At 41.9% G+C, this 72,089-nt stretch overlaps 1 protein-coding gene across 1 annotated transcript; it reads right to left on the bottom strand.

Annotated features, from left to right (window-relative positions):
* Positions 1–15,383: 15,383 nt before the first annotated feature.
* On the bottom strand, positions 15,384–60,718 carry pcdh17 (protocadherin 17). The gene is made up of 4 exons (XM_068742562.1): positions 58,220–60,718; positions 42,041–42,099; positions 41,540–41,712; positions 15,384–16,081 (listed from the first exon to the last, which is right to left on the bottom strand). Exons 1-4 carry the CDS (start codon positions 60,716–60,718, stop codon positions 15,384–15,386), a joined length of 3,429 nt encoding a protein of 1,142 aa, XP_068598663.1.
* Positions 60,719–72,089: the final 11,371 nt, after the last annotated feature.

Genomic DNA, 72,089 nt, shown 5'->3' with positions numbered 1-72,089 from the left:
TTGCCCCCTTTGAATGAACATGGCAATAGACTCTGTGCCGGAACCGACGTGGTACATAGACGTACGTATCTCATTAGGTCATGTGGTTTTGGGACCCTGGGTGCATGATGGCACTGCAAACCAAATCAATTGTTTAATCAATAGTGTAATCTGTTGAGTAGTCAGTTGATCAATAAATTGATAAGATAAAAGAAATGTAACAATGATTTCCTACAAGAAAAAAAAAGATCTGCTGATTGATTTGATCACTTGATGCACAACACGACACCTCATGGTAAACGTGTCACGCACAACAGACGTGAGTCAGCGGCGCCGTGGCCGTCCTCCTGCCACTCAACTAACATCTGAACACCAGGTGCTCAGATGTGATCTGAGCTGTAACACTAACCCAGATGTACAACACAGGCACAATTACACACTCATGCACTCGCGTCTTTCGCTGTGAAAGTCTGGGTGGTCTGGAAGATGAAAGAGATGGAGAGAGTCAGAGAAAGAGCAGTATGTCTAAAGGAGCGGAACAGGAGAAGGGCACTCTTCTGTGTTTTTTTTTCCATTAAAGGTAACAGAGATGTGGCGCAGGGATGTTCGACCAGATAAGAACAGACGAGACATAAATGGAAATGGGACCTCTTTGTTTTTCTTTGGATAAGCTGGAGCCGGCATGATTTCACGGTGACTTAAATTGCTCCCCTTGCAGCGTGGCGTCAGCGATAGGCTGGTTGCAGAGTTTGGTTCAGAACGTATCAAGTTGGATTGCTGCTCAGTGCTCAGTACAAAAGCAACACACAATGTGCAGTAATGCTAACTGTACTCATTGTCATTTGCTAATAAACCTTCGGATGCATCTCAAAATAGAGAAAGACACACAAAAGGCATTGCCGAGCCAAACCGAAATTCCTTCAAGATATTTTCCCTGTAGATGTTTAAGTAAATTTCGGAGCATTCAAACAAATCAAGATCTCGAACCGGTGAGTCTTTGTATTATGTGGCACACATCTCTGGGGACCGACTCTCATCCTGTCTGGGTTGGTACTTTGCAGATGCATCATATTCTCACTTTGTTGTAGATCAGTTTTGGACTGTCTAAAGTGTCAGCCGCAACCCTTTAAATCCATCAAGGTCCATTCTACATGCACTAACCATTAGCCGAGGAAAAGACCTCTGCATGCCACCCAGCTTATTTAGCAAGGCTTTGTTTGCATTCTCTTGATGATACCTATTTATTTTTTTTATTACATTTTTCGGTCCTCGCTTCGGGCTGTGCGTTTCCTTTTCATTTGGCCTTTCAGTGTTGAAGTTAAGGAATAGTCTAATGATATGCAGGCACAGCTTTAATCGCTTTGTCAGCGGTGTCTCTGAGTTCAGAAAGAGGGCTTTTGTCCTCGTGTGATACCCGCTGCTGCGTTCGTACCGGAGATGCATAGAATTTGAGAACAAAAGGAGGAAAGCAGAGGCGAAACGCTTTGATCATACTAAATGTTAGCAGTTGTTATTCCTGCATGATACCATAAAACTTTATTCTGTCTTTGAACAGAACAGACCAGACAAATATGTAGCATGTTTCATTGGTAGTCTTAAATTAAACCAGATATTCTTCATTGAACTATTCTCAAACAGAGCTATTCTCAAACAGAGCTGCACAATTACAATGCAGTTGACAATAACAGAAAAGGCCTAAAATATAAATAAAATGTTAATATAATTTTTTACAAAGAGCATAAACCATTAAGGGAATTACAAAAAACATATTTTAATGATCTACTCCTGTTAATTTATTTTCTAAACCATGTAATGGAGTTAAACTAATTGATGTGGTGTGGTGAATGTCTGTTTGTGTGTGTTTTCACATTTCTTCAGCCATATTTTCAGACCAGCATTTTTTCATTTCTCCAAGCAGACAGTGTAATTCAAGTTGTCTAAGTTTTGTTAGCTCAAACCCGATCCAGAGAACATCTAAATACAAACTTGACCAAAAACAGGCGCGGGTAGCTCAAGACAGAGCGCTGTTGAAATGACATTGTGGTAAAGTTCACTTAATGATGGCATAGCTGATTGATATTAGAGCCGCGGATCAATGTTGCAGCTCAACCAACCTCGGTAGTAAGATGCTCAGGGCCGTGGTCGTATTGTGTTCCTGTAATATTGACAGTTCCTGCTCCCTTCCGACATTCTGTCCCGAATCACATCCTGTTGTTATTGCACAGCCAGTCACCGGCATCTATCTTGTCTTTCATCTAAAACATCTTTACTGTGATTGTCTATGTGATAAGTTATCATCTTCCAACAATGTTCTAACAATTCATCCAGCTATTATCAACTTTACAAACACATATAAGTTCTTATAATAATAGATCTGTTTCACAGAGATCCAAGCTGTTTATTTGGGTTGATGGTTTTAGAATTTGATCAACATTCACAAGCAAATTGAAGAAAAATATTTTTCTACTATTTTATTAAAGAAATTGTAAATGACCAGTTGACATTGTCTTTTCAAATAAAAGAAAACAAATATGACTAATAATCATCCAAGAAAGTAACCTTAATAAAGCAAGGAAAAGGTGCATCTAGTCTGACTTCAAATAAGAAAAGTGAAACATTGACCAGTGGCGCCAAAAAAAAAAGGTGACTGGAATTGTTTTACAAGTCCAGATGGCATTTAATAAAATGTCTTCTTAGCTTTTCAGCGACTGACAATCCAAATATATTTCTAAATTGATTTTAGCAGCATTAATCTTTCCTGCACTTTGCCAGGGGCACTAACCCATGAGATTCAATTCATACGTCGACTTTAAGTTTCTTGTGTTGCTTATTGACCTTTTCATGTGGTGTTTTCTGTCCCTGATGTGAGCTGGTCCCTTCACTGCGGCTGTTTCCAGCCATTATTTTGCTGCTTTCTAACCTTCTTCTGGTGCATGAACACTTACTGACTGGGGAGCACGTAGGAGTCGAGCATGAAGGTGAACTGGCAGTTTTAGCAGTGGGGGTGCAGTAACAGGATTTTTGAATGGATCTAATGGATGCAAAAGTTGGAAAAAAACTGCTGATAGCATTTCCTTTTGTAGTCAAGTCAAGTAGCCACTTTTTTGGTCAAAAAAGCTGTCAGTTTGCGGACTGTGATTAGTTTCAAACTATTACTGCATATTATGTCAAGACCTCTTATCGATTAAAATTCATGATGCTTATTTAGCCATGTCATTTAATTTGACATGATTCCCTAAAACAACTAGTCCACAACAGTGGTCAATTTTGAAAGTCGATAATTTTGACCATCTGTCAGGTTTGTGACACTGTAAAAGAGAGAAAATCAGAACCAAGCCCCAAAGATTCAACCCAATAACTTAATTTACTTGCGGTAAGAAACGAGACTAGTATTCTTTCTTTCAGCAAGGGAGAATGGAGCTGCCTTCTCTAGCCGTGCCATCGACTCTCCCAGCAAGGGAGAGTGGCTGCTGCTAGCCTCGTCCTCGATTCTCAGAGAAACAGCTCCCCTCCAGCTGGTTTTATTAGCAGATAAGAATGTGTACGTGCGTAAATCACCCAGACATGAAGACTCCAACCTTGAGCAGATAGCACTTCCAGACAACACAAAGTGTTCACTTCTTCAGTCTAGTCAGCATATTAACAGATCTACGATTGTCACATACTTTATGAATATCTTGAGTAAGATTATGAAGGATAAATGGCCTTAAAAGAACCATGACATAACTACTGCTACTCATTGGTGAATTAATGATAAACACATTCGCAGATTTATCTAACAATTCCCCCCTTTTTATCATTAATGAACACATAAACATAACATCATGTGATGTCAACTCGACTTCAAATGGCATTCTCATTCTCATGTATCTATACGTGACGGATCAGGTTCCGTGAGATCCGTACCTGCAATAGCAACTTTCAAACAATAGGCAGTGATTTTTTAATGCAAGGGAAAACATAAGCACCCATGATAATTTGAATAATTGACCTTTACCCATGTCAAAATCACTTATTAGCATGTTACATTGTCCAATTGGAAATCAAAACAGTCATGGCCTGCAGCCAGACTTCCTCAGTGTGTGTGAAAGCATAGAACCTCAAGTTTATTTAAGTCACAGTTTATATTGCCCAGTACGGTAGGTGAGACTGCTTTAGCTTGTTCTGTCACACTACAAAAGCTGAAATCACCAGCAAAGGGACCCCGAGGGGTAACGACAGTCTGAGGTTGGTGCACGGTGGAGTGATGCGTTTTCATTCACCAATCACTCTTTTCTTCGATCAGGAGTGTGTGTTGAGGGGTCGGTGGAGTGATGCGTTTTTATTCACCAATCACCCTTTTCTTCTGGCACAGCTTCTTCGGTCAGGAGTGTGTGTTGAGGAGTCGACTGACAGGTTCTTCTATTAGACTATGGTGGCGTTCATCTATGGCCTACAGCAGGTGGTTACTAGCACGCACTGCTGGAGCAGCTAAAAATGTTTGCTAACAATGTTACTTGTCATCCAGTGAGGTTCTGCATCTGCGCAGTGTCGCTCGGGATCGGAGGTGTGATCTTTTGAGTGCGAGGGTTACTCACACGTTGCACCGGACACCGTTGTTAGTTGTGGTAGCACCTGCAGTGGGTGGCGTGCATCCCAGTTGCTCCTTCGGCGACCTTTTCAGCCGTGTGGGTCATCAGCTGAACTCGGAAGGAATCCCACCACCGTTGGTGTTCCCAGGACTCGTCGGGTGTTCTTTACCCGCACAAAGTCTCTGGGTCCGATGTTCGGGCAGGTGCATCTGCTGCTGCTGCTGCTGCTGCTGCTGCTGCTAGACGACACGACCTCTCTTTGGTCTCTCAGTACCTGCGTCAGATTTATCATGCAGTATTGGGTCAGTGCATCATCACACAGTGTGTTTGGCCATAGGAACCAGTCCAGTGTTTGGAGGTCGTCCAACCACCACCTCACTTGTTGACGACAGATTATGCTGTGGGTTAGGGTTAGAAGGTAAACCAGGATAATTCCAACATAACTTCGTTCATCTGGCTTTCAGAGTGTCTTTATTTCCAACTTGAGTCTGTCACTGAGTTCTGAAAGCATTTTGTTAGCAACACACGAATCATTATTGAACCATTGTCAGAGAAAGTCATCTCCTCCATCGCTGAAGCACTTTGTTTCTTTGTGCTTCCACCAAATTCGAAAGCAAGGTGAGCGTTCCACCAAGTCCATCATCAGATGCTGACAACGTCTCTGAGGTAGACGAGCAAGTTGATGGAAAAGTCAATGGAAAAGTCATTGGAAAAGTCAATGGATGCGTCCGTCCAACATTATGTCATGCAATCAAGATCATATTTTTGTGTATATATATATATATATATTTTTGGAACCAATGAGCCTGAGAATAGCAACATCTCCTCCCCTTTGACACATGGTCAAACCCATGAGTCAACAAAAGTAAAAGTAACCAATTAATGCACTTGTGAAATTGAGAAAGGATGAACAACCAGGAAATAATAAACATCAAACAAAGACGGTGCTTTGAGATCCTTCAGAATGGGAGACGCCATTCTCTCGTCAGGGGCGGACCAATCGTCCTCAAGGGCGCCCAGCGCGGGCCCCCAAATCCAGATTTCTTGCCAGTGAAGAAAGTTTTGACAAATACAGGTTGCTGAGGAGTCAGGCATACAATGATCATAATAGAGTCTCTTTAAGGAATGCAGATTCAAAGGCTTCATCTCTGCTCAGGAACATAAGCTGTAGAATGCAATAAATGTGATGTCACCACATCATGAGTTGATGAAACCTGCTGTTTCATCGAGTCCATTAAAAAATCCCCATTGTTGTGCAGTGATCAGTTATACACGTACATCATGGCGCATGCGCGGAATGGCACCGCCATTGGAATCACAAAAGAAGAGTAATTTCAAAGAAGGTGTCATGAAATCTTGACCAAGCAAAAATTATCAGAACATAAAGAAGAAATCAAAAACTCTGTGATAATCTAAAACATGTATCCTCAATAGTCTGTCCCTTTAACAGGCCTAGATAGAGGCTTGTGTGTCACAGCCTCAGAATCGGTTACACATAAAACATGAATCCCATTCATCAATAACAGAACAACAGGATGCTGTTCATAAGCTTTGTGTTGTAACGTGTGTTGCTGCTGTTTGAGCTCATATCTCTTTGCATCATTAAGTTTAAACATCAGTTGAGCTGTGTGTGTGTTTGTGTTTGCATCTCACGTGAACCGGAGGGCGATCCGTCAGTCAGTCAATCCGAGCCAGCCACAGAGAAGGAGCGACCCCCGCCCCCTCATCCACGACACCGCTGTTGATCACCCCTTATCTGGCCTCTGTCCCTCAGTGGTTCCGGTCACTCCCTCATCCAGCGTCCCCTCTGTTCACAATTGAAGCATCCGCCTGGTCATCGTTCCTCCACAGGAAGAGAGCATGTTCTCTTTCTCCTTCGTGACGATGTCTCCCACGGGACGTCCTCTCACGGGAGGCACGCTGCCTTGAGACATCGAGCGTTGCATGCTCTTTGGAGGAAAGTCTTTTTCTTCTTCTTTCTTAGCATGTTTGACGTGGTGTATTCAATCGGTCAGTCTGTTGTTAGCCCCACATATCATGCTCGAGTGAGCAGTGTGGGCTGGTGGGGGGCACTGGACTCTCAGTGGAGTAGACCCTGAGGTGGACGGTGACCTCTGGTCTGATGGTGATGGTGATTGATGTCTCTTCTGGTCGTGGACGGTGGGAGGAGGCACCCAACCCTCCGTGGCTGGAACAGAGTGACCCGCGGGGGCCAAACTCCAGCACAGTGGAGCAGTTTGTGGAGCAAAGGAAAACAATTAGTTCCTGCATATTGTATTATATCATATTACATCAATCAACTTGAACCTCTGAGCTTAGCATGCTATCATCTTTTGTAACATAGACCTAAGACATGTTAAAGCGAAGGAAGCAAACAGTAGGAGAATAGCACTCATAACACTCACAGGAGTAATGGCTTCCAACAGAATACAATTTTTTTTTTTTTTATTATAATGATTAAAGGCACAAAGACATTTGTGCCACTATCCCTCCTCTTGAGGCGTGGCAACGCCCACGGCTCAATATTGCTGCCCATATGTAGACAGATTTAGGCAGACGTGAATGTCCTAGTTGATGTCATTGCTATCAATGACCTGGTAGTGTAGGTACCTTTTAAAAAAAAAAAAATTATATTTATTTTCCCTATCTGTCCTTCACTCCATGATTATCTACTTGTTCTTTCCTACCTAGACATGCTGAATCGTGTGTTTCTCACACCTTCCTTCCACCCCCTCCTCTGGCACCCCGACCTCTCTGTCTCGCTAAAACACTTCCTCTTTACCATCAAAAACATATCATTAGACTCTCTTCATGTTTTCCCCATGTAATAAATTCAGACAGAGTTAAGTTTAGCAAGGTGACAGAATGCTTCGTCAGCCAGTGGCTGATTTCTGTGTTAAAGGTTTTGTTTTTGAGATGGAGCTCATTCTTTAATTGTTGCCGATACGGACCGGCCTCATTATTAACATCGTAAAGGGCACTGTTCTAGTCCTGCTCTGAAGTCATCAATAACTTCATCAGACTTTGGCTTTGTTTGTCCTATTTTACTGTAGTTAAGTCTTTGTCTAAACACCTCTCTCTCTTGCATTTAGTCTGGGTTTGACTTTGGTTACGTGGGCGGACAACAACGGTGGGGCGCTACTTTTTTATTTATGCCCCTCCCGAGTGGAGGTGCAGATGGGTAAATTCTAATTTTGGTTTAGTAGAAAGGTTATTTATTCTTCAGCGTTTACTTATTCTATCTTAAATACCTTTCCTGCTATATAGAATTCCACACGTGACGTAACTCAGAGAGAATCCCCCTAATGGGGCGAAGTGCAACTCCCGAGATGCAATCTTCTAGAGCAAACCTTTGTTTGCTCCGGCTTCTCGCTCGGCGTCCTAACACAGAGTTGCATATCGTTTTAGACCCTCCAGTCTGATCACCACTAACCTTCATGAATGAGTTCACAAAGTCTTCCCCAGTGACGGTCTTGCGTTGACACCGTGAGGTTCCAGACCGTCCAGCCGTGTAGTGATCCCATGAGGACTCAGGCTGTTTTACTGTTACAACTTTGACTCATTCCGTTCATCCACATGAAACATTTATTCACAGACACGTACATACAGGGTTTTAAGTCTAGACTTTAACAACAACAAGCAGATCTGTACTTTATTTTTATTCAGCAACAACAACTTTGTATGCTTTAATTTATTCCAGGCCTTTACATCCGCATTTAATTATTATTATTTATTGAGGCCTCTAAATTTAATGACGTCGTTTGTATGCACTGCTCAATAGGATCGTACCGGAACCCTACTAGCTTCCTTTTAAACAAGACTGTATTGATCACTTGATCAGGTACTGCGCAATAGGACCGCTGCTACCCCTATTCGCTCGTCTTCAGCGCGATGAGAAACATCTCCATCCGCTATGAGGTCTCCCTTAAGGAGCCTCCTTCTCGCGGAAACCTCTGCGTTAGGGCTAAGCCCTACCCGCTTTCCCGAGGAACTTAAGAAACATTACTGTTTCAGCGCGATGAGAAACATCTCCATCCGCCTTCTCGCGGAAACCTCTACGTTAGGGCTAGCTAAGCCCTACCCGCTTTCCCGAGGAATAAGAAAAAGGGTGTCTTACCTTCAGGCTGGTCTGCTCTGGTTCGGATCCCGTCAACCCGATCCCCAGGGACTGGCATGCGAAGGATTGGCCCCGGAAAAGGGTCTTAGTGAATTAGAGTGTGCACCCTCTAATCAATTCTTCCAAGCCAGCCCACTGCAGACGGGTGTATTGGATCCTGCCGACAACGCCAATTAATGTCAGGTTTGTGACACTGTAAAAGAGAGAAAATCAGAACCAAGCCCCAAAGATTCAACCCAATAACTTAATTTACTTGCGGTAAGAAACGAGACTAGTATTCTTTCTTTCAGCAAGGGAGAATGGAGCTGCCTTCTCTAGCCGTGCCATCGACTCTCCCAGCAAGGGAGAGTGGCTGCTGCTAGCCTCGTCCTCGATTCTCAGAGAAACAGCTCCCCTCCAGCTGGTTTTATTAGCAGATAAGAATGTGTACGTGCGTAAATCACCCAGACATGAAGACTCCAACCTTGAGCAGATAGCACTTCCAGACAACACAAAGTGTTCACTTCTTCAGTCTAGTCAGCATATTAACAGATCTACGATTGTCACATACTTTATGAATATCTTGAGTAAGATTATGAAGGATAAATGGCCTTAAAAGAACCATGACATAACTACTGCTACTCATTGGTGAATTAATGATAAACACATTCGCAGATTTATCTAACACCATCCCTATTGTGAGTTCCAGCCAGCTTCCAGTGTTTCCACTGAAGGTGTATTTTCTTGCTCTTTGTAATAATCTAACGTATATGATGTCTGTATATATCATGATTTATTTTATTGCATGCATGTTGTGCAGATTGATGTAATTTGCATCATACGGTCATACATCGGGTTCCACCTGCTCCATGACACGCTCCATTTTTGCACTATAATAAAGAAAAACAAAAAAAACAAAAACGAATTAGTTTGTAAAATCTTGAGACAACTACAAACACTTCAGTCATGAGTTATCTTCAAATAATTCGTCAATTTTAATATTTAAACCAGTCGGCACTGAGAAAATAACCATAAGGGGGAGATTCCAAATGAGAACTTTGAACCGCACTCTTGAAATAATGATTCTTAGACAGCAGCGTTCTGATTGATACGTGGTGCCGCAGCAGCATAAAATCATTAGCTTCCACACTTTGTCATCTTGTGTTACGAAACACTAAAAAAGGACATTAAAAACTCATTCGCAGGCGCTAATACTTCAAGCACCCATCAGCGAGAAAAGGTTTGTTTATTACTCCTATATGGGAACCGAGCACCGTAAGGGAAGTCCCATCTGCTGCTGCTAGTTCACGTCCAATGCCTACTAGTCATTAATTACAAACCAGCTTTGACCACGCATATGAACCTGGAGCATAGAGTGCTTTCTTTTCACCACCAGCTAATATTGATGGGTACCCGTGATTTCACCCATTCGGCATGAGAGCACAATTTATTTTCCTGTGAACGATTAGAAAAAGGGCAAAAGCAGTATTTTTTTGTGTGTCAAAAATGTGACCTAATGTAATGGACATAATCAATCATTTGCCAAAAGCAAGGTTTTATGTCAGTGTGAGAACACAATTGAAAAACTTCTTGTTTTTATTTACTTATATTACAAAGTAAGCTCAAACTGTGAAAGTAAATAATCCAACTTTTTAAGTAAACGATAGCAGCGCCATCCCCACTCCTCCCGTATGCATCCTCTGTTTCCTGTCTTCCCTATTGTTCCTGGGGGGGGGCGTGGCCACTGTGACCTACTTTCCAGCTCAATCCAACTTCCTCACCTGCTTTCAATCATCTCATCAACTCCACCTGTTCTCCCCCACACAAACTCGCCAATCTCTCATCCGGCATCCGGCAGATCATCCGTGCTACATCCTGGTAACATGTGCGACTGTGAACTTATCTTGAACCTGTTTGCTTCTCTGTTCCCGACATCCATGTCCTCAGATCCACTCATCCTCGCTCAAGCCCCGGAAATCAGTCTGATGAGTTTAGTCATCTACCAGGAAATGTTTTTGCTGCACTTATGGCTCTTAAAAAAAAAAGAAAAACTCATCTGTGAATTTTGGTTGATACTTTGTCTATAAATGCAGCGTGAATTGTTTATGTCCCCAGCTGACGGATGATGTAGAAAATGTATGCGTTTTAAGGTGCCGTATCCATCCATCCATTGTCTTTCCGCTTTGTGGTTAGAGGGAGTTGGTGGAGACTATCCCAACTTACTATGGGTAAGAGGCGGGACAACCTCGGACTCATCGCCAGCGCATCGTGGGTGCATCCATTCACGCACACACTCATACACTGCGGACTATTTTGAATAATCAATTCACCTAAATTGCATGTATTTGGAGGTGGGAGGAAACCCACGCAGACACAGGGAGAACATATAAACGCTGATAGGCAATAGCGCTAACCGCTACGGCACCGTGCCGGCTTCTTTTCCTTTTTTTCCTCCATTTTGAACGCCGGCAGAGTTGAGACAATTAACGATGATGCATGCTGGTCCGTTATATAGATGGTGTATGCTTGTTACCACAGCTGGAGTGACTTAAAAAAAAATGACTTGCATCATCTGGTGATAGAAACCCTCATTCCTGTGGAATGTGTGACCGGGTGGAGAGCTGGTGTCAACAGAGATAAGGACCAAAAACATCACGAGAGGTTAAGGCAATCTCTTGGGAAATAAATCGCACCCACGGCCAACCAAACAAGGACATGGGCAAACATTATTAGTAATTGCTTTTTATTGGATCTTTTAATATATTTTTTTTCCAGATAGATCACAATGAACACAGCCTTTAGACAATAGCAGTTGAAATAATCCAGACAAATGAACGACTCTGGCCTTTGCACCAGTTGCCCATTGTAGCGTGGAGCCCTATGCTATAAGTTTGGGATCGGTGGTGAGGAAATTACACTGACATATACCGGGTGCTTGTTTTAACTAACCAAAATGGCATGTTGTATCTTTGTGTTCATTGGCGTCGGGCCTTGTATCCCACAAGGCCCTGTTCTAATCACCTGGTAAAACCAACAGTTTCAAGTGGGCCAAAATCACCCCATCCAAATTTAAGTACAGTAATGCACTGTCGACAGGGTATGATGCTAAAACCGTGTAATAAGACAATGACAGGCCTTACATTATGTTCAGTCTCCTACTATGAGTTGGCCTCTGCAGCAACCTCAGCTCGATTAGACAGCAAATAGCCTGAGAGAGGGGGCATGGCTTTAAAGAGTTACGTTCATTCCACAGGACCCAGCTCATTTCCTGCCCACAGTTTGTGAGCGTGCAGACAGTAGCCAGGCCTCGGGAAATACCATTAGAGGGGACAGCGCTTTAAGTGTGCCTGAACTGTGACGGTGACTCTTTGTGGGAGAAAACAGTAAGAAAAAAAAAAAACCTGCAGTAACCTCGTACTTGGTTTTAATTAATGCCCAAATGACAGAAAGGCCCAGCAACAGAGATTTAATGATAGCTGGACTTAAATATATCGTACATATGCAACAGAAATAACATTTTTGGAGAAAAAAAGGATTGTTTTATGAATCAATGTGGGCTTCAAAGCATATCAACTAGTCAATGTTTTGATCCAGCATGAAGACAAAGAGATACAATGAAAATATATCATGAAAGGAGAAAGGAAGTGTCTGTGTCCTTTTTTTTAAGCATTCTTTATACCACAAAGGTGCAATGCATTTAAATGAAAGGCAGTGTGCTGCTCAAGTGCCCGAGTGATTATGTGCAAAACATTTATTTTTTTTTGCTTGGATAGCAGTCGCAAATTTGCACTCCGAACAACACATTTTAACCTTATTGTGCTGCTTACATGATGCGAGTGTCAGGCTTGCTTGATTTATTCAAATATTTGAGAAGGATAACAAAAAATAAAATGAAACTGTGATTTAATAACCATAAATGTTTCCTGCTCTGTGATATGTTCTGGGCCCTTTTCTAAAAAACAGTGGCTGCCATCTCCCGAGGAAAAGAGCAAGGGTAAACCTAAACCAAATGCTTTACAGAGAAAAAAGCTCACAGTTGCTTTCCTCCTCCGAGGCGAGACTGCAAGCAGCTGAAGGGTGAGAGAAGTGAGCAAATAAATAAATAAATAAAAAGGCAGCAAGTAAGCAGTAGAAGCAGCCGAATAACAGGAGAATGTCCAAAATAAATAAAATTCATCTGAAGGTAAAAGAAACTGAAATACCAAATAGTCAGAAGTGACATGCAAGAAAGACGTGATGTGTTATAAACTGTCAGGATTCACACTCAGCTCAGACGCACTTAAAGTAAACACGGCTCAAGCCAAATGAATGTGAGTCACCGTTCCCTCTCATGGCTGCATCTTGCATACATTTTGTGATTGTGGACATATTTTCCAGAACACATCTACTCTAACAACCTGCTGTTCTGCTCATGTCACTGTCAGAATATTAGAAAAAGTACCTCTTATTTCTATTTCAGAGAGCGGCCGAAATATGCCAAAATTTTCAAAAATAAGTCTGTATCATTATTCTTTTAAGAAAGCCTGAATGTGAAGACACTTGGTTATATAAACCGTGTTCCTAAACAACTAAGACATCAAATCGAAAGTAACTTAAGACAGGGTATTCGGGTCTCTGGTTTCTCTGCAAAGTATGAGAATTCTAACATGTATAGAGAAGCGGTACGTACATAAACACGGACTGCTGAAAATGAACCTTTTTGGTCCATTATAGAAAATGCACATTCTGGTGGACCAGGGCTTTAGAAGCAGTCACAAGCTCCACAGATACAATAAGCGCTCCGCAGAGACAGTAAGGCAGTTTTATGATAACCAAGAAAATCACTCAACTTTCCATATGGCAGGTTTCTTTTTTGGAAAGAAAGTAAAAATGAAATATACATATACTTGTAATTGTAAAATAAAATAGCTGCCCTGTAAAAATCTGCTCAGTAAAAATATTTCAACGGTTATGCTGTAGTTGTTGCTCTTTGTTGTTGGTTTGAATATTGTTTCAGATCAGCTGGCTCATTAAGCTTTCATCAATTATTGTATTTGATCCAGTCGGATCTCTGGGTAAAAAGAGGCGACATCTCAAAAGCACTGAAGCCAGCCTGCAAATATGCAGAGTAGAGAGAGAGAGAGAGAAAGAGAAGGAAAAAAAAGAAACACACCAACATTAACCCAAACGAAAGCAAACTCACAGAGTTTGACAGCTACTAAGGCAACTTTTGCCAAATACATTATAAGCCCATATATAGCAACACAACTATATATTAATTTAATAAAATACACAATATAGCTTTTGTACACATAACAATTTGGCTCAAATGCACAGAAATTGCAGTAAAATCAATAAAAATATGTCATTTTTTAATGTAAACACACCTAAATTGAATACATTTACACATACAATGATAATATGTGTAGTGATAATGTGAAGGGACATTTTTGTTTTATATTTTTGGGTAGTTGTCTTCGAAACAATGGCAGCGTCCTTTGCAGTTCTTTTGAGTTATAACACCTCGACCGTAACTCAAGGACACGTTTTAATTTTTTTTTGCTGAGATGCCTCATTAAACTTCTTTTTCTTCATGTTTTTTGTAAAAAATCTATAAATATTTTGTTAATATTTGGACACTATTCATGAATTCATACATATAATCATCTATATAGTCATATAGATATCTTTTCACAGTCGAGGAAAAATGTCCCTTTTTATACAACTTGTGATTGCCTGAAGGCATCGTCACACACATGATAATTCACTGTACACAAGGGACTGAAAGCTGATGATGTTCATGTTTAAGACAATTACACAGGTGGCCAGTTATGTGCAAGCATTAGTGTACATCTGTGTGTTGGGATAACGTTGCATGTGGGTGTCAGCGTGTGAGTGGGCAAGGTGTGGTGCACATGTGTAAAATTGGTAAGTGCTGCTATAACGGCCGGCAACATGAATGTTTAAATATAGGTGCGAGACAGACACAACTCACAAACGTGGCTACAAATGACAGGTGAACTATGGTTATACAGTTAATAATCCTCCTTCAGTAGCATCAAGCCCCTCCCACTCCATGTCCATAGCCAACCCCTGCAAGAACACCTTTGATTTACCAGTCTCTTCACATTCAGACTGGAGCCATCACACTTTAAACGCTTACATCTGAGTCAGAAAGATAAGATCGTTTTGTGTATTTACTTATTTATTTATTTTTTCACTGTCCCAAGTAGATTAGAATTTCTTTCTCCGCTTCTGCATCGATTGTCGTGTCTGACCATATGTAGTCCTTTTTCATTCAGTTTCTATGGCCATCACAAATAACAGAAATCCACCTACACACACTTGGATATGTAGGATTTCACAAGAGACCATGAATAACACACTTATGAGCTGGTGGGCACTTAGATATAGCTTGCAAGGTGCCAGAGGCATAAGCCTCTGAAATTTGCTCAAGAATCAAAAAAAAAAAAAAAGAGTTTATAAATTCTGCAGAATTCAGATGTTTGTCACCCAGTTCATTTCGTTGGTAGGGATCCTAGCACCAGAATTAGTGCCAAATTCTAAATGTTTTCATCATCCTTACAGTGTCTTTACTCTTAAAACAATGAATACAATGAAAAGGGCTCCTTTCCCAGGAGCCATTTGACCTTTTCGATTTGTTTTGGCGAAAGTGACAGTTTTGGCGAGAGAGGTTTTGGAATAGCGTTATATTCCTCTCTCTACCTGCATACTTCTTTGTGTTGCAGTCCTTGTTGTCACTTCCTGAGTGTGCCAGTGGCCTCACTTCCTCTGCAGTCCTGCAGTAGTTTGTCGATGTCTCTCACCACCTGGTCAGCGTCCATTCTGTCGCGGGGTGCGTCGGGTTCCACCTGCTCCATGACACGCTCCATTTCGCCCGTTGCCTCTTGGCTGATTCTGGATCGTGCTTCTGCTAGCACCTTGGCCACTGGGTCTGAAGGAGGCAAGGGTGGATAGACCCCTTGGTCTCTGGTTTGTTTGTTTGGGGACAGGTACTGACCATCGGGAGGCCCGTAATGGCCAGAGCAGGTTGCGGGAGGCGGTTTGCCTTCAGCTCCATCAGCTGGGCTTTTGACTGAGGAACAAGGAGACATGGTTGAGCATCCCTTGGTAGGACTGTTAGAGGCTGAGGGTACCTCTTGGAGCAGTGGACTCAGGGCACGTTTTGCCTTCAAGTAGGGCTTGACATTTGCCACCAGGATTGTGTGGTCACGTCTCTCTTTTCCAAATGTACAGAACGTCTTCTTGCAGTTGGGATTGACTGCCTCGTAGGTCTCCGTTTCAGGCACCGCCTCCATCCCTGCCGGCACAAACATATTGTTGCGGTAGTCAATGCCCTCTGCCTGGTTTCCTCCAGCGGGGAACTGGGGCATCCAGCAGCGGTCAGAATGGCCCAGCACCCGGCACTCCTCTGTACAATTTACACAATCCTCATCTGCAGGAGAGACAAAGAAAGGAAGGGGGTGGAAGGAGAAGAAAGTCATCTTCATGTAGGTAGAGTGCCTACAGGTAAAACACAGATGACAGAGGGTAAAAGAATCATAGGACTATCATGAATATCGATCGTAGGAAGAGATTGAACCTAGAGTTAGAGAAGTAGCACCAAGCTTAATGAAAGATTGCAAAAATAAAAAGGGAGGTGCCTGCTCAGGATGTCCCATTGCAAAGACTGCAAATGCATGCAGATGTGCATGCATGCACACACACCTTTTCAAGGAACTGATCCAGAACTTGGATTGAAAAAAATATATATATATAAAAATAGGAGCACATTTTTCGCCTCTCGGGTGTGAAAGTGAAAATTAGAGAGAGAGAGAAAGAGAGAGTATGGAGCATCTGTTGTCCCATAAATGATTCCCCCCCCCCCCCATTGGCTGGGAGGGATGAAACCAAGAAGAGACAATTACAGTATTATAAAATTAAGACTCTGTGAATGAAATATGTACTTAATTTCCAATCCTCAAATACACACCAGACATTGTAAGGTAGTGTAAAACAACACATTTCAGGACAATGCCTCGAAAGGCAGACATCCTTCATCCTATTACTGAGTGTAATCTTGATGGGTTTGAGTTCAATCAAACTCGGGAAATGCAAAAAAACCAGACCTTTGCTTCATAATCATCTCCTGTAAAAATCCAAACTATTGCTTGCAAAGGTTTCTTGCAGCATCTTCTAATTTCTAACAGCAATGTATTTGCACAACACAAGCTTGTTTGCTAAAGCACACATTTTGGAACAACACAAACAGAGCTGAGGCACCATTCTTAGCCAAGACGAATTAAAGAAGCTATTTAAAGGAGCTGAATTTGTTTTTATTATTTGCATTGTCGAAGCCTGAAAGAAAGAAAGAAAGAAAGACAGAAGAGCAATCTATTCACCTCTCACCTCCACCTGCTGAACCGTAATTGGTTTAAACATTGATTCCATTGATTAATCCTTGTGTTTGCATATTGATTGTGTGGACTAAATTCATATTATAAATCGGCAGCACTTAATTTTAACAAGCCTGTTGTGGTATGAAGTCTAAAGCCGCAATCGATAGGTGAAATTCCTAAGGACGCTTTATAAAGCATATAAAGATTCATTAAAATACCTCAGGGTTGGTTTCAAAGGTAAAATGGGTCACAGTGAACTCTGAGCTGCACTGAATTTCAGAAAACAACATTATTGTTAGGCAATGCAAAGCCACCCCCATCAGTTGCATTATGAGATGCATGGGCCTTTAACAGTGAGAGCGCTGCTTTAATGACCACAAACTTGGGACTAATACAATCTTTTGTTGATGCAAATGAGCGGAGAGAGTAGATGTGCTTGAGTGCACTTGGCTCGGCTGTGTTTGCCATCTTGCGGGTCAGCAGCCTTGATTCCTGAGAGACTGCCCGCCTAAGCTGTGGAGATGAGCTTAACACTTCACAAATGTTTGAAGAAGCCAAACAGCGCTGGCAAAGAGAGCCTGACATTTCCCTTGTCGAGGCAGTCATCTGAAGAGGAAATAGGTTGAGCTCGCAAAGCGGAGGCCAGACCAGTTTGAGAAGGACTACAGTTAAATGGCATGGGGTGGGGTTGGGGGGGGGGGTGTTAAACGAATTGTTCTGCACGCACCGAGAAGCATTTGTGTCTACGTGCCGTTTGTCTGTTCTTGTGATTGTGCAAGAGCTATTTGAGGTTTCAGTATAACAAATAAATTGACAGCATGTCAAGGGGGCAAAAATTGATTAAACGTTTGAAAGCTTGTTCGTGCATCATGCAAACCTGAATCCGCTTTTCCACCCAGCATTGATCTATTTTGGTAACCCATCATACAAAATATGGAAAACACTTGACAGGTTTAACAGCTGGACAAGCAACTCCTGCCACACACCCGGTTTCGCAGGCATTCTGGACCCACACCATTTAGAGTAGAACTTAGCCTCTACTATGTCATCGTGCTTTCAGAGGTGATTGCCCATTCGCCATTGGCATATTAGGCCATAAATAATCCATACAGACATATTTCCCTCTATTCAGTTGGAGGAAACCTCGGATAGATTATTCATGTCTGCACGTTCAACCTTGAGGCGTTCTCATATCTATGGCTAACAATATGACATATGAGAGCTGGGGTGACATTCATCTCCCTCCCACTCCCTTCCTAACTCGCGCTCTTTCTTTCTCCGCCATGGCATGGCCAACAGAAGCCTCCACCAAGGACACATTTGCGTGTGATGATTTGGCTAACAGGGGCGTGTTCAGTCACTCCCTGTTCAGTTTTTTTTTCCTTAGTGCTCATCCAATATAAATGGTGCAGATACACGTGGTGAATCATGCAAGCATTTGGCACTGTTTGATTCACCTCTCAGTCGGCGGCTTCATATGGTAAAATGATGACACGCGCCAATCTGCTTTATTAAGTCATGGTGTAAATCCTTCAAAGAATAGCTTTTACCGTCATATTAGATTCCTTCAATCTATCAGTTTGCCTTTTCCTTGTTTTATTTGAACAAACACTGTTTTTTATTCCCCCAGATGACATCATAGCTGTGGTTGTAAAGTCAAAAGACAGCATGAACTCAGAGATATCAATCCAGGTCTGCCCCAGGCTGACTTGTTCTTTTATCTTCCATTGTTTACTCATCTATCGAGTCTGAAATCTTGAATGCTGACATTGAATGACTGAAGAAAAATGTGTCTTCAAAACCCATCTGGCGTACGAGCTAGGAAAATGGCCGGCGCATCTCACAGCCGCGTTGGCCTTGAACCAATTAGATGAAAGGGGGGGGGACAAAAGACAATGCAACAATTTTAGATTGCATAGCATATAATGTGATTAAAACCTGTTTGGCATCAGATAGGAGAGGGGAGGAAGAGCTCGGATCGGATTGTCAAGACGCCGGCCTGTTTAATGTTTGCATCCCTGCAGCCCTATTGAAGATACTTGATCTTAATTTCTAATATAAATCACATCATTTTCATGTCTATATTTCCAGCTAAATATTCACACAAAGTCCACACACTTTATTGTGATTTAAATGCTTTATTTAACATAAAACAACCAGATCTTCAAATCTCTTGTAGCATTAATTGCCTTGCTTTCAGGCAGAATAGCAAAACTGGGCAGCAATGAGTTAAATAGGAAGGCCATGTAGCTGCCAGCTAGCTTTACTGTTAAGAGCGCATGAAAAAAGTATAAGCTTTGACCAATAGCAAAAGGACACACACAGTGTCAAAGGGAAAATAAATCAGAGCGATCTTTAATCCGGCAACATCGCAAGATAAAATAAAAATGCCGAAACTCATGATAATAACTGCAGAATGAAAGAAAACGAGGAAAAGAATGAAGAATTTCTTATTTACTTTCAGAACCAGTTAAGAAATTGCTCCTTAAATGTATCCCCTTATAGTGAGTGGGACGTTTTTAGAAACAGCTCTCGTTGAATAAATTATAATTAATTTGACAACCAATTGTCCTACCAAATTCCATTTAGGGCTAAAACCCTAAGTGTTTTCTCTGATGTGTCTCCAACACCGATTCCTTTGCGCTGCGGTAATGGTGGATTTACAAGAACAGGAACTATTATTGGTATCTCATCTTTCAGCCTACCTTTTGCTTAAATTCCTTGCGGAGCACCATGTAAGTACAGAAGCAAACAGCAGACACACGGCTTGTACCCACGCACACACAACGCAAATGTTCTCTGCAAAATGTCAGAATGGATTTAGGTCGATATTGAAAAAAAAAATTCAATCTGAACAGGTCAGGAATAAAGGAAAGCAGATGTGTTAAACACATCATGGTCCAATATCCAACAGTTTGTAATCCTGCAGAAACATCTGTACATTTTTTTGATGAGATGAGAGGAAGACAAGAGGAAGGGCACACCGCCTACGCATCGCCAGCGTATAGCAGGGTCAAACGGAGACAACCACTGCACGCTTACACTATGGACAATTTGGAATCATCAATTGACCTACATTTTATTTTTTTGGGAGTTGGGAGGAAACCGGAGAAGCAGGACAAAAAAAACTACCATGTGAACAACATAAAAACTCCGCACAGATAGGATTCGAACCCGGCACCTCCTTGCTGTGAGGTGACAGCTCTAACCGCTACGACACCGTGCTGCACTACAGCTCCAGCTCAGATCAATCTTTCGCCTTTTACCACACAGAAACAGCCACAGTGTATTATTAACCCTCGTCTTGAGAGTTATCAATATTGTGTAAACTCCCACAGCACTGGAACAAAAGTAAACCTTCTTCTTCTGCTGTGCCATAAAATACCTTTCATCCCTTTCCAACCGAAAAAAACAAAACAAACACTTCTTCCAGAAAAATAGTCTTTTTACAAAATTAACAATCAAGGAGGGCCCTGAGCCATATGAAAACATACGTTGGTGGCCAAGGACACACGGGGATGTAAGTCAACAAAGACAAATAGAACACGAAACTGGCCACCATCCTCAGAAGGTCCTTCCTCCTCGGCTTGATTCAATTTAGTGGCGGAAGCTTTCTGTTTGCTGCATAAAGAATGCGCGCCGAAACCTGTGAGTTCAAAAGTGCGGCTTTTGTATCAGTGTGTGCCATAAAGCATAGTGTGATTTCCCTAAACACCCTTTTCTCCCTCCAGACGCCTGCCCCCCCTGGCCATACATGCTCATCCCTCCTCGCTTTATTACCCAGCCCTGTGATTAATGTCCCTCTGTCACAAACTGCGGTTTCCAAAAGGGGTTTGGGAGGGGAGGGGGGGGGGGTGCTCTACATGCAGGCTTTTGAGAGCAAGGCTGCATACAGGACAAACTCGTAAAGTATTTCCTCCAAACAAGAAAGTACAAATCTTCCAAACTGATAATTTAGCGGTGATGAATTAAGCGAGCACACCTGAGCGGTCATTAGAAAACTCTCCGAGCATCCAAGTGTAGGGTGTAGCATGACCTGATATTATGTGTGTGCGCGTTTCTGTGTCGTGTTTGTGTAGTAGTAGAAACACAACCCCCCCCCCCCCCCCCCAACACTCCGAAGGTAGGACAGGACAGGAGGAATGGCAGCTGACAAATTGTGCAGAGCATCTGTGACACACCATGACTGCACCTGTTCACCTGAGGGAGCTCTCAGTGTGTGTTCATCTGTCCATGTGTGTGTGTGTTATTGTGTTTTTAATCTCCTTGCCTGCCGAGCTGATTCACCCAGGCCTGCCTTTTCCTGCATTTCCAGGCAAACGGGGTGACTAAATATTGGATCTGCTCAAATGAGTTTCTACAATGGGGTCTAATTTTCAGTAAAAAAAAAACAACCTCCAAGCAGAGTGTGTTTTTTAATGTTTGAGTTTTTGCTTCCTACAAAAATAAGAGAAAAGTAAATTTTCAATTTGTAGGAATTACAAATTTTAACCAAGTACCTGCTTCTCTCTATTGAACCGCCTCTGTTATTTACTCCGCAGTGGTTGCTTCCTATCATGTCACAGAGCCCCAGGATATTATACTTCTCATATAGAGTGAGACATTTTATACTCCCTTCTCCTTGTGTGGTATTGCTGTGGTAAAAATGAGAACTCAAGCGTAGTACTACATCTGATATTTCTGCTGAGCTGGAAGGACAGGTTGCTCTCTGGTCTGTTTGGCAACATTATTTCACGAGTTAGCGACAACAATAATTCCATCAAGCTGTTGTCGTATTTAATAGACTTTTCTGCAGGATGCCAATTTAATATAGTCCAACTGCTCTGTTCAGCACCAGGATGTGATTTTACATTGTAATTCCGAAGAAACTAAAGTTTTAAATACACCCTGGCATCTGAGCTCATGATAAATTTACACATATCTTTGTACATCCAACTATGTCATGTGTCTGTATCCTCATTCATTCATTCATTTTCCAACCGCTTATTCCGTCATCGGGTCGCGGGCCAAGCTGGAGCCAATCTCAGCAGTCAATGGGCGAGAGGCGGGGTACTCCCTGGACAAGCCGCCAGTTCATCGCAGGGCAACACAGAGAAAGACAACCAGCCACACACACACTCACACCTACGGGCAATTCAGTGTCACCAATCAGCCTAGGCTGCATGTTTTTGGTGGTGGGAGGAAGCCAGAGAACCCGGAGAGAACCCACGCAGACACGGGGAGAACATGCAAACTCCTCACAAAATGGCCACAAGCCACTGGGCCATGTCTGTATCCACATTGAAATAATTTTACGGTGCTACATTATTTTTTAACCCTTTAATTTGCAGTTCTACTAAGTAGGGAGCATATCTGCATCGCTTTGTGCAGTGGGTGGCTTAGCACAATGACAAGGATGCTTCTCTCCTGTGTAATAGCTTTTATCGCAGTGGGAGGCATGAGAAAACCAATGAATAGCAGGGAAATGTTTGGCTGCAGCAGTGGGGGCTGCCCACTAGCTGCCAATGCTGAAACTGAATCAAGGACGTGCATCTTCGGATCAAACACGTCCTCTCTTTAGGCAATCACTCACAAACTGCAGGCCCCTCTGTCAGCTAATGTCTGGCTAAGTTGTTTAAAGAATGCTCGGAGGAGAGAGTATTTATTCATAGAAGAGAGGGGAGATAAAAAGGCAAGAGGAGGAGGAGGAACTGGAACATAAGCTCATTTTCAAACAAAAACAACTCCACAAAGCCTGATCAATGATGAGCAAGCAGGGCTGTTTGCTGTGGGTGGCGCAAAAGGTCTGTGGGTTGTAAGGAAGAGGAGAATCTGGACAGCCTCAAATAGTTCTTCTCTTTTGACACAAAGCAGCAATGAGAGCCATAAAACGCACAATCCGGTCATTATAAATACAAATGTGTTTGCAAGTGACCTACTTAATTACGCAAGGTGCATCTCCCTTATGTGGATGTGCGTGCTTGCCTGCAGGATGGACTGTGCACTTAGCAATCTTTTTTTTTTAAATTCCTTTGACGAACACATATTCATTTTCAATTTAAAACGTTTTGAGTTATAGAAACTGTTTCAATAATCTCTTTACCATCAGACCTCAGGCAAGAAAAAAAAAGGACATCGTCAAAAAGCAGGTCTTCAACAGTTAAGAATGGCTGTGGGAACGATTCCAAGGCCTGAAAGTGCTGAAGACGGGAAAACTGATGTTTATCTGTAAGCATATCTGTGATGTGTGACAACACTCCTCAGAACATTCCCACTGCCTCTTTTCAACAACCTATTCAACCAATGTTTAAGTGTTCTTCACGGGCGTGTGTGTTTTTTTTATTACGGCAAATAAAAAGACGACTGGCAAAGAAGGACGAGATAGAAGAAGTTATTTGTGCATCTTTCTTTCGCTACGTACAATGGCGTTCGCTGCAACCAGCCGTCTGAACCGGCATATAAATATTACAGGACCTGTCAAAGAGGATCCATGCTTCAGCCAATCGGAAAAAAACCCCGGAAACCTCTTTTCTAACCTGTGATATTGTATAATTCACATTTCCTCTGGCTATAGCTCACTCTTCAAGTTGTCTTTCTCTTACTCCTTAAAGTGTTCTAATGGTGGCGCAATTGCAGCATAACAGCCACAGGCGAGCTATTAGATATAGATGTCTGAGAAGAGAAACCGCTACATCACTCCTGCTGTCATAAAACTATTAATACCTTTCAAACTATTGACTTCAAAAGTTATATCCCCGAAGAAAATACTTTATTCAATCGTCATACAATAGCATAATCCGTCCGTATGTGACAAATGGCTTTTTGCTGCTGAAATCCCATTAGCAAGTATTTTGTACCATACAAGCGCTTGGCAACATTTGTGTCACATGACAGACATTTAAGGAATGGGAAAAGTGAAACACCTCATGGTTCCAAACAAGAGCAATGCTTTCAATTGCAAAGATGCTCAATGCAACCACAACCCGTTCCCTCAGAACAGGTGAGGAAACGGCAAACAGTCCTGCAGGCCCGGGTTGCGTTCCATTATGAGGAAGCTAGATTTGCAACATAAGCCTGTCAGAAAATACAGAACAGATAGAAAGAGATAGCTCCTGGCGATGGAAACGGTATTGCAAAATCTCTAGCTCAATATGGCCATGGATAATGTATAGGGACCGACAGGCGAGAGAAAGAAGCGCGCAGCTAAGAAAATATGTCTTGCTGTGATTTTGTGGCTGGTCAACCCTAATAAATGCGTCTATGGGGAATCCTGTAGCCACCGTAAATTAACTTAAAGCGATAATGGTCCGCGGCTAAAGGAGATGTTTGGAAAAAAGGTGCAAAGCGGCCTTTCTTTTTTAAAGATAATATTATAAACGATGATATGTTGCTGTGAAAAAGCACACTCAGGCTGTTCACTGGTGGAATGTATCTGTCTCAGGAATAAATTTGAAAAAGGAATATGTAGTATATAACAAAAAAAGGCTCACTATACACAGTACCAATACACAAACTTTTATATTGAACATAAACAGAGGAGAAAAAAGCTTAGAGGGGAAAAAACACACACACAGCCTACGTTTTTTTTTTTAAATAATATTAGGTGTTACCCCAGTTAGATGAAATCTGAGGCGGACGTGTTAGCAAATAGGAACAAAGAGAGAGAGAGCCGTGGGTCAATAAAGTCCTGCTACCTTTACCTGAAGAGATACGTGGAGGTTGGTACAAAAGGATGGCAGGGCAACATGAAGGGGACTTATTAGAAGATGAGCCAAGAAGCGTGGCGAATCAGTGGCTAATCCTCCGTTTCCTCTAAGCCTGTGTAATTAGGACATGGGGGATTGCACCATGACAGGAGATGCTTCTGGACCGTCTTGCCTCCTTTTCCTCTCTTTTGTTTGTTTCTTCCCTCTTTGGCCCGGCTTTACGCCATCTTATCATATAAATATAGCTTGTGTGTCTTGCTTTTAACCTCGTGATCAATGAGGCATGTTTGCTCCTGGCATGCCAGCAATGTATTTCATTTCCACTCAGCTGTGCGGGAGAACACGCATTTCTGCTGCTTTGGTTACCTCCTTGATGCTGTTAGATCGCATTGGCCACGTTTGTCGGAAATGCAGCGTTTGAGTGACGCCTATAATTGAAGACTCCTTGGAGGGAGAGCATAGCTCGAATCAGACATGAGACCAGAGACCAGCAAGACTGATCAGCATCCTTTTGCTTGTTAACAGACTTAATCTACTTCCCCCCCCAGTAGACGACAAGGAAAGTTGCCTTGGCCCATTTAGAGGGATGGCATGCACATGAAATAAAGTGAAAAAAGAGGGAGCAAGGCGGGGAAAGACAAAGACCCTGAGAGAGAGAGAGAAAAGACAGGGAGCAGGGAATTAAAAAATATTAAGCAGAGAGAATCAATGACTCACTAGCTCATTACAGAAACCCCGTTTCTATCTGAGGAGAAAACAGTTTTCAAACACCCCATTAAAGAAAGAATGAAGGGAAACCTTTTGTTGCTAATTCACAGAGGGTCGTCTTTTGAAGTGCTTCACTCCGACACATTTACACATTTTAATCACGCCGCTTCAGCAGTGCCATCGCCACCGCTCTCCTTGAAGTGATTGCACTGGTAGAGGTGTAGCGGCCATAAACTGACAGGTGGCCCAGAAAGAGCAGCGATTAAGCCTGTTTAAGATCGCGGAGGCTTCATACAGGCGATCCACCAGGCATCACAGGTGCTGTCACACTTAAGAAATGAAATAAATTTATTTTATTGTCTTGCTCTCTTTTCCTGCCACTCCTGTGAACACGAGGATTTGAACTCAAGGTGCCATGGTTTTGTGTAATGAAGGAATCATTTCCACAAGTACTGCTTCAGCAGGATTAAGGAAAGTACTTCGGATTGTCTCATTCAGCAGCTTCGCTGTAACACAACACATGTACAGTTGGCCCTGCTATTACATTAGGTTGTGGTGGTATTAAAATGACCTTGATCATTTTTAACAGTGAGTGTGAGCTGAGCTCTGAGGGAAAAGCTGAAATGGAAACATCTATGCAGTAAATGTAAAAAAAACAAACAAACATTATTAATAATGGAAAAAAGGAAAATAAAATTGTCTAACGCTCTCGCTGACCTGTCAGAAAGCAATGCTTTCGTCTTAGTGAATAAAACATATAGAGAAGATGAACACTCAAGAACCTATTTAAACAATCTATAATGCATAATCTAAAGTGTATGGAGCAAGAGCATTTAGTGCATGTCCAAGCCCCTTTTACTAGTTCAAAAAATCCATAATCTGTGTGCAAGGAGACATAAGGAACAAACATATGTAGAATGTGTACAATGTTTCTTCTTTGTCGAAATAAACTGTCCAATCAACAAAGCTCTGTTTGACTGCATATGAACCGATTAATAATCATTACATTACCAGCTAAAGTGATCAATGTGTATTACGTTTACAAGGATTGAAATGAAGATCTTCACGGTAAAGAATTTTCCATTAATTCATTTCAGAAGCAATAAAATCCCACAAAAATGTGCCTAGCAGCTTTTCAGTTTTTACTGTGGTGGTATTTGAGATGACGTAGAAATATATATAAAAAAACCAAATAAAAAGCGACCACTTTAATCTTTAAGAGTATCATTAAAGAACAACACACACATTAATAAAAAATAAAAAACGGGTTCACCTCTGGAGTTTGTGATGCGAAACATACTGTAATTAAAATTCATTAAAAGATCTGTGCACCACTAGTGTGTAGCAAGCAGAGTGTGTGCACGTTGCGAACCTCACGAGTGCGAATATGGGTGCAACTTCGCCGGCTACATACACAACTTGGGTGAATTTTTTTTAACTCTCGCCACACTGTGCCGGCTTAACACCGGGCTCTTTTTTGCTGAGTGTACACAAAAGCTTTGCAATCCTGATTTTCCACTCACTTTTGGAAAATGCTGACAAAAAAAATCCCAGATAAGAGGCAAGCTGGTGCTTGAGTGTTACATGATTACTGTGATGGTTCTGAGACGGGCGATCTGAGAGCTGGAACATTCCTTCCAGACCATTGAAAACAGGTCAAAGAGACTAAATATCTGAAGATTTCAGGCACAGGTTGGGGACCATGCAAAGAGGCAGTAGACCAGGTGCTCCAGGAGACTCGGAGGACATCCGCAAGTCACCAAATGCGCCGTAGTTTGGAGACTATATGCGCGCCATGTGGAAGATCTCGTAACGTTCGTCAAGGCTTGAAGGACTTTGTGTTTGGGTTACGTAAAATGTTTCAGACATCAATAAAAGCTCCTGAAAGGATTATAAATCTTGCTTTCTACTCCAATTACAAATAATTATATTATTAAGTGACAGCACATACAGATGTGTAAATCATGACACCGTTAAAATGTCTTCAAACAGCCTAATCTGACCAAGTCCGCTTACGGATTGTCACGTTTCTTCCACTCTGGCTTATGACCATGCATTTATTTGTTCATTATTACAATTCTTTTATGCACCCTTTGTGATTCTTGCAGCCACAGGGAAACAAACATTCAGAATTTAAAGGTGTTTATTTAGCTAAATAAATAATGCACACCGTTGTCATGTTTGAAAATGTACGTCGTTAAGTCAGGATCATTATTTTTTTCTTTATCTAGCGCTTGGCATCAGCCCCTGGGTGAAGTATCGCGCTATCAAATAACAGTATCAATACCGAGCGTAATGAAACGGTGGAGTCTGCAGTCTGGCTGCCTGCTAACTCCACGATACATCTGCCAAAAAGAACGATAAAAGTGTGAAGGCATGCCAACTGCGTTCCGCAGAAGCACGCCATTCTGGATGCATCCTCCAGCATATGCACACATGAGACTAGTATGTGCAAGAAGAAAAGTTTACACTTTAGCATGTAGGCATTTGATCAATTGTGCCAATGAACAGCGGCGAAGCTCCCTCAAGGATATTGGCGAGTGTTGAGCAGGGGCTAAGTGGAAAGGTGGAGAGGGAGAGAGATAGGTTGAGTCGATGGTGTTGGCTTTCTCCGCCCCGAGGCCTAACACATTTAGAGAGCTGACTGACACACTTTGGATGTATTAGGCACAGTGAACTCCGCCAACCTCTCCTATTTCTGCCGCACCTCCTCCTCTTATCACCGTCTGTCTGTCACTGCAATCTCTTCCCCGTGCAAGATGGAGGAATATGCCTAGTGTTTCAGCAACATTGCTTTAGCATTGATGTTCCCCTGAAGCCCCGCCAAATTGGTGTTTGCCAGTCTAGACGCTGGTCGCTCGCGTCTCCGTGTGGATAAACATACGCACACGCTAACGCGCTCGCTCGGCTGTTTACGAGGACGATTAGATTAAAATAAACAGGCAAAATGTAATAATGGCCTATTACTCTCGCCATCAGGGGGAATAATCAAGTCAAACAAAAATGTGCTTTCCATCTCACTGTCTAAGTTATGCTTTCTTTGCCTCTCCATATGTTCCGCTCCTGAGTTTGCTTTTGAGTTATGAGCATGAGGCTTTAAAGCAAGCTGGGTTCAATTCCAGGCCACTGTAATAAAATACAAATACATAGAAATATATAGCAGTAAGTACCTCCCAGACCCGGCCGTTGAGAAAAACCCAAAGGCTGGAGGCCGACAGCTCTCTCTGACAAACGCATGCATCGACAGGGAAGGTGAGAAAAACAACTCCTCTTGGTCCTCACTGTCCCATTCCATGCGGTGGTTTAAGAATAGGGTCAAAGATTAGAGGGCTTACACAAGATAAGAATGGGATTAAAAGAGCTCAGAGATGTAAAATTACAGATCACAGGACTGGTAAAAACACACCTGAATCGCAAACACACTCTTAACACAGCGGCCACCTGTCCTTCTGGACAATCCTGGCATCATTGATGGACAAAAGCAAAACAATCTGTACCTTACGAGAGAATAGGAAGGGAATATTCTGGAAGCAACAGCCAATATTCCAGAGAGGGATTCAGCACACATCAAAGGCTGCCTCTGCAGTAACTCTGTTAGATTTGGGATTAATGGACTCCAGAGGGGCCTGGACACGCGCACACACACACACACACACACACACATGCGTGCAAACACTAACGTTTACACACAAACACATTTACACACAAAATTCACTACCACAACTCCGCCTGATAAGATTCACAACCCAGGCTTGCAAAGCACTGCAGTGCAGAGTATATCTGTTCTAGTAGCTCTCCACGGCAGCTTTTACTGCAGAGCGATACAGCGCTACAAAATGTTGTAAGTCACGAGAGGCAATTAATGCAATTTCCAAGAGTTCTAGTCAATTTTGGACGACGAATGCTTCAACCATCCGTGCGGTTCGGGTGCCAGACTTCCATGAATGCAGCGCAGGTTCTGTCTCGTCATGCCGTACTGAATTTTTTGTACAAGTTCTTTATTTTGCTTATCAAATTGCGAAGCAAACACACACACTCAAGCATGCATGCATACGTGCACACAAAGCCGTAAGTTGCCTCCAAGCTCCATTGGCTTCATGCAAATTAAAAAAATGCAAATTCTGTTGGTAAGGCTCAGCTGTCCTGCGATGCATTTTGAGGAAAACACAACCAAATGGGGGAGAAACTCAACCGTGAATCTATTTGCTTTAATCTCGACAGACAGAGAGACAACGTAATCCCGGCCTTGGTTGTCTTTCCACCCCAATGCCCAGCCTCTGCCCGTTCTGCCGGGCCCTTCTGCATTCTTTTGCCCTCTGGGCTAAAACCACAGGTGCAGGCAAATGCAAACCGCTGGGTGGAAAATGCTCATTGACAGCGTTCTGGTGTGTTTGTGATTGGTTGGTGAACAATGAGGGGAGTTCCCTTAACCACTTGTCGTGCTAACGGAGCAGCTGGACACCAGCACCAGACACAAATCAAGCTGGGAAGAGACCATGCAGAGCAAAAGCAAAGTTTAAACTCAAATGTCATTCAGCACAGCTTTGATTCACAGGCAGACAATTTTACAAGCAAATACAATTCACTTTCATTTGCATGACCTTTTCTCTATTGACATGTTGCATTTGTGTTAGAATTTACCCAATTTTAATGTCACTTGAAACCATTGTATAGGATTCCTATTTGTGATCATAATTCAGGAGCCCAAAGCTCAAAAAAGAGGACGTGGCAATCACCTCTTGTTCGATACTCCTCAAATTCTGATGTGGTTGCCTGGATACGGCAACAGTAAGAGTGCGTACTAATTCAATGGCTCGCTCTGTTATTGTCGGCTTCCTCTCTTGTGCTACACAAGTACGTCCAAGCATGTACCCACACACACACCCATGTGCAAACCAAACCGGCTCTCATCCACATGATCATCCTGAGCAGCATTATCACAAGAGAGGGAACTAGATTATCCCCAGGCTCAAAACGTCATCCTCTCTGATCCCCACTTGGGATGGGATGAGAGGCGACACAGGGGACCATCACCCACTTGTTAATCAAGGCAGATTTTGATCACCTTCAAGGACAGATGGACAACTGTTTTTGAAACGCAAGCACACAATGGCCATTGCACTCGAGCGTACTTCCTCCAGCAGCAGCGACCGCGCGCAAAGATCCGTAATAATCTAACCAACCAGATATTTTCCAAAACTGTATCAGATACAGCTGCAGACATTTCAATTAATGTGATGCATTGTTTGGCGCCTCAAAAAAAAAGGGGCAACACTGTTGGATTTCAGCTGAAACAATGTAACGGAGGACCTTTTATTGCATATATTGAACACGCTGAAACTACTTCCACTTGAGGGCTGATAATGCGAGCAGCGTTCTCTTTGAAAGTAAACACGTCCAAAACCTCACCACGGTCTGAATCTCAATGAAGTGATTGCAAACCATAAGAGGAGGCGCAAACACCCATGAACACTGCACGAAGATTCATCGCACTTGTTTACACTGCGAGCCTTTTAAATCTCCATAATAGATCTTTGTAGTGGTTTGATAAGGGACAGTGAAGTCAGCTGTTAATTGGATGCTGCTGATTACTGGCGCATCTTAAAGCTCACTCTGACACTCTCCATGGGGCTTTGGAGACTAATACGCTGCAAAGACTGAAGCTATGTACAGAAAATTACACTACTCCGATCTCTCATTTGGTCTCATCTTCCACTGTCGTTCCATCGAGCCACTGGGCATCTCATGCTAGGCATGCAAGTATTAATTTGCCTGAATTCTATTTAGAATAATTCCTTCGCCCCACGCCTCTCCATTAAATTCCATAAGTTCATAATTTCATTCTTTACCGGTAGCCATGAGGGTTTTTTGTTTTTTTGTTTTTTTGGCCCTTTGTGGGGAAAGGAGGCAGCACAGAGACAATAGCAGCCACTCAATTAAAGCTGTGTTCGCTTCGCAATTCCTCAAGGTATCGCCATGTGGCAGTTTAATTAACCAAACCTCTTATCTTAATTTAGCAGGATCAAAAAAGTAACTCAGGTTATCGGAGAAAAGCATTCCCAGTCACCATCCTTATAAACTCACCACATGCACGTATATATTCACTCTCTCAATCTTCATCAGTCTCGGGTTGCGAGTACAACACCGCATGTATACTGGGAATATTTGATGAAATCCGTATGTCCCAGCTTGTACAGTCATCTGCACAGACACCGCCGGCGGGATTTATAGTGCAAATGCTTTTATATTACAGCTGTGGGGCTTCTTCCTAATGACAGTGTTTTTTATGCAGCGAGTGCAATTATCTCCTTGAGTGTGAAACTGCCTTCAGCCATGTCTTTGGCAGGGTTTGTATTTGCAATGACTGTTTGTTTTTCTAGATGCACTCGTGGCTCAGTGACAGCAGAGGTGCATGAAGCTCCTCCTCCTGCAGCCCACTTGCTGTGCCACCTCTCCGCATCACCCATCCGTCCATCCATGAACTCTTTGCCATTTGACCACTTATTTACTGCCTTGAATTGTATCTTCCATCCTTCTTTGTGTCTCTGTTCCAGAGATCTCCTTCATTCTCAACGCATCTAAGTATTATTTCAGATATTACAGGTCAGCTTCTTGTCCTCCATATATCACTTCACATGTCCCACTTGTATTCTTTCAAGAACTCTCTGATCATACCGTCCACTGTCAACACAAAAAGCGCATTCACTTCCCTTGTTTTCGTGATTCCTCTTATTCAGCTCCTCCATTATCCATAGCACTGCAGGCATTGGATAAAAAAGAAGAAGACATTGCTAGTTATGGTTGAGGAGAAAGGAAATCCTGATGCCTTGGACAGGCCGGGTCTATTTATCTCTCTGGTTCCTGATGCAGTGGAGCGTGGGGGAAACAATGCCCCAGGGCATAACAAATATTCATTCACATCAGGCTGAGGAAACAGCTTGGACAAAGGGGGCCTTCACTTTTATTTTAATGGTTAAGTGGAAGTTGTGTTGAACTCTCTGTCTTGGGACATTTTTCACCAGGCAATTCATGTTGAAGCAATCAAGGCTAAACATTTTCTCATTTGTAAACGTCTGCATATAATTGATCAAGCAATCTGTCGCTTGCCATTTTTATTGTTAGCAATGTTGCTACATCCAGTTTAACGTTACTGATTTCCGTTACCGAGCCTCGGCCGAGTGAATCGCGAAACAATATCGGTACAATCGTATGCTTTCAGCTATCCCTTTTGTGGCCAGACAATGGCACGCAGGTATTGAGTTACACACACAAGTACCAATCAATTTGCTAATCCCAGTAACTGTTTTGGTATCGAACAAATGGCAGAAAAAAGTACAGAAAACACTTACTGGAGACAAGAGTTGATTAAATGATTAACCTACGATCAGAGACAAACTTATATATAAAAAAAAGACCTAATCTGCCACAATGCTGCTAACAAGAAACTAAGTGTACTTCAAATATAAGAGCAAGCAAAGATAAAAGGTAGAATCTAATAAACCACAAGCATCTCGGCATAATTAAGTGTCATTTTGTAGATTCTTGAAACACTGCTTCGACTGTTAAAAAATTGAAACTGCTTACTGATAAATCTTTTCAACCAAAATTAACTCATGACTGATTATTACACTGACTAACGACCACATTTATTTGCTTTTAAAGTCCATATATAATGGCATGACATATTGTTGTACTTCTTAAACTGTTAAAGATTTCTTTAAATTACTTAATCCCCTCATTTAAAACCAATAAACATTTCAGAGCACGCAAACCAGCGCTGAAAGTAATCATTTTAATGACGCATATGACTGAAAAATAAGGGTAAGAATTTTAAATGTTATGTAAAAGAGCATGGTTAATGTTTAGAATCAAATCTGACACACACACACACACACACACACCCCGATCTCAGGCTGTCCATGCACAGATGGCTATGAAGTGGCTCTTGTCCAGGAAGTGATGATGTTCTGTATCATTATAATCTGTTCCCTCGTGTGCTCTCCACTGCTGTGGTGGACAACATGTTTCAACCACTGAGAGCAGATCCGCTGCTCTGTCACACTTACTCTTAAATAGCAGCTGTGACATCACAATCACTTTGATTGTGAGCGCATTAAACATCAGAAAATGGTTATTTCACTTGCCACAACTCACACTGAGTTTTTTTTTTTTTTACATAGTAAATGGGCAGCACAACTACACGCTCTAAACACGCAAACACTCATCCTGTCATTTCTCTCTGTCGGCTTGTGTAACTAACCAATACAAGCAAAGCTGCAAAAGCACTGATTCTGATTCAGTGTTCAATCTGTTCACATTTTCAATAATAACTAGCATGCTTCTGCTGAGAAACAGCGCCGCTCTAGTCCCAGAGCGTCTCTCTTAAAATATCTCTTCATCAAAAGTTCCGATCTTATTTGTGAGGTGCCGTTATCACAAATTGAACTAAGCTTTTCAACTACGAAATGAATGCCTGAAAGGAAAAATACAATGAATATGTTAAAACAAACGCAAAAACAAAATAAAAAATGAAGGCTGCGTCGCCATGGGGATTAGCAACACAATGCTAATTAATTTAATTTATAGCTCAGGCAACGCATCTGCAAGGTTGCGGCTCGTGTGATTAGAAAGAGAACAACTGGGACTGTCTGCTGCAATGATGAAGGAGATAAATACACTGGATTTTCCTTCTTGCTGGTGCTTTGAAAGAATATATCTTGCAGGCGTGTGCGTGTGGCAGAACAAGTTTCACTGGGAAGATCCCACCACCCCCCTCCTCCCACTCTCACCAGCATGAAAACACTCTGGATGATAATGTAAGCTACTTGTGTGTTTACAGCAAGCAGGTCTGTGTGCATGTATAAAGTCTAAACATGAAATATGCAAACTAATGAAACCAAATGGCCTCACGTTTGCGTTCTATTACACACAAATGAGGCAGTAAAAACAAACAGATCCAAATCCACCTGCAGGGCGAGGCTTCCAACAACAGCAAGGACTGAGACGTCTCCACCTACTGCTCAGCTTTTCATCCATGATCAGTCTTAAATAGAGATAAATGAGACACACTCAAATAAAAAATAAAAAGGTTCAGCCAATCAATTACAAAATGAATTGTGTTCAACACAATACAGGTTTTGATTGATCAAGATTAATCAAATGTGAGAAGACGTTTGGATAAAAGCAAAGTTGTGTTCACACACCGATGCACTGTTTTTGTTTCCCACTGAAGCGTGACTGAATAATTAAATTGGGGTAAAACAAATCATTTCTAATATTAGCAAATATTCTAAAACTGAGAAAGGAGTGAGCCGCGGACTTCAAACTGCACTGGCAGGAATGCAGAAGGGAAAATCTGTGAAAGGCTCAACATCAACCAAGCTGATTAATCATGATTAGTCACCATATTAAAATACCAGAACTGACTTTTGTATTTGAGGGAAGTAAAAAAAAAACAGATACATCTCATCTTTTTTTTTTGGTGGGGGTGGCTCATATGACTTAAAATGAAACAAAAAACAGTAACAAAGCAAATGTAAACAGACTGCCTGTAAATCGTTGAGTAAAATCTCACCCTTAATGCATCTTTTCACTGACGTACAATCAGTCAATGGCGCTCCATTTGGTAATTGCATTGGTCAGCTTTGTTGACGCTGATCCCTCCACAGACTTGTCTTCCTACAGTATCTTTGGCTTTACCTAAATTTAACACCTCAGTTGTTGCTTCAGTGGGAAAATCGGGTCATTGCATCAACGTGCGCACACGACTTTGGTTTTATCCAAACTTCTACTCTCAAGCCTATTAAAATCTAATGAATAAATTAATGCTTAACACGCCAGAGGATGTCTCCTTGGTCATTACGGTACCAGTATTTGCCAGAGATTTCAGTGATATGCCCCGGTGATAATCCATGCAAACAGGAGGATATTGTGGTCAAACTTGGTCATTTGATTAATTTGTGTTGAACAAAAACTATCCAATTAAGGTTTCCACATTAATCACGAGTGTTAAAAAGCTAACATTGGCAGTTCTAGTCTAAAACAGAAGAATAAATGTTAATCCCATTGAAGTTTTAGAGGAGAAATGAGAAATGTATGAGAAAAACATGAGAATGACTTTAAATCTCTATGACGCTGGATTTATCCCCATACCTGCACGCCTGCAATCTTTAATAGGCCTTGGATAACAGTCCACAGCATTTTTTGCCTGGTTTTGTCTTTTTCAGTATCTAGTATGAGTGAGCACACACCCAGGATTAATGCCCTGTTCTCATTACTGTGTGGTGTGAAGGGAAAACCATAATCTTTTTTTGAGGGGGGGGAGCAGCTCTTATTTGAAGGCACACGAGGAAAGCATTCTCAACTGAACTAAAGTTGTTTATACGATTAGTCCAATCATGCAGTATAAAAAAAAAGTACATACAGTATCTTTACTCATCGCTTCCGTAAACACGACATAATTATTAGCTGTGACCACAGGGGTGAAGGGATAATGTCAAAGATTAATAGCCCAAATGGTCGTAAAAGACACTGCGCTTCCAAAGTGCTTGAGATCAGGGCTGAGCCGCCATGCAGACGAGCTGAGGTTGGGAAGAGGAAATCACACCCCATGGCAATCCCAGCCATGCATGACACTCCCAGAAGAGGAAGGACGGACACGAGGACACGAAATACAGAATATAACAAAAGAATTTAATAAAACTTCATGTATTAAAGAAAATAGACTAATCCCTTCAAATCTTCTATAATGACAGAGAAGAAATCCGAGGACCCCCCCCCCCCCTTCAACCCACAAGATTTCAGGCTTTCCGCAGGATTCCACTAGCTTAGTCGCAAATCGCCTCATTGCTGTACGATACCGCCACATCCTCTAAGAATGGGGTGAACACACTATCTGGCACATGTGTGTGAGGACACACAGACACACACAACCAGACGCTCACACATTTTCTTTGACTTTGAGCTATGTCCATGATTGCTGACGGCTCTCATTTTCCACTCGAGGATGGGAGCTGGCGATGTTACCATGAATAAGGTCATCAGGCCAGCTGGGGATACGAATGAAGAGCCGGGAAGACGAGGAGCAGGAAAAGATGAAAGGCTCAGAGACAAATCCTCTCTGTCCACCAGGTCGCACAAACAGTAGGACGAAACATGAGCATCTGGATGCTGTTTTTAGATGCTGCGTGTTTGTCTCATGGCTTCCCTGCAAGGCCTGGCTAGAAACCTTTAAAATGATCCTTTAAGATTTGACATTAAGAAAAAACGGATGCTCAATTAACAGGAGCTAAGTCTTGATTCTGAATCAATCATCGGAAGAAAGCTCTTACATGCAATCAATGGCAAAGAGGAACTCTGTAAGACACACACACATGCTGTGAGAGTTCGCAGAAACGAGGCACGTACTAGTCTCTATTATTAGTTAATTACACTGAAGAAGACCGCCGTGTCAGCATCGCATGAAAACAACTCCTCCATATGATGCCCGTTTACAGTAGTTGTCAATCAAAGTGACTAAAATGCACTTAAATGGAGCCTCTTCCTCAGCAGATGTTTTTACGTTAGCCCGCAGAACAATTGGTTTAACATCACGCATAGAAATGAAATAGTTCCCTCTCTGCGGCGCAGCCTGACAAAGACATATAATATGTTCATTGTGCTAACTTGTTAGCTATAGATATTTTCATTTAAAATGATTTATGGGAGAGAAAATGTACTTTTGAACTTTCCTTTTATTTTGTAAATCAGTGAGAGGCTATATTTGTTACTGCAGCGATAAGGTAGACATCTACTAAGAAGTGGAATTTATTCACGCAGCACTGCAATAATGTCTACTGCTCACATACTTAAAGGCTATGGAATAAGAATAATGTTTTTATAGTATTGAAAATACTGCATATCAAAGGAAAAACAATCAAATATTGACGCACAATTGGGAATTCGGCAGCACGTTTTACCATCAAAACGGCAGCAACTGTAATAAATGTCTCGAAGTCACTGTTTACAAGATACGGATAAAACAAGCGTGAGCTCGACGGAGCTTCAATCACATCGACACTTTGGGAGCCAACGTTCAATGGAAACATTTCAGAAGAAGTGCATCTTTAACCTGCCTGCCTTTCAGAAGCCAGATTCCTTGCAATGTTGTTCTTTTATGTGTGTGTGTGTTTTGTATTCAATTTAGCCTTAAATTGTGTTTGTCTTTGTTTCGCTGTGTATTTGAATTGCTTCAGCACAGCAGTTTGCATTATTATTAACTATTACTGTTCCCAAATGGAACCCATGTCACGATGACTATTCTAAAACAAAGAAATATATTCTACTGAATTGGAAATATGAGTTGGAGGTCACTCAGAGGATGAACTGGATCGACAGCACAGCAACAATGGTGCAACTGATTAGTAATAATAAAAGTAGTTCATATTTAATGTATGTTGGAGAATTAGCATTACTTTCAACTGACATGTGCATGCATTATTTGTTGCTGTCATGTTTGCATATGCAAAAATGTCACAGCAATGAAATACATTTAGAAATATTCAAATTACAAATGTAATACGTGTGTATCTCAACTCTGGGAAAAAAAAACTTCCGCATTTATCTGTCCATGAAATATAAATGATGTTGAATAGAATGCCCTTTTCCGACAATCAGATAAAGGTTTATTGAAGGCCAGAGTGAGCAGGGCAGAGGTTGCCATGGCTACAAGTGTGAAAAGGGCATCTGATATGACTTCAGACCAGTCAATTAATCTTGGAATTGCAATTCTTTTTTTCTTTTCATCAAACATTCATTCATGATTTAAATGTAATCGCAGTGACTAAAAAGAAAAAGGAAATGGGGGGGGGGGGGGGGGGGGGTTCTTGGGACTCTTTTGCAAAATTACAGCAATGCAGGAGTTTGAAGATTAAGACTGCCACGAGGGAAGATGGGTGAATATTTAAGATGGATTAGAGTGTGAATATTAAGTTTGGTCTCAGTGTGAAGTGATGGAGAGAAAACCAATTATTCAGACAAACAACATACGAAGATAAAACTGTAAGATTCCGGATGGCGATATTGTCATTACTTTTTCAAGCATCAGAGATTCTTTTTTTTTTAATGACAACTAAAGATATTAAGTGAAATATAAGTGTTAATTAAAATTAAAACACGTTTTAACAGGAATCTATATTTAAGACGCAGTGAAGATAACTCCTTTTAAAAAAATTAACATAAGCTCTAAAGGCTGAGGACTCGCTGACATCCTCAGCCCCCTCATTAATTACTCAGCACAAGATAAGACAAACATGTAAGCACTGGATTTGATGGAGTAATACATGCAGTGTGGACTGCACATACTTTGTGCTGTTCCAACAAATGTTTTAGGAATCTACACACCGAGAAATCGCATGTGTGAGAATAGCCAAAACATGGCGTTTGTCTTATTGCAACTTTATCACCACCTGAGGGAAGATGTGATTGGAGGGCATCGTTATCACTTTGCGACAAATAACTAACAAATGTCATATTTAATCATCTTCCACAGTGCTCTCATAGCATAGGAACATATATCATGCCGTCTCCTCCCACCATCCTTGTCCTATCACATCCTCCTCCCCACACCCTCCTCATGTGTCCCACTCATGTTTCTCCTTTTAAAACAAGGGAGAAGGCAACTTGATAATCGCGCTCCGATCGCAGTTAATTAGGATAGGTCAGCTGGTGCGGTTAAACAGTATCGCTGTCAGTGTCCTTCTCCGCTTCTCAATCATCGCCCCTCCCCCCCCCCCCCCCCACTCTCTCCGTTCCGTTAGACAGCCCTATCAGTGGGCAACATCTCCCTACAACACTGCCGCCTGTCTGTTCATGATAGCAACCATGGCAGTCATCTCCACAGACAGGAGCGACGTGCTGCCAGCCACTCTGCCAGAGCCACACAAGCCCCGTATCAACACCCGCTGCAGAGGCATTGGATTAACAATTAATTACTGTTTAAAACTGGCAAAAATGCGTTTCATATACTTAAGCTTAATTAATACATTGCTAGTAATTATGCAAGGGTAATTAATCAATCTGAATCCATTCCCTGGTGTGAAGATGTCCAGATTATGTTGCCTGGATGGAACCCACAGTGAACATCAGAGAAGGGGATGATTTCTAAGCACGGAAACAGAAAGCTTTATTCCTATGTTCTACTAATGCACACTGCCAGAGGACAGCATTAACAGTGGAATAGAGGGGACATGAACCATTGTTGAAGAATAAAAGCATAACAAAGGTCAAAAAAATGGCAAAAAGGAAAAACACTTTTGTGTATAGACTGCAGACTACATTATTTAAAGAATAAGAACTGAAACAGGGTTGGGGGTTGATTGGGGCTTGGACTGCATGCTTTGTGCACTTGCAGTTCTGTTTAAATTGAGCAAGTGAATGGGGCCTCGGTGACCCAGCTACAGAGAGTTACTGGGAGGGCTACGCTTGAAGAGAAACAGAGGACCCAAGATGGGACGGTGGAGGGAAGACAGAGGGGATGGAGAGAGATCCGTGAAGTAGCTTCTACATTCTGAGATGTGAAGGAAATAAGCCCCGGTGGCAGCGGCGATGACAGGCCCTCTTTTCCTTTTCTTAAAATTAGATAAAAGCCATTCAGTGCCTGTGGCCCTCGGCACATGCATACAGGAAGCGTTTTATTTAAACCACAGAAAACAATGTCTGAATTCAGATTCATATTGTACTTCATTACATGCTTTCATTTCATCTCAAACAGCAGAACACATTCACCCACAAGTGAAAAACAAATGCTCCAAATCAGATCACACTTGAATGTTTCCCCTTCGTTTAAATATTCACTCCGAATGAGGCGTCATTTGCTGTTCTTGACTTAAGGTTATTCAACTTTATGCTGGCACACCGTAACAGTGCCAGAGGGAGGTTTAACCATCCCTCACTCATCATCACCGTTCTCGCACGCTGCCTGAGCCTCCTGCCTCGCCCTTCTCCACAGCTAGCGAAGCCCACATGTTATTGGTTAAACACAGCCAGCTGCAGCCAGTTAACTGTCTACTGTCACATTAATCAAGGTGGAGGAGTGGAAGAAAAGTCACACAACAGGGGTGACACTGCAGCGAGTAAGGCACACTTTACTCATCAACAGGTCTCTTGCATTAAGTCCATAAATGCGATTCTCATTTCGTCCCTTACAGACAGATCATTTTCAAAATGAGAAGCATATGGAGCCATTTAATTGCCCAATTTCTCTTGTCGACGTGTGTGGCTTTTTTTTTTACATTCAAAAAAAGAAGTGCTGTCTGTACAAATGTGCACATCGCATATTGTGTTGCGCAAATTGTCATTGTCCTTCCAGAAGGAGTAAAACAGCCGTTCTGTTCCTGGGATTAATAGCGCCATTAGAAAGGATCCATGTTCAGTATGCAGAACCAGACCCAGTCAATGAGATGCAGACGGGTAAAGACTTAAATGATTATGTGTTTCTATGGCGATATCAGGTTTTCCATCCAGGTAACGGCCCACATTGAGGTATGACTGGTGGAACTACATTGGAACTCGGTTTTGTGTGTCTGCAGCGATCCTGTGATACACTGAGATGACCCTGGTGAGGAGGACTGGAACAATTCATATCTAGGGAGTTATTGTTCTACACATGTCATATGAAATCTGCCCGACCCACGGTGCAGGGAATAATTATTCATATTTAATCACCACACGGTGAAACTACATCGCCTCGTCCTCTCTAAGTCATTTTCCATGTTCCATTATCAAAGTTTCAGAGACGGGTGTTCAGGGAAGGGCGACTAAATGGAGAGGCTGAAGTAGTTGGACTTATAAAAACATAATGGCCTTGTCTGCTTTGATAAACTGAGGACGTGTGTAGAATGCACAATCGGCAACACCCTCAAATGCGCACAGGGGCATGCACGCACACAGCACTCACACATCAAATGAGAAAAATGGAGGGAACAAAGCAGCGGAGAGTAAAGCAGCCAAGTGTGAGTTCAGATTGTGCGCATTCAGGCAAGTCAGGAGCTCAATCGTTAACACAAATATCGGCGGCATGAAAAACGCATTGATAGTCGCTGGGTTCAACGTGTTTGTCCTGCGCGGCGACTGATGAGGTCTCACCTTGTTCCAACGGTGGCGGTTTGATGCCTGTAGCTTTCAACTTGAGGGCCTCTTTGGCAGACATATCACAGCAAGAGCCTTTGTTGGTGTCCTGGTCGCTGTCGGCCTGGTCGCTGTCACCATGACCGCTGTCTCTCAGGCTCGCTCGTTCGGGGTCTTTGAATGTGGAACTACTACACAAATAAAAAACAACAAAAAATGACAGTGTCAGTAAACAGTCAGATTTTGTCAACAAAAGAATATAATGGGATTTAAGGATTTAAGGGGCAACGTTTGCTAAAAGAAGACAACAGACGAAAGAAAAAAAAAGAGAGCTTCTAATGTGTGCTGTTAGTGACCGCCCTCAGACCTAATTAAACGCACGTGCCCTTTCTCTCGTCGCTGTGCTCGGTGCATTTTATTTTCAGTTTAGTTACCGATGGGATAGTGGTGTGCTGGGACCATTAGAGAAAGAAAACCAAGGCCTGAAATGTAATGATTGTTATGGATTCCAACTCTTACCTTTGAACAAACTGTTGTCTGCTACCCGTATAATTAGGCTCAGTGGGGAAATTGTCCGTCTGTGGAGAGAGAACGAGAGAGACAAAAAAAAAAAGTAGGTAGTGGGCTTTGGAAGGGCCTGCTGTGAAACCCGATTTCCGACCGACATATGATTAATTATGCAGAAAAAAATGAGTGAGACAGAGAAGAGAGATACTGCAGTCTTGGGAGTGTGGATTCTGTATTGTTCGGGTTGGACCGTTTCACTGAGTGCATGAAGCCTCGCTAATTAACCATTAAAGAATAAACACAGAGATGAACATCAAATCTGGCAGACATAATTCTAACCAACAAACACGAAATGAGTCTGAGCCACTGCATCATATGTTTTCTTCACATCTTGAGAAGAAGGATTTGAGGCATTGTACAAACTGCTTCTTATTGGATATTGGGCTACCTGATCATACACAGGGGACTTCATGCTACAGAGTGAATAGACCTTGCAAAGACAGACCAATGCTGTCGCCTTGCGTAGGCCGGAGAAGAAACAGCATGTGTGACAGAAAATAAATAAATAACAGTGACATAATGGAATAACGGCATAGGAAGCGGAAACAGCACTGCATCCAGCAAAACATTATGGATTGGATCAATCACCAATTTAAAGCTCTTTGCATTTAGTGAATTATAGGGTGCATATAAATGGGTTTTTAATCACGTCAAATGAGATAAAATGTCACAGAGATCCCTGCTGCTTTACGTTATTTACAGAAATGCATGTCAACATTAATAATGAAAGCAACTACAGTACACGTGGATATTCTTTGCAGGAAGCGGCAAAGACCACAGGAAGACCGAAGCTAATGTGTTTATACTTGCTTAAAATTATAAACAGAACATCTCCAAGCCCTTTTTTTTTCGGGGTGCAGAGGCAGAAAGGACGGAAACAGAAAGTATCTATCATAGTTGTGGCAGTATTCATTGCAGAAAAGATAAATATTTATATTATTTAGTGTGCAGCCCTATTTCCAATTGATAGCAGTCATGTCAATTCAAATGTCTTATATAGTAAGTAATATCTCCTTGTGCAAAGCTTTTTCACATGCACAGCTCGTCTCCCAGTCAATAGAGTATTTCAATGTAACCCATGCTCTGATGTGGAAAGGGTACAGTATAAGGAGTTCAGAGAGGCCACCTCCATACTTTGACCTTTGATTCTTTTTCTAACACTTTCAGCTCAATGTCAAAAATTCTGTAATGTCAAAGGTGAGGAATGCATTTGTGAAATGGCTTGGCATTGAAATGATGACAGTTTTTGAAAAAGGGATAAATGGATATCTAAAAGTTATTCTTATTCACTTGACTTTTCCTACATTAGATTAGATTGTAAAGTCAACCAATGTTTTATGATGGATTATATAAACTTTAAATAAACTTTACCTGCCAATGATATGCTTCAATGTTTTTTTATTTATTATGAAAGTCCAATGATGGCCAACAACACTGTGTCCATGGCTGTAACCCCCAACCCCCACCCGATACACACACACACCCACACACAAGGCAGTAAAAAGCACATTATGCCACTTCATAGAAACCTCTTCCCTGCCAATTAGAGTCCAGGCTGATCTTAGGCCTCCATCTCTTCCTGTCTGTCTATACTGCCCAGCCCTTTCACTACGGTGGGCCACTTTCCAATTAATGGATCAATAACCGCCTGCATGGGTTGCTTTGTACTCAGACAGTCAGCTCACAGTGAATGAAGGCTAATTTTGGGAGGAATGACAAATACTGGCTGGAGGTCCTGTCGTTTCATTATCATGATCAGACGTGGTATTTACTGGGGACATGGATTCATTATTAAACTGCATGTATCCTTGCGTATTTTATCTCACGTTGCACCTCAAATCCCCATGCGAGGCATCTTGAAATTAACTCAAGTGAAACAAATGGTGCTGTGAATCCAGCGGACTCAAACTGCAGCATGTGTTAATTGATCTTTGAGGTTGGATACATCTGACTTGCCTTTTGACCTAAAATAGTGTCCATGACAGCGAGGAGTTGGGCCTGACCTATACATTTTTTTTTTTTTTCTTCTTTTTTCTCTTTTACCTTGTCTGCATTCGTGCTCCACAGTGACGTACATAACGTCAGTCACTGTTAGAGTTCTATGCAATTTTTATTCTTATAGTGATTGTGACCGTCACCTGCCCTCTTGGCAGCCTAGCCTATTCCTATTTTATTGGTTTTATTACCTGCTTACCGCCGTAGAGGGCTGTGCACACCGCAGTGAACATATAACATGGACAAACAAAAAGTGACAAATACACAGTGTTCTGAGAAGAAAGTGCAATGGATTTATTTGTGCCCCTTAATTCTACCCCTTCCATCCAATCATCACCAAGAGTCCATCCAATCATCACCAAGAGTATACATAATGAACACCGCATCGATGGGTTGGAGCTTCTTGATATAAATATCAGTAGGTTATTGTTTTTATGTTGTGGATGAAAATTGCAAAACTTCCCGACTGAATTGTACTGAGTGATGCACTCTATACAGTCCATCCAGCAAGGCCACAAAGGTCAGACCGATTCTGAGCACAGTGTGGCTAAGTACAAAATGCTGCACTCTATCCTGTATTCCCATTGTGACTGACCAAACAGACGACAGCCGATTGAGACAAATGGGTTGAACATATTGGAGTGCTGGTTCAACATTAGGCTTCTGTTGGTGTATTTTGGGGTTGTGTTCATTGCTCTGGGCCTATGTTTAGTGTATTTCCCTCTGTGGGTAGGTGTGTGTGTGTGCGCATGTGGGAGTGGTACAAGAGGACAAATTGCAGCTTCTCTGTTGCACATGACTGGACAGCTCTCTTTTATTTACAGGAGGAGCATGTTCCATCCTTGTACCCATCCCGCCAGGTATGATGCATGCGCTTGTCCTTTACTGTCTCCCAAACGCACACAGCACTCGCTCGTCATGCACGTGTCAGAGGGGGATAGCGGTTCTAATTCCACCATAACTTTGTCTGCAAGACAAAAACATCTGAGCTGCGTCTTGGGATTAGATATTGTTATTTTTCATTGATTCAGTGTTTTTTTTTTTGGTAGAGGAATTATTTTAAATATCCAAGTTTTCATGACATTGGGTGGGAAGGTGTAGCATGGGAGGATGGTGATGCTCAGGGGTGTATGTTCAACAAAAAATCACCAATCATGACACAAGCTACACATATCAGTTCAGTCCTTATTGCCATACGTACTTCGTGGTACGGGACACCCCATGCTTTTGAAGTGTGTCTACTTGAATACAAGCATATGGTGCATATTAATAGAGAGGATGTGGATGCCGGTAGAGGATTTTGAGTAGATTGCCTAGAGGTAAACAGGAAGCCGTTTGTCTAGCATCACTGTGTCGTATATGATTATCTGCAAAGAATAGAGAAACTTGCAGGAAAGAGAGAAAAAAAAAAACACATTGATGAAGAACGATGCAGAAAAAGTAAGGAAATAAAACACAAAAACACCAAAAAGGAAGCCAACCAAAGCAATAGGAAAAGATGGTGATTAAGGAAGAAAGGCGGAAAAGTGGGAGGAGAAAGTAGACAATAATTAGACTGCATTGATTAACTAGTGGCTAAGAAGCAATTGTAAGTGATCAAATCTAATTAGCTGCTCCTATACATCTTCCTAGAGATAAGACACCAATCAATTAGGAAGCTTAAGTGAACTTAAAGCCATTGCAGTCTACCGGCTGCTAAATATCTTCCAATATCTTCCAAATAATAAGATGTCTGGTTAAAATAACTCAGACAAGTGCCTCCGATGCCAACAAAGTAGGAGTGCGGCTTTAGATTCTGATCGAGCTTGAAAGCATCCAAAAGTCTACTTTCTTTTATAGGCAATCCTGCTGTTTCCCGATCTTGTTTTGTTTTTGAACAGACAATGAAAGTGATGTTGACAATAAGGAGACTGTGTTGATTTGATTGGATGAAATACCTTACTTGCCGTTTTCAAAGTAAATGTACTAAAATCAAAGACCGCCAGGAGAGGTAAAGTCCAACTAAGTGTAGTTTCATAAATACAAACTTTTTTTTTCCTTTCCAAGATTTATAAAGATCAAAAACATGATAATGGAAACTAAAAACATTCCTGGTTAATATACACAGCACACAAGATATGCTTCGAAAGCAACCCTCTCTATTCTCAGGGTGTAACTTGTGGAAATTCAAAAATTCTAACTGTATACATTTCCAAATGGTGAAAGGCACCACAAGCAGCATATGGACAGTTTGAAGATTTATGAAATGCTTTGAAAATGATACAGTGGGCAACACAACTCTCAGCCCACATTTCCACATAAAAAAAATGTAATTCATAAAAGGTATCACTCTTATGTTGTGAAATAAATTGTATTTATTCATCTCTTATTGAGTTCAACTTTAGTGCTGCATCTCAAAATGAATAGTTGCCCACATCGTTGAGCCTTAGACTAGGCTATTGCTTTGAAATATCGTGTGTTGTGTAAAAATGATCTCCTAGACGACCTAGAGCAACTCAACAGCCTGACCTTTTTGGGGTTATGTTGTTACATACTCTTGGGCTAAGTAGCAATATCACTACGCATATGAAACTAATCAACTGATTGCCTATTATTTTGGTTGACCATAGTGGCATTGGCGATGCATATTAGGAGCTAAGTGGAAAGCGTTCTTTTTATCGTTACCACTCTCCCTTCTTTCATGATCTCCTGTCTCGCTTCTTGTTCTACGATAACGACCTTCAAATTGAACGGCTGGCTTGCTATGCTAACCACATGCTGAGCAGGGGAATGAAATCAATGACAGGTGAAAAGCAAGAAATGAGAGGAGAAATGAAGAGCCACACAGGACAAAGAAAGAGCTATGAGGAGGTTGCACTCATCATCGTGTTCCTCATCCTCATTTATGAGTACTTTTGATAAAGAGTCTGAGGAATTTGTACTGTCAACAAATACTTTGCTCTCATTTTCAAGGTAATTTCCTTGGGTCCAAGTGGGACAGGCAGCTTGCTTTTAAGAATATAATAAAATAGACCATCTGTGTTATTATGTTTTGTCTTGATTTGTATTTATATATTTGTAATATATTTTTAACTGTGCAATTGGCAGTATTGTGCGAATCATCCTTATCTTACCGAAAAGGACATTATCCATAAACCCCTGACCCCGTAAAGATTGCCATAATCTCCCACATTGTAAACACACAATCGAGGCTACACCCCTGGCCCGACCACTTAGCACCGTTTTTTTTTTATTGCTAAATGGAAGTTACAAACTGTAAAAACAATTTGACTGTGACCGATTTTACAATCTCTGCTTTGAAATCAAAGAAACTGAATTTCAGATGAGTGAAGCCATAACTTCAAAATAGGATCAATGTTATTACGGTTTTGTGTTTTCAAGTCGTGGGGATAATCGCGCCTGTGGCTTTGTGAGCTGCACTCTCTGCAACACTATTAAATAAATCACCTACTGAGGTTGAGGGTGCAATAGATGACAACAAATTTGCAGGTCACTGGAGTTGCTGGAGCCTATCCCAGCTTGCTATAGTCTAGAGGTGGGGTACACCCCGAATGTGTCGCCAACACATCGTGAGGCCACACAGAGACGAACAACTTTCCACGTACACACTCATACACTACGGACAATTTGGAGTAATCAATTCACCTAAATTGCATGTTGCTGGAGTTGGAGAAAACCAGAGAACATGGAGAAAATCCACACTGACAGGGAGAGAACATACAAACTCTGCACAGAAAGGATACGAACCCAGTACATTCTTGTTGTGAAGTGAGAGCGCCACCCACTACGCCACAAAGACATTGTGTGTTTGTTATTTTTGAGCCATTATTATCATTTGCAGTCACCTGTGTGCAAAGCAATGTGGCACTGGAAGTCACCGCCACGCTAAACTAAATGCACTGAGTTTAGGAGTCGAATTTATGATTTATTTTCATCAGCCGTTACTTCCTGTCTGTGAGAAGTTTACAACATAACTTTGCATTGCATCACATCTTAGAATTCAACAGAACAATCATGTCTCAACCGCTACCTCAGCGCTTCAGCGCCATGGAATCCCCTCCTTCCCTCATTGTTCTGGAGCACGATGCTAACAGGACTTTTCCTAAATGCCTCAAGCGCATCACCAAACGCACAACTTATTACTTGGCTAGGAACACCCCAACACTGTTTTGCATGGAGGGCAACTCTCCGTGGAGTAAAATCACTCTTCATCCGCTGCAGTTAAACTGGCGATAGACAATGGGCTAAACCGGTTGGACCTGAAATGCTGTGCAACAGATCGGTGTGCTTACTCATGGAGTTGTCCAGCTTTAGTCGGACAATGTCTGTGATGTGTCGGCAGCTGGGACGCTATTATTTGAAAACCAAGGCTGGTTGCAGCCGTTGCATACTCGTTTGTACATGTTATTGGTAGCATGTGCAAAGTATTTGAACTTGGAGCTCTGCTGGACCTTCAAATGTTTAACCAAGCATTGCATTGGTTTGGGAGCAATCTGAAGAGTATGAATCCATGTGTAGAATTCCAGCGTCACACACTGCTGTCCATGCAAAGGAATTCTACTTTCTACTAAAAAAAGGAAACCTCGTTTAAATTTTACTTTCTGTTCAACTTTAATGTACTTTAAGTTTCAGCATAAATTATACATATTCAATTGTAGTTTCTTAAATATTCTGTCTGTATTAGCTCCTAACGGCATCATGCGAATAAAACGGCACTGGCAACAATTCAGCAGCCAATCTAATCTCAGTTGTTATCTTTGGATGCATTTCAGAGGAAACTTTCCACCCTGAAGATATAGACAACACATTTTGTAGTCCTATCAGCGCAATAAACATCTGTGGCAGATTAGCCCCGCTGGTCAATGCTAAATGTAGCTTTAAGAAAAGATTCCTTCCAACTCCCTGAAAAACCGAAAACATTTCACTGTTTCTCCCAGAAGCGACGTTATTTCTCCACTTGAATTCCGTTTGCATGGACGCATTCGACCAGCATGGTCTGGATTTCTGTCGTCAACAGCCGAAATCAGTCTGATCGCTGACAAAGGAAAACATCTGGAGGAGTAATAGAAGAGCTGGAGACAGAGAATTCAACTTGATGTCAAATTATTTATGCAGGGTAAAAACTGAGGGGCGCCATCAAAAGAGAGGCTTCAGCATGAAGCTACTAATCATTCAGTACTTGCTCATCAATAGCCTTGCTGTTATGAGGAACCTTTAGTCAGCACTGACCTTGTTCATCCTCATGAATACCAAAGCAACTCAGCCTAAAAATCCAAAGCTGTTCCACAGACAAATTGTGTTGTACACTTCAAGACGTGCATTTATTTATTCCCTTAGGTAAACAGTACAGCTCAAGCCTGTATACTAAATATGAACCTCACAGCTAGGGATAAAAAAAACTCCAGAAAATCAGTGACTCAAGGTAGAAATAGTCTGCTAGCTGTAACGTCCTGCCAAATATATCGTCATTACTACAATATAATGTTTTATTTTTACACGTTGTAGTTAAATAGACATAACAGATTCATCGCAGGTGCTGGTAGAGGAACTCTTGTTATGCACTACCAGTTCCAGGTAGTGCTTTCGTCCTTATTTCCAATTTGTATGCTAAGCTAATTAGCTGCTGCCTGTGAAGCTGGTATCAATATTACCATTTAATTTTCATAGAAAGAAGAGAAATAAGGATATTTCCCAAATAACACTATAAAAAAAACATGATCTACAACGCTGGTTGTCTTCAGTTGATTGAAATGATTAAAGTTGGACGAACAACAAGATCAAACAAACCCGAGTGCATTTATGAATGAAGTCGAGTAAGTCTCTATCCCGCAGTGATATCTAAATAAAACATCAGTCTGTTTTAAGGCCGCTAAGAGCACACATTTATGGAAATAATACTATCAAGCCCTGTTATCCATTATTCACATCAAAACTTGACTAAGGAAGCTTTTTATAGATCCGATTTTAAACTAACTGAATGTGTTTTCTCATTTGTTGTTGAATGAGACCGAAGCTGAGTGCTCATGAATGAAAATACTGAAGAACAAAAGTATAACGTCTAAGTTGGAGCAAGAGCCGATATGTAGATGAAAGAATTTTACATATTTCACAAAAGCCTGCAGCAGAGGCCAGACATGAACATACACACACACACAAGCAGCAGATGGACTATGTCTAGTTCCATACCAAGGTGACCTATCCACCATATACGCATTGAGGTAGAGGTCAAAGCCAAAGGAGGAATGGGAGGCAGGCAGGATGCTGTCCATACAGAAAAGGCTTTAGTTTGGCCACGTGTTGCTCTGTAGTTATTTTAGGTGTTACTACCATGTATTAAGAATCTGCCAAAAAGCTTTAGCATTAATCAGCTCACCCACATGAGAGACAATCACACATAATCTTACATTCTAAATCCTGCTGACCTTCTCTTCGAACATACAACTCCTCTTTAAATTTCAGTCCTTCACGGAGAAGCACACCAACACGCTGAGCTCAGGCTCTGGTAGGCTTTTTTTCTCCCCCTGTTCTCCCTTCCATATTGACTGTCCGATTGGTTCTTTCCACAGCGGCACCAATTTCTCTCCACCTGGGAGTGCATCAACTCCGAATGTCAACATGACCTTAAAAAGGACGCATTTTAGACAGGATGAGTGGGGAAAGGTTTCTGTTTTCTTCCTATCAATCCAGAATCAGAGCAAGGAGAGACGAGAGGAGAAACGGTGATGGGTATCATAAGCAAGTTCCATTGATCATTTCAACAGTAGTGAATGAGTATAAACGGTGAGATCTGCCGGGTTATCTTTGAGCCAATGGTTCGATCGTGATGCTTCATTTATTAACGCCGTGCCCAGATCAATACAGCCGACATGTACACCCTGTTCTGTTGACAAAATAATCTCATCATTATGAATTGGGCACGGGTCGTCAGTAACGTGAGCAATTGCAGCACTTATCTGAAATGATAAGAGCACAGAGAAACAAAAGGAATCAAAAAAAAGGGAAGAGAGAAAAGCAAGAATGAGAGAAAGCAAGGAAGGGAGCGAGCGAGCGAGCACCACTTCTTTTTTTCCTAAACTGAGCAATGCTCAGAGGGATAGACAATGAAATGCGCTATTTATGTCCCAAACAGAGCAAAAAATCAATAAGAAATGAAGCAATTGATCTGAATGTGAAAGGCCCTAAAAAGATTCCTCTCAATGACATGAACCCAGTCATGGGGCCAATTGTGTACATCTGAGTAGAACGATAAAAAAAAAGAAGAAACAACCCAATACACCATTTTAAATGCACCGTCAGCACTCAGCGTTGCCGCTGCTACCCTGAAGAGAAGACAAACATTCGATGACAAATCTTAGTGCTCCTTTTTGTTTCGGCAATAGCGTCTGAGAGTGCCAACTCATTTCTCTCTGTTGTCACAAACACAGCCACTGAAAAAAACACAGTTGGACGTCAGTTCCCTTCAGACACACACGCAGCGCTTTAGATATGGGCATCAGATTTCAAACTGTGCTGCAGATATAGAAGCAAGAGCAGGGGAGACAATGGGATCTCTCCCATTAGAGTGTGAGAATAAGACACAGAACAAATGCAAAAAAAAAATAAGAAGTCTGCCATTCCCAGATTAAGCGACAGTTATGTACTCCAGTGGCTGAAAGAGTGAGAGAGGAAAATGAAGCTTGTTTTTACTTTCGGCATTCAAGGTAATATCTCTGGAATCAATGAACCACATTACCTACAAAGCTGAGGAAGTGCTGAACCATACGAGGCAAGGACAAGGGGAGAGAGTCAAGGTGAAGAGGATAAATAATTTCTCTTATACTAATGAGATAGACGAAGAGAACAGATTCACATAACTCATTCTTTGAGCTGCAGTGTGTTGCTTCTATAGCGCATGCCTAGGGGGGGAGCACAATGGGGGAAGATTGGGAGGAAATAAAAGCTCTCCGAGGTTGGACTTGTGCCGAGACGGCAGCGTGAGTTCCACTTTGTTTGACTTTGAGAGTGTTTGATTTACAGCAAGGAGACCCGGCTGCTGGCATTTCAAAGAATACATCATTGCCATCCCGTGTATCTGCTGTAAAACGTTCACTGGAGATTTACAGTAAAATGTGGCAGCAGCTTCCCCAGCATTTTTATTTTTGTTACAGAACTTTAATATTGTATTTTAGAGTTACAGCAAGCCGCTAAAATAATAATATAAATATCAGATTAAACTATACCTTGTGATTACATAATTAATCCATAGTTGCTCTCGTGGATTTAATGGTTGTCTCTAATTAAAAACACAGACCGACATAAAGACGCATACATTTCCCGGGGGGGGCGGGAACGTCTCAGTGGTTGTGACTTGGTTTGGGAACCGGAGGGTCAGCGGTTCAAGACAAATATATGGAGTGAGGACTGCCGTGGTGCCCTTGAACAAGGCACCGACCCCTACAACTGGGTAAGCCAATGGCAGCACCCTCACCCTGTGCCAGCTCCATGCATGTTACGGGCCCATTATTTAAAGGGCCCTCTAGTACCAGGCTGAAAAAGCCATTTTGTAGTTGTTTGTTGTGGACAATGTGCGTACAGCTCATTTTCAATAACAAATAAAGCTTTCCTAAAAAACACATCCAGATAGACAAATTAGACAGGTATCTACTGGAAAGGATGGGGGATCTCACAGATGACAGAGAACACCATTCCACTAATCTAAGAGAAACAGCAAGTAGTTCAGAACACACCATAGAGCACATGTGTGTGTGTGTGTGTGTGTGTGTGTGTGCGTGTGTGTGGGGCACGTAGCAGACGAATCCTAGATTGCTCCCCTGTGAAGGTCGTGTTTTACTCTCTTGTTGCTGTGGCCTCGGCTGACGCAAGCCTGGCTCCCTGTGCTTGAGATGTTTGAGCACCAAGGTAAATGTTTCAAAATGCACGGGGGACATGCTCAGATGTCTCCATTTCGCATCTTTAAAATTTACTGTATCAAGAGCGTACATGTTTGAATGAAAACACATTGCTGCAAAAGCATCGCTGTAGGATATATGCACACCCATCTGGCGTGGGAGGGCAGTTGAAACACACTCCTCCTGCAGGTTGCCGGGATTCCGAGATAACCTGCATTTCAGATTGCCATTCATGTGGAACGTGGGATCGTATTGAAAAAAACTACATTTGGCAAAGCAGTGACTTTACCAATGAGCGGACATAAAGTGTCGATATGTATATCTGGCGTTACAAAAAACACACAAGAACACACGTCCACATTGCAATAACGAAACAGAAATACAATGTCTAATGAGCACTCAATCGAAAAATCACTTGAAGATGACCGAGGCGATAAAAAATGGCAAGACGTGATATTCAGATTTCCTACGTCAGAGAAATGAGAACGTGGAACCCTGATAATCCACTTCCTCTCCATCGCAATCAGTCCTGCAGACATATAGGAACATAATGTCCATGAGAGTGAACGTCCAATGACAGCACTCGGTCTTATTATCGTGCCCGTGTCATCTCCAATAGACTACTTCCTATTGAGCCAAGTAAATTGGTCTAATGTGTCCGGGCAGTCTGGCTATCGCGGAGGTCAAATGGCGTTCTCATATCCTGCCTCAATCTCTCTGTGCTTGGAAAAAACAAAACCTGCCTTTGTTGCCCTTGCACTGCCAGGTTGGGAGGCGTGTCAATATAATGAAATTATGCATCCCAGATAAGTGCCGAGTCCACAGCAGCTGGCTGAAAGGATGTCTAATGGCCGGCCAATCAGACCAATATACTGTACCCCTGCATAATTGTCTTTAGCCATCTATCATCCATCCATCTATCTATTTATCAATGCCTGTTTGGTTCCGCTGTTTGTCTCTATTAGAGTTTGTTGTTCGATGCAGAGGGAAATGTCTGGAGATATTTTTTAATTATTTAACAAGATTACTTGGACTTTTTAAAAAACATTCACTTCCACAGCTACCTCCGATCTCGCGGATGTTTCTCCAGTGCAGCAATATTGTGCATTTGCACATTCGACACCTGGAGTTGTTCATTCCATTTTCTTTCTAAAACGTAAAACGTTCATTACTACTGGGGTTACTTGAGAGATTGCTGGCGTCAGCTCTGCTGTATCTCACGTCGCTCACATTGCAAACAAACCCAGGTAAAGTAAATAATGATCACATTTCTGCTTACATCAGAAGCCAAGCAGCTTCTGTTTCAAAGATTACCCAGTTTTCCATCTTTCATACCCCTATCATGTTCAGAAAAAATGTAGCCGGAGACCTCTGATGTTTATCGCATCCTCTCCGATTTCCCTCTAATTTGTAAAGCACAATGACTTGTTAATGAAAGATGATGTTGATATACCTGCTGTTTTGAGCTACGGATTTGCAATTTCGCCACGGCTTCCAGACATTGTGAAACATTTGCGCCAAAAAAAGTCCCACTGCTGTTTGAAACGCTACGGCAGCTAATAAAAGAAACAGTCTCGAAAAATGTCCACATTTTGTTACAAATAACACAATTTACTATTGTTCCCCTGAGCAACACTAATCTGAGGGCACTTCCTCTATGAGCTAGGGGAAGGTGAAGGAAAATAAACTTGCCTATTAATAATTCAGAATTTCAGTGTGTTATGTTATGTACAGTGGCGGTATAAAGATACCGCCTAAGGTGAGCTGATATTTTTATACACATGCACATGCTGGGAAGCTCAAATGAAACAAACCGTGCCTGACTTTGGAGCAAAACTATACAAATGACATGAATTGAACCTTCTCCCGTTTCTATAAATGACCCTTTGAGCATCTGGATGTTGGACAGCTCAATAGCAAGCAGGCTTCAAGCACATACAGGTTAATGCAAATCATTCTATGGAACGCGTTTCTATTCACCGCCTCAGCGACCACTGAAGTGTGGAAGCAGGTTCAATACAATAAACAGCGAAGGCTTTGATAAGACTTTCAGTCGCGTCCTTAAAATCAGTCCAGTTGCATGTGCGCGTGATTGTGTACATGAATGTACATGTGCATGGTTGTGTGTGTGTGTGTCTTTCTAGGAGGAAGGATGTTTCAAGGTTTGAACAAATGCAAGATTGTCCCGCTCGTAAAAGAGAGCTGCTCTGTCACAGAGCCTGCCAGCTCAAGGCTTAAATCACATGCCTGGAATACACAATGATGTTACACCCAGACACACACAGAGAGAGAGAGAGCACAAACTGCAAGGATTCATTTTCAACATCTGCTCGAGCTACATTGTTGGCATGCACATACTCAAACTAAATGGATCAAAGGAGTGAGCACTTTATCTCCTATATTGTACACACACCCACTTAAATGATCACAGTCACACCAGCTTTCTTTAAGATCACTTGATAGGTTTTTGTTTGCCAGTCATTTTGAGATTGAATTCAAAGACCTCGTTTTATTGTGAGTCGCAAGAAGAGAAATGTGCCTTGGTTTTCTTTTTATAGACGCTGTAATTCACGGCAAATTGCATATAGCGGAAATTGAATGTCTCCTCAGTGATTATCCTTCAAAGTCACTGAAACGAAACACTTTTGAATTCAGTGTTTGTTACATATTCACGTCCAACACTTTTGAAGGGTGTTTTTCGCCTCCTCATTAAGTGGCAAAAGCAGCAAGGACCCCTTTACCTTCTTGAGACCACCTCCTCCTAATGCCACCCTACACAAGGCAGAATGCCGCCACCTGCAGGCCGCTTTTATAGCCTTTCATGCTCCCCTCCCCACCCGCCCAGTTTGCCTCTGTACCACCTGCACCTTATTAGCACGGATGGTTTCCCACTGAGACGGGATGCCTGTTTAATTACAGTTTCATGGCGAACCAAATTACGTCGCTCAAAACGTATCAAAACAAATCAATATGATAAACTATGGGGCAATGAAAGGTAATGACACAGGTGTCTTTTGTTAAAAAAGCATTTGGAAAAGCCCAGCGGAGGAAAAAGACAACAGAACCCCGGCCGGCCACAGCCCGGCACGGCTGCTGACCCACATAATGTGGGACAAAATTCTCAAACATATTCGAGACCGAGTGGGCACAGGCTGCCTCTTCGCCGGGAATTACTAAAATCCCTTCTTCGTGTGCATAGAGGAATTTCGCAGCAGATTGGTTTTAACCTTGATTCCACACTAAGTAATTCCCTTCGACGCCTTAAGCGGAATTAGGCATCATTACGTATCATCCATCTCCTTATCCTAGGAATTCTCTTTAGAAATGAAAAGAAGCTCTCCACCAGGCACAGTGGTGACAATGATAAGGCCAACGGAGCTCGGCTGACATGTTCACATTATTCCCCTTCTCCCAGCTAGAGACCGAGCCCGGCCTGCCTGCCAGTGCACAACTATAAAACATCATTAGAGGCCAGCAGCAGTGTGGAAAGAGACTGGGAGTTGCAGGCAGTTCCAGTCGTCCAACTATGTGCAGATGAAGACAGCAGCACTAAGGTGCCCTTATGAGGCCGACTGGGCTGGCAATAGGCTCTGCTGCTTTGTCCATCTCTTTATTTATTTTTTCCCTATTTAGCCTCCCCTCTCTTGGCAAATGTAGTGACAGATGGACTGAGAAGCCTTGGGATCGATGGAAGGGGAATTCTGTCTTTGTTTCCTGACATTTTCTCCATAGCCACTCTTCTCTGACTCAGGTTACTTACTGTCCACATGAATGGGAGGATAAGGCAAACGCAGAGCGGAGGGAGGGAAAAATGATACGCTTCTGTACAAGTTCTGAAGAAACTTAATGCCTCAGGCCGTCGCCCTGTACACAGGTTTCTGTTGAATAATACAAGAGAGCACCCTGCATGCCTAATGCATTGAGGGGGACCCACTTTAAACAAGACATAGAGGGATATGCTCTCGTTTCCCCTTTGACCATCTCAAGTCCTCAAAACGGCAATTTGTCATCACTACATCACTTGAGAAAGAGCCTGCAAAATGGAGCAGCAATCATTCCCTCCCTCTGATTAGGAAGCCTTAACGGCCTTCGTTCTGACCCTTGCCCTACGCAGCTGGCTCGTAATAGAAGCAGGGGTTGAGATCGAAAGTGGGAACAACAGACAGCGGCCATCCTCCCTGGTGGGAAATGTCACTTTTGATCACAGTCATCATCACATCCACATTCAGCACAAATAGAGGGATAGAAAAGTAATCAGCGAGGCTAATCGAGTGACTAATGGTGCATCAGGATGCAACTAGAAAGAACGTCCTTCTCCAGTGTTGCAAAATAGTGAGGTCACGGGTAGAACATAAGAACGATAAAAGCAAACGAGGACTTAATGCTCCCACCAGATTGCATTATGAACATTCAATTTTTTTATTTGTTAAAAATGTTGCTGCAACTGCCCATTACCCTCACTGTTGCGTACCGCAGTCTTAAACCAGCCTTAATCCTCGTCTGACACGACAGACTTTTAATGGGCTTATGGCCAAAGACACAGAGAAGTTATCACGTTAGAGGCTTATGCACCCAAGTACTCCACAAGAAGATGCGTAAAGTAGCTGTGAAAATAAATGCAATCTGTTAATCTCTGGGAATTAAAATCGTTAGAATTAACTACAAAGAGCTGCAAAATGTTGACTTGTTTAGCGATTCACAGTAACTTTATTCATGTCGTGTGTACAGGTGTATTTATAGGAGTATAGATTCAGAAATATATATATATATATATAGTCAGTGGATTAAAACCTGGAAATGTGGGATAATTGGGCAGTTTGAAATGATATTACTCTGGGAAAAAACACACATACCTGCTTATAGCTCAGCGACAGGCTAAACTCTTTATTCCACAGGAATGAAATGACAGTGACTGAGCGATTAACGAATAATGTATATGTATAAACTGATTTCAAAAGCCTGCCATGACATATTCCAAGCACATCTGATTTGTGTTGATGTCACTGGCTCTGTTCTATGAGAACATCAGACTGAGTGTTTAATCCTTTATAATGCTTACCCCTCCCTTACAGTTTTTTTTCCTCTCTCTCTGCTCCGGGGGGGTTTGTCTGCCTCTGTCTGCCCTTATCGTCTCTTTCTTTTATTTTACCAAACAAGGGGCACTGATATTGGGAATGTGTATTTTCTAAGGGTTGTGATGTGAAAATGGTGACTTAAGGGTAACGGAGGAGGGTGCAATTTCCCTTACCTGTATGATGGACATGCGGTTAGTAGGTGTGTCTGTAGTGCTGGTGACTGGGCCTGTGAAGCTGGTGTGGCATCCCACGTGGCCTTGGGGCACGCTGAGGTTACTATTGGCAGTGGGTTTGAGGTACATGACCTCTGACCTTGGTGAGCTGAGTGGCAGGCGTGTCTGGTAGTCAAAGTACATGGGAGAGGTGGCCAAGGAAGGGCTGCTTACCACATTCATTACATTCATGGCATCCCGCTCCTCCACCTCGCTCTGCACCAGCATGATGTCGTTCTTGTTAATCTTCTTCTTCTTGCCTTTCCCAATCTGAGGGTGCGAGTATTCTGCAATGCGACAATTATAGGTACGAATTTCCTTGTTTTCCCTCTTGCACTTGATCGCTATGGTCACCATAGCAGCCAGAAGCATGATGGAAATTATGCTGAGAGTCACAATGAGAGGCAGGGACTTGTCCCAGTTTTGATTGTCCTTTGTGCGAGGCAGTCCATCAGGAGGCCGTCCATCAGAGGCTTTGACGATTAGCCTCGCGGCAGCGGTGAGAGTCGGTTTACCATGATCCGCTACTCGAATGATCAGCTCCACGGTGGGGCTCACATCATCCCAGAATGGATTGTGTGTTCGCACTTCTCCAGTCACAGGATCGATCTCAAAGAGCCGCTCCTCGTTGCCATCGGAGATCTCGTAGGTGAGCCTCCCACTTTCACCATAGTCATTGTCCACAGCCTTTACTGTGGTGACGATGTAGCCAACTCCGACATTACGTGGGACGTGGATTTCAGCTGTGTCGTTCAGAAGTATGGGCAAAACAATGACAGGGATGTTGTCGTTCACATCGAGGACACTGATGCGCACCGTTGCATTGGTCTCCAGGTGAGGAGATCCAGCATCTTTAGCAAGAACCTTAAAGTCAAAATACTTGATTTGCTCATAGTTAAAAGATCGCACTGCATAGATGGCTCCGTTTGCAGCATTCACATTAACATATGTGTTGACATCTCCCCCGCTCACATTGGAATTTACTATACTGTAGTAGACAGTGCCATTCTGGCCCAGGTCTGAATCCTTTGCCAGAACTGAGCCAAGATATTCCCCCGGGATGTTGTTCTCAGGTATCTGAAGAAGGTAAACGGACTTGGAAAAGCGAGGAACATTGTCATTTTCGTCCAGAATCTTTACAGTGAAGGACTTTGTGGAGTTTAAAGGAGGAAGGCCATTGTCTTTGGCTACAATGGTGACATTGTATTCATCCTGCGTTTCTCTGTCCAATGGCCTGTCTGTCACCACTGTGTAGTAGTTGTCATAGTTCTCCTCGAGTTTAAAAGGAACATTACCCAACACTCTGCACTGAAGCTGCCCATTTCTCCCTGAGTCCTTATCTGTGGCACGGACCAGAGCAATGACAGTGCCCGGAGGTGCTGCCTCGCTGATGGCTCCCTGTCTCACAGACACAAAACCTATAGATGGCCAGTTATCATTCCTGTCAAGCACTTTAACTGTGACTTTACAATGGCCTGGAATTGGATTGGGACCGAGATCCTTTGCCTGGATGTCAATCTCAATAACCGGGCTTTCTTCATAGTCAATTTCACCCTGAATCTTTATGACCCCCGTTCTTGAGTCTATGGAGAACAGCTCCCGGATCCTCTCAGGGGCATAGCCACTAAACGAATAAACTATTTGACCATTGTTGCCCTCATCGGGATCAGTAGCATTTAAATCAATCAGGACTTTACCAGGAGGGGAATTTTCAGGAATTTCAACGACATAGGTGGCCTGATCAAAAACAGGGCTATTATCATTGGAATCAATAACTTTAACATTTATCTGCATGGAACCTGACCTAGGATATTCCCCCCCATCAGTGGCTGCCAAAATAAGTGTGTGATGGCTTCTTTCTTCACGGTCCAATGGCCGTTGAATAACTAATTCTGGGAATTTAGTCCCGTCCCCACGGGATTTTACCTCCAAGGAAAAAAGATTGTAGTCATCGCGTGTTATCTGATAGGTTTTCAGACCGTTTTCCCCTGCGTCTGGATCGTGTGCGCTGGTCAGAGGAAAGCGTGTGCCGGGCATTGCATTTTCAGAAATGTCAATATCAATCTGATCCGAGGGGAAAGTGGGTGAGTTGTCATTAATGTCCTGAATATCTATTTTGATCATGCAAATCTCCTTGTCATTGGCAAACACTTCCATGGAGAGCTGGCATTTGGGGTTTCTCTTACACAATATTTCCCTGTCAATGCGCTGCTTTGTGTACAGCAGTCCGCTTTGGGGGTCAACGTCAATGAGATGCGGCGCTGAGTTCTCCAGGACCCTGAAATTGGCTTTCTTACCCTGTCCTCCCTGTCCGATCTGTTCAGGTCCAAGTGTGGCATCTTTGGCAATGTTCCCAATCACTGTCCCCGGCCCCTGTTCCTCCGGGACAGAGTAATTCAAATTTTTCAATGTCAGGGCATGAGCCCATAAGAGGAGGAAAAAGAAAATAGAAAGATGCATCCCCACTCTGTAAAAGTCGCTATAATCTCTGTGTTTATGAGTCTTTTGACTTGTTGATACTTTCTGATTTGGTATTTCTATTATTCAGGATCAGATTAAGAGTTCTGCTCATCATGTGAGGCCTTGGCATTTGTCTTTGTGGATTGTCTTTGCTCTTCTTTGCTTTTTTCTTCTTTTCTGCCTCTTCCAGCAGTCTGTGGTGCGGAAAACCTAATCTATATTCAACAGAGTGCCCAGACTCAATAAAAAAAAAATAATAATAATCAAACAGAATCGTCTTTGAAAGTCTTCACCCAATAAGATCTGCAAGGGAAAGCGGGAAAAAAATATATGTAATAATCTACATGTGGCAATCATATATATTAATCCACAGTAAAGACATTCTGGCAGTAAAACGTCAGATACTACACTGAGCCAAAAACAAAAGAGAGCTCATGCGTAATTCATATCCACAATTATAGAGGCAGCTTGTCAATTAGTTAACCTTGGGAAGACACTCGGCAGCAGCCTTGATGGGATATAATGATTCTCTTTGTGTCTTATTTACTCTGTGCTCCTTTTATAAACTCCCGCTTCAGCATGCAGTCTTAATGTCATGTGCAACGCGACACTTTTACCCCAGAATAATGTCTCATTCTCATATTGAACACGCATTAAGGGCAACTTTAATGATGTGGTAAGAGGCGTGCAACCGAAGATGGCCTGTTCTGGCGGCTATTTGAATAACTGTATATAAAATGAGCCTCTTACATGCATTAACCAATCCGCGTAATCCGCATAGTCACAATGAGCCTTATAAAGACATTCGGAAATGAGCTGCCAACGTTTTAGCACAGCAGTACAATTATCTCCGCTGACGCTCTACCTCTCTCGCTCTCTCTCTCTCTCTCTGTGCAGAAAAATTCACCAGTCCTCAGAAGAAGCTGTTGCATCCATTCGCGTGATTGCGCGAACAATCGTTCGCAAAAGAGCAACAGAGCAGGATTTCCAACATGGATTTACGCATCAAAGGAAACTGAAGCGATATAATAATGAAACAAGTCGCCAAACTCACCCAGAAAAAACTCTTTTGTTAGTCCAAAAATGGAACAGTAAAAAATGGAAAAAAAGAAAACCCTTCCAGCTCCAAACAGGGTTCAAGGAGAGTTTTATCCCCAAAGCGCTTCAGCGGATCCCACCCGTATCCTCTCCCCTCGTCTCTGCGCACGGTGAAGACGCGAGGCTGTGGCGCACGGGGAGACTACAGTGCAGCGCAGTGGGGGGGAGAAAAAAGAAAAAAGTGCTCCAGAAAAGTATGACCGTAATGTCAATGAGCTGAAGTCCTCTCCCTCCTGATTGGGATTCAGCAGGTCGCCTTCCCTCTGCAGCGAGTCACCTTTCTTGGTGAAGGAAAACTGTTCTGGGAAATTACTAAATGATGAGAGGGAGAGAAAAGAAATCCAGATGTGTAAGTACGGGTAGATCCAATCTGGATGATGCGTAAAAAGCAATCCGCGTCAGAGACAGCGGAAAGTGACTGATTCCCTCTGTGACATCTTGTCCTTGTCCTCCGTCCCCGTCAAAGTCCACGGAGAGAAAGACAGCTGCCGCGGCGGGGGAGGGGGGTGGGGGGGTGATCAGCAACAGAACAGCTTTATGACACACGTCTCCCCGCAGCGGTGGGGGGAGAAAACCCGATGATTTTCCTGAAAATGTACGCAAAGTAGTTGTTTTGTATGATCGGCACGGAGAGGCAGCGGCAGGAGCAGCGAACGCTTCCTCTCACTGACTGAACTCCGGACACCGCATGGCGCATTAAGCGTCGTCGCCGCTCCTCCCGCAGCCAATGAGTTTGGAGAGGTGGGGAGAGAAGGAGGGATTCAAAAGCCGCTTTGGGTACGGACTGCAAATGATTGGTGGTGCGCAGTCCGCCGGTGGAGCGTCTGCTTTTTTTCAAATATCACACTTCATTGTTGTTTACAATAGAGGAAGCGGTGCTGTTGGACAGCCCTGCCGGGAGGAGAGGCCGGGCAGGGAATTTTCAGTTGGACCATCCATCAAAAACAGACAATAAGATCTGGGTTGTCGACCTTTTCCTTCTGAGATGAATTTAAATGTAAAAAAAAAAAAAAAAGCAAAGTGTAAAAGAAGGAGGACTCCAATTCTTTGATATATAACTGTAGATATTTAACTTTAGGATTCTTATTTAAAGGATTGCGTGTTTTGGGGGCCATATATCACTCCAGTTTATACCCTATTTGTCATCATCATCCCTCTATACTTACGAAATGTTTCTTTTCATAGAGAGAAAAACTCCAGTCCCAGTGCCTAATATTTATGAAACTATCATTGGAGGGCTGCCGTATACCGCATCAGGAACAGCAGTGTTGTGCTATATGTTCTTGCTTCTGATTAAAAGTGGAAATGATGCAGCCTGGCGAAAAATGATGAGATTTGGATTTGCTGATTGCAGCATCCAGCAGGTATGAAAGGCACCATCTTTAAATCATCCCAGCCCGGTGTCTATTATACTTCCCTGTTCTGAAGGAAAACAACCACATGAAACTGTCTATGTTATTAGTTTGATAATCATTAAAAAAGTTGCTTTTAAAACAAAAAGCTGAACTTAACTTCTAACTTATTGAAGGTGAGGATTTGTTGCTTTTCTTGGTTTGTTTGTTGTTTGTTGGTTATAAATGGATAAGCTTTTGTGAGGTGAAACAAGGAATGTGAAGGAATTGCCTTGAATTTGAGAAAATTGGAATTGGAATAAACATCAGAATTAAAATGAAAGCATAAATTATTATAGAGAGGTACATTCTTTATGTGTGACTCTATTGCCGGGAGTGTAAGGAGACAATCTGGTCAATATTTCGGCGCATTGAGGATGAACGCATCTCTTATTAGAACTTTTAAACGTAATGATTTTTATAACCATATGCTGCACATAGCTATCGTAAATTAATATCCATAGAAACATGCCATTGTGGCCATTGTGTATCTTTCACTTCACTGTTGTCATATTATAAACTAAAGATGGATTAACGATATACCCTTCATTCATTATCTGTCAGCTCTGCAACACAGGCGTCAATCCAGGATGGGTTTCAACCTGCTTAACTTTCTTACTGACCCTTCTCTTTGTCTCTCTGTGTGGTGTGTGTATGTGCGTGCACAGATGTGATGCTGTTTGGTATCCCGGTCCCCATCAGGTCCCCTTTGTCAAATGGTAGCTAGGCGGAGCTCCATCTAAGGGCCGTTTGTAGTTGTTATTGCAAAATGTGGTGAGATGAGCGACTAGATTAGGCTCCTCCTATTCCAGTCTTTTGCCTAACCCCTGATATTAAATGTCATTCCTCCAAATCTCTCAGGGCGTTGGAGAGTTACCAGAGCTTGAACCAAAATATAGGCGTCTATATAAGATCAGTATCTAAAAAACTCAATCTAATCGCCAAAAATTCATTTTTTTCTACCAAATGAGATGTTTGTTTGTTTGTTTTTCCTTTCAACATAAATGGGAACGCTGAGCCTAAACAATGTCAGCAAAATCACTTTTATTGATAAAATATTCCCACTGATACTGATGTATGTCCATATATTTGCAGTTTTCTTCCTCAGTCTGCTTAAATGTCCCTTAGGATATGCAGAGACATAATGTATTTGAAATGGGCTGCTATGGTGAACAGCTGCATTGAAACACTACTTTATAAATTACATTTCAATCTAATGGAAATGGCCTTTCTCCAGGTGGTGATAAGAGAGTGAAAGCCAATTCCTGGCTTTACAACTTAACCCATTTCTGAAGCCTATTTTCCTCCTTTTCTTCCACCGTCTGACTCACTTCTTTTACCTTCCAGCAAAAAAAACAAAAAGCCTTACATTCTTTAACGATAAATACATGTAAAACAATGACGACGGACCTTGTGGACACTGAGCATGAGACGTTCCCCTGCTGCTTCTCTCAGAAAAAAGAATCCAAGCTGACTGTTATACAGGGAGAGATTTTCCACCAGCAAACTGCCATCTCTTTTCACCATTACTTTTTCGTGCCTATTGTTTTTCTCCCAAAGTACGTCTGTCCGTGTTGCTGTCTGGAAGTGCGCCTCTATTCTTCTTCGCGCTATTTAACAGTTCACTGCATTAGAGGGAGAGGAGAAGCATCGCTTCATTGTTTGCTGCACTTTGCTGTGATTCAGCTGCAGAGAAATTCTGCTTTCCTACAGTTTGTCTCTGTCATTTTGAAAATTATCCAGCCATCTTTTTTGTGAAAGCCCCCTTGTATGTGTATAACCCTCTGACTGCACTGAGCTCTGAATATAAATGTCCCACCTACAGGTCTTGCTGAAAATTAGTTCGCCAAGCATTTGACCCCTGATATAGTATATTATACAGGTTAATCCCTGAGACTCTCAGTGAGGTTGTTGAAGTTGTACTTCCTGACAATTTATCAAACAGCTTTGGAAAATAATGGAATCATATAAGTCCCATAAAAAGTTAACTTTTCACATTCTTGCTGAAATCTTCTGTCATTCTCCTTCTCCTTTAATGACAACGAGGTATTTGTGCGAAGAACAAAGAGAGCGCATGAAACACAAGAACTCTGAATGAGGCTCACTTAAATCTTCATAAGCAATTAAGTCACAATTGTGGTCAATAAAAGTGAATATTCTTCATAGAGGTGTCCATCCGGAAAAGCTGAGTATTGTCCATGTGCGTTTTGAAATGTTGTGTTATTTCATTAGCATAACATTTTCGTTTCCAAAATGTTAACAATTTAATTGCTGGACAGCCTGTTCCCACACTGAGGTCTTAAATTAAGACATTAGTGCTGTTGCATAGATTAATGCGTTCAGCATACTCAGTGGAATTACACTTTTCTCCTTGGACAGACCAAAGTGAGATGTGAATTATGTGAATTATGATCATCTCCTATATTTTTTTTGCAGCACCCCCAAATACACCAAAGCTTGGTTTGGACAGCAGAAAATGATGTTGAAAATTGCTGCATTAATGAATGACAGCTTCATCATTATGCCTACAGCATGTTAGTTATCCAACGTGCAAACAATTACTTTTCCTTTTGCCTGTAGAGCCGGGTATCACACTGAGACACATAGATCAGACCAGCAGCATTGGCTTGCTTTAAAATGTATGTCTAATATAAAACAAAAAACATTCTCTATAAGAACAGGTGGAACGGGTTCTCTACCTTACGTCATGAAGTGAGGGGAAACAGATTCATGATCAAATTTAAGTAAATAATGATAAGTTACATGTTTATTTATTTAAACTCATATTCTGGCGGCATTCATTGAATATGTCGGCATTTTTTACAGACTGAACCAAACATTTTTTTATTTATTTTATAAAACTGAATGCAGTTCCATTTTTCAGACGCTAGGGGGGGCAATGCCCTGCCCCCCCCCCCCAAACTCCGCCTATATTATCAAACAAAAAAACATTCTTTATACAATAGAATTTCAGATTATCATCTGCTGACTTTTATAAGTCCATCAATCAAATGCTGTTGTGAATCTTTGCGATTTTACATTGAAAAGGTGACATAGAAAAGACAACAGTGAAAGCCAGTGGAAGAAATCATGCTGGGTGCAGAGCAGTAGTTTCTATTCACATCAATCACCAACACTTTTCGTTGTTTTTTTAATGTTTAATTGCACTTTAAAATTTGACAGTTATTAAGTTACAAACAGAGTTTATTATTAGACTTCATGAAGAGACAGAAGATCATCTCCCACACAAACAAAACAGATAATAGCTTCTCATCAACACTTATTAGTAGAATTATATTGCTTTTTATATTAACTTGGCAGTGCAAAACTATTTGGCCTTTGAGGTTAACTTTCCTTTGTTTATGTAGCAATTTCATTTCAGCAAACTAAAGTAGGCTATTCACAAAAGCTCAGTAGAGTTACATCTGCAATGACAAAGATGTTCATCTGTTCGATTCGAGTGTTTGCAGTGCTGGTCGATTGGACAAACGGGCACGCGTGAAATAGCTCAAGGTGTCTAAAGGAGGAGGTGATAGCGCTGCAAACGAGTCTAAAGTCAAAGAAAGACCAAAATACATTTTGAGAACATTTCTGAGATGTCTGATTTAATATAAACATCGCTCAAGACCTAGATGTAGATTTTTATGAACAAAATTTATTTTCAATAAGTGAATTAAAGGTGAAGTGGATTCAGGTATGAACCCAGATCGTCATTTTTGCCCATGCCCAGGTCCAATGTCCCAAAGTTCAATTTCAACAAAGAAAATTTAAAGGTGAAATGGATTCCAGTATAAGCCCAGATTTCCCACCTTAACCGCAGTGCCTTAAAGTCCTTGAGTCCGCCAAAAGATTTGTCCAATACCAATGGATTAAATTAAATTAAATTCATTTTTATTTCTATAGTGCCAGATTATAGCTTTACACTTTACAGGTGTAGCAGGGAAAGACCTGCAGGAAAAGATAGAACCCAACTTGTCCCACAACAGCAAGCATTTTGGTGATGGAGGCAAAGAAGAACTTGAAATATCAGTTGCAATTTGTATGTTTGGTTATCTGACTGCACCCCCCGCCTCCAAGAAGCAGTCGGAATAGTAAATCCTTACTTCAAACGGACACCTCTTTTCCCAAATCAGTGAATATAACACAACTACAATAAGTCTGCCTTGCTGTTTTATGCCTAATTGCACTCCAACATTCATGATTTTACATTTCAATAAAACCGACTAATGTTGAAGTCGGTAGAAAAAATAAGCACAAAATCTTCACAACATGTAACCATCAACAAGAAAAACAATGCTTTAGATGTTATTTTAGTCACTTAACCAGATTGTAGGAAGATGAATGGGGGCCCTTCAGCATTGTTGTTTTTTAGTTTCACTGAATAGTCACTTTTCAAGTATGTCTCCACTTGTTCCCCTGTTTCATCTAATTGATTCTTTCATGTGATAAGAAGCGGAAACAAGAACATGGACTACTTTACATCAAAATAGGTCAAACTGATTTTCTACAAAGGAGATGGAATCATATGGGTCACTGCTTTATTTCTGGAAATCCGGAAAGAGCAAGTGTTGTACTGTCGCATTGTTGAATACTACTGACCGATTTTATATAGGTGACCTCGTACAGCATCTATATTTGGTTTCATTGGACCTACTGTATGTGGAGGGAGTGGATTTGCCTGTCTATTTCACATCTCACTTCATCTGGACATCCTTGGCTTCTCTTTCTCTACATGTAGCCACCGTCTGTGTTTGCTGCTCGAATCTGTCAAGCCTACCGTGAATCCGGTGTAAATGTACATTTTAAACAGCCATTTATTACCAGGTGCTTTATAGGGGGGCTTTCAGTCCCGCTTGATTTCAAAGAAATAGTCTTAATCTCAAAGCGAACTCTGAATCATCCCGTCTTAATCGCCGACAATGAGCACTGTCGTTTTTGATTTTGACGCGCCTGAAAATTGGAATACAGGATTTTAGATTCCCTCACTGATGTGGGGCTTGACTTGGACTCATCTCTTTTTTTTTTTCTTATCTAATGGGATTTTGTCTCTAGGGACGGTCACAGTCTCACCCTCATTATCTTTTCCTCCACCCTCAGCCGCTCTGTCTGCTTTCTGTCTGTGCACTCTACCAACCACTCCTTGTTCTATCTGTCCCACTTGGTGTCCTGTCACTGTCGCCCTGTAACGAACAGGTGTATCTGTCTCGCTCCTGATGAGTTTATTACTCTGAAGTGTCACTGTGGCCCCTGTGGTACCCCCCACCCCACCCCCACCCGGCTCCTAATGCGCTTAGCCGTCACAGCTTGTGTCAGTCAGAGTGGGTGGTCTGATAACGCTCCACTTGATGAAGCCATCCACATCAGGGTCTATCTGGTCCACAGTCACTTTGGCCAGCTTGTATGTCAGGGAGTCGTCACACAGGCAGACGTCCACACAGACTGAGCTTCCGCCACCTATTAAAGGGGATGGGAGTGACACTAAAATGTGCTGCCACAGTGACTACATTTCCAGGTATGGTAAGCCTTCTCAGATATGCAGATTTTTATTTTCCTTCTCAGTGAACAGTTATGGACATTAATGTTGAGCGACTCAAGCGTATTTCCTTCACCATGCAAGGCTGCTATGTCTTCAAGGGGAATTAAGACGACATCTGTTTGGCATAAAGCAGCTAAATTATTTCATTGTCAGTTCACTCCCCGGAATTAATACAGTTTGTATCTTATAGTTTTAAACTGGCAAAGCTTTAATACAAATAAAATACAAGGCACAAACCATCATCTGCATTCATGAGCTTCATTGCATTTTAAGCTACCTGGAGATTTAAAGTTCAATTGTCTCCTGTAACTCCTGGTGGAAATCTCAATCTTCTTAGCTGCTTAATTGTTCACTATGTTTAACAAGCTAGTCTGCAATTTTGGCGAAAGGGAGGAATGCATTTCTCAAACATTCACAGTCCACCTGTAAATGTAGCAGTAGAGAGCAAGGAGAGCGCATCCAACAACAATGGCCTGAAAGGTTTTCAAATGTTCCAAGGAGCTTCAATGCCTGTCCAATTTTGAAGCCATCTACAGCTGTAGTATATTCCATGGGATATAATGCATTGCCAACATCATGACATTACTGGAACAAATAAATACAGACAGCTATCCACATGGGGCAGTGCACTGCAAAAGCACAGGGATCAGGAGCACAATATGTCACCAAGTGCTTTTTAGGGTCTGGAGTTTCCAGTTGTTCCACTGGCAGACTTTCTTGTTCTATATTTACAGGAGAGCAGAAATATGAAACTGTATCTTCATTTTGATTTTTGTTTGTTTGTTGTTGGTTGTCGTTATACCCAGCAGTTTTATATCCACAGTGCAGTATATAAATAACAGAAAGCCAGCACATGTTCTAAGAAATTCAGGGCGGAGCCAAGCTCTGATCCTGGGCAGCCCAGGTGAAACCAGTTTACTAGGCAATGCTTTGCTTCCTGTAAACAGAAGAGCGTTCCCACCCTTCACTCACCTTGTCTCTATCGCTCTCCATTTTTCTCTCCCCCTTCTACATTTTTGTTTTCCATCCCGGTGTTGTACACACAAACGCCCCCGCCCCCACACCTTCCCACCAGGAGATATCAAAGGCATTGAAAGGAAGACAAAGACACCGACTCATCCCCGTTGTGCGGTGCGGTGCCTGTGTACCAGGCTGAAGTGAGAGTGCAACAACTGATTCCCTTAGAGCTGCTGGAAGACTTTGTAGACTGTAAATGCCTTGAAGTACACAAGCAGGTTGTGCTCATTGTTAGTAGATAGTTCTGACTCAGTGTCGCGCTTATGTAGGCGCTGTTCTCGACCACGTTTCACATGCAAAGCAACCCAAACTTGCTTACATTTGGTCCCTTTTCCACATGCGTCATAGTTATTTCCAGGATGTTTATCGTTGGAAGCCAAAGCTTCTTTGCACTCCCACAAGATGAATGGGCTAAGAAATAATAGCTTATTTGCAGGGATAGGGTGTATTGAATTTACTCTCTATTATTAATTATCTTTCTATTATCCATTCCTGTTGTCTTCTACATCACACAATCCTCCAGTCCCAAGGTACATAAAAGAAAAAAAAAGATTTGGTGTAAAATATTTTTCCTTCAGTGATGAAACAAGATGGGCACAAGAATGAAAAAAGAACCGGGTGGGAAAACACATCAGCTCCATCTAGTGGCGAGAGAAGAAGGGGCTGTCCATTCCATTGCATTGGTCACACTTGCTTTTCACGTGGACAGTGCAACTGAGGTCACCAACATGTCTGTCCATCTGTCTGTCTGCCTTCATGTGTGTGCAGTCAAGAAGATGCGATTGGCTTCATCGTCTCCCCTGTCAGGCCATCGCCGTGTCTTGCAGATCAAGGATCCTGCATGAAGGGACTCTCAAAATACTGTTAATTAGCCATAAAATGAATAATTATGAGTATAATCCAGTGTTGATTATCAACTCCTGGAATTGTCTCGAAATGTCTGCAAGTGTTTAAAAATGCATGTGCTTCATGTCATGCATAATAGATCAGTCCATTTGCAGGGGCATTTACAGATGGCTGTTAAACCTTGTACATGAGTCATACATCAATCTTCAATCTGTTAAAATAAAATTACATTAAAAAAATGCATATAAAGGTCTGTTTGCACACACACACGCCACAGTGCATTTGCAGAGATGTACTGCTTTTTCTAACTCCTAATGGTGTACAACATGCTTAATTCAATGTCTGAAATGGAAGACGAATTCCACTCCAGATTAATTATTGTACAAAACAGATTGCTGTGTTGAAATGAGCAATTTCATCCTCTCCCCCCGGATGAAGGAAAAGGCCACCAAATGTCAACTGTGCACAGAGGTGTCCTTGTATTTGTACAAGTGGGAGAGTGACTGCGGCCTCCTTCCATTGATTTTCGCACAAGTACGGCGGTACAGCAGCATTTTAATTGGCTTTTTATAGATGGATGAATGTGATATAAATATAAGTTGCATTGAACCTAAACTTTCAGCTGGAAAAGCTATTCTGGTGGTTACATTATTATTTCGGGGGGGGAGTTAACAAGCTTATTCACCCTAATCATTTGTCATGATTTAAGCATGACCTCACAGCAGTGTGTTTCCCTGAAAATCAGCTACATATGTTGTAATAATTAAATAATGCATTGCTGTAAGTTTCCTTTTAAGAGCTGTGCAGGTGGTGATGTCATTGATGATCTCAGGACGCCAGTTGTTCCAAGGCTGGATGAGATAGAAAGTGCTGTGTAACCTACATGCAAGTTAATTTACTAGGCCAAGGTCATATTAGCATGAAGGACAAGTAAAGACTCTTTATGCAGGAGAGAACGTTCATGCACACAGGTTGTTGACATGATGACATACCTGAGCGAATATTTGTATCAGAGACTCACGATTAATATGTTTTAAATGTATTCTTTATACATGTTTATTTGATTTTTTTATTATTATTATTTTTGGGATCAGCCATGACATTTGTGAGAGCTGGGCTGGGATTCATTTTTAATTCCACCTAATTTTTCCAAGAAATTTTCTTCTTCTTCTTTTTCTTTTTTTTACCCTCAAAAAGTGTGGCATCATTAGCCGGAAATCAATTACTACACTGTAGTTTCTGCCATTACTTAATTATTTAGTGTTAGCCGTTTATGCAGCCTGAAATATGAAGCAGAAGGAATAAACGGCATGTTTTGCTGCATATGAAACAAAGACAACCTTCAAAGGCAACCTTCACTTTGGCAACTGCATCAAGGATGAGACATATAAAAAATAAAAACCGGATACCATGTCCAATTCATGGCTTGTGCATCTTAACAACGAATCAGGGAGATTTAATGGACATACAATACATCACTTTA

Source organism: Brachionichthys hirsutus, chromosome 1, assembly GCF_040956055.1.
Source record: "Brachionichthys hirsutus isolate HB-005 chromosome 1, CSIRO-AGI_Bhir_v1, whole genome shotgun sequence".
Taxonomy (NCBI): Eukaryota; Metazoa; Chordata; class Actinopteri; order Lophiiformes; family Brachionichthyidae; genus Brachionichthys; species Brachionichthys hirsutus.
This window is presented reverse-complemented; position numbering and strand designations above follow the sequence as displayed.

Excerpts from the sequence above, each read along its gene's own strand:
- pcdh17 (XM_068742562.1), bottom strand. The coding sequence starts at position 60,718 with ATGCATCTTTCTATTTTCTTTTTCCTCCTCTTATGGGCTCATGCCCTG. Across the intron at positions 42,100-58,219 it reads ACCGCATGTCCATCATACAG|ACGGACAATTTCCCCACTGA; the intron begins GTAAGGGAAATT and ends CTCTCTCCACAG. Across the intron at positions 41,713-42,040 it reads AGACAACAGTTTGTTCAAAG|TAGTTCCACATTCAAAGACC; the intron begins GTAAGAGTTGGA and ends TTATTTGTGTAG.